Source organism: Odontesthes bonariensis, chromosome 17 (genome assembly GCF_027942865.1).
Source record: "Odontesthes bonariensis isolate fOdoBon6 chromosome 17, fOdoBon6.hap1, whole genome shotgun sequence".
NCBI lineage: Eukaryota > Metazoa > Chordata > Actinopteri > Atheriniformes > Atherinopsidae > Odontesthes > Odontesthes bonariensis.
The window spans coordinates 19,075,024-19,146,603 of record NC_134522.1 but is presented as its reverse complement, the minus strand read 5'-3'; the positions used below and the strand labels follow the sequence as shown (position 1 = coordinate 19,146,603).

Here is a 71,580-nt window from a genome sequence, read left to right as displayed (position 1 = left end):
AGATACTGGAGGCAAGGAAGAAAATGATAAACAGTATAAGGACACAGCATAAGTACAGACGGATGGATGAATTTCCACTCATTCATCCACAATGTTCCAACAACCTTTGCCTGTCTGTTGGAGCGGCAATGGCCCGCGCGGAGACATCAAGCACATTCCAAGAGTCAGCCCAATTATGGGCAGATGAGGGGCAGTTCTCTTTGTTTAAGAACAAAGCCAGAAGTGACACAACTGGTCTTTAAAGAGAGCTCTCACAGCCGTGGCCTAGGAGTGGAAAGGGGGTGGGGGGCATGTGTAGGGGAGGTGACCAGCTGGTTATAAATATCTATTTGGTCAGTTACTGGAAGGAAAATTTGCAGTTTGTTTGTCATCCACTCATCCAGGTGGTGGGCCTGATGGTTGCAAAACTTCAGAGCCCAGATGACAACCTGTTTGAGTTTGACTGTCAGAAAAGAGGAATTTAAATAATTCTTATATAAAAACGACATGTCCTCCTCTTGTGTAACCCTATGAAGACAGTTCTCATGAGAATCAGATGCCAAATCTGACCCAAGTGTTTATTCTGGTTATGCGTCTTTAATTATGCAATGGAAAATACCTACATTAGAATATTCATGCTATTTTCAAAAGCATATAATCTAGTTTTTGGTCTCAAAATGATCAGTTTACGATAGAAATTTCAATAATTAACTTGTTTCAGATGGCCAAGAGTCGTTAAGAGTCCTATCCTGTCTTTACATATTACATTAGTCTGTGTTTTGAGTATTGAAGACTTCTCCCAAATGGGCAAGAAAGGTGTATGTACTGTGTAAGGCTTTCTTGTTAAAGGTTAACAACTAGCAGACAGTACTGGTTTCCATGATGGACATAAAGTATCAAAATATTGCTTCCATTCATAAGTTCTATATGTCCAAAACTGAAATGATCTCATCAGAGTTGCGTCTTGCTGCTTCCACACGATGCCTTCTGAAAATACAAAGTTCCTCCGGAAGCTGAGTCTTTGTGTGAGAACCACTTTTTTTACAACCACATTGCAAGCCTATGGGGTGTGGGGGGGGGGGGTGAATTTGATACTAAAAAGACAGAGTTTGGGTGGAGTAACACTTTAATAACGCACATTGTGCAAGTAGTTGTTGATGGTCAGAAGCATGGAGTGTTGGTCTGTAGAGGGGTGGGACGAGCTTAAAGTTAAATTCCCACTCTGCAGTAAATTAGAGCACAGCAGGGTAATGTCTGTTTATTCCAAATACAGCTGCCTGGCCCTCTCTCCTATCCCTCGCTGTCTCTCCCCACAGACCACACCACGGGCCCCAGGATCACCTGGACCAGCGGTATACACACAACTTTTTGCCACACTAAATGCGTATTGTGCAAATACATACACTTGCATAAACAAACAAAAAGGCACATGAGTACATTTGAGTATAGTCAGAGATACAGAGACTCACTCTGAACTGATGCACTTTCATATTAAGATTTAAACACATTACAGGTACAGTGACACCTAAAATTTTGAGTGGGAAATCAAGTAGAGGTGAATACTTTTAGCTATTTATAGCTAATAGCTATAGCTATTTGCTTCAATTTAAATGTAGTTAAGGGAGCTAATGTAAATACCTACGATGTACTTCACATCACACATGTATTTTCTACATGTCAGTGAGATTCAAAACAAATTTTGGCTGATGTTATGTAGGAGTGATCCTATTATTTTGCCCATCCCAGTCACCACAAATGTTTATCAGAAAATACACTTACCATTGTCTCTTCTCCAAAAGTAGCAAGCCCAGCTGGGATGTTGGTACTCAGTTTAAGATTAATAAGGATTTGCTTCCCTCTAGTGGGGTGTTGACTCATTGCACTTCGTAAGCGCCATCTGTTTACAGAGGGAATAGCTCATAACTCATCGCCCACAATATAAAACATTTTGACAAACACTTTTTTTTCTGAATGTTGACAGAATTTGTCAGGCAATAATATGTGTTGTCAAAACGCTTCTCTTTAAAAACGTATGTCAACAAAATGCAAAGTTCAGATTTTTGCTCTGGAAATGTATGTAAACGGTGGTGAGTTATTATAGCTAATATACATAATATACATCCGAATTGCATGATTGGCCATTAGTAAGATTTCGTCTCCATCTAGCGTACAATCCGAATATTGTAGTTTTATCAACCAGTGGGAACGGGGGAAAAAACGACCGTCGCCATGTTCGCGCAATTTCGACGTGCGCGTTCACGAGTGTATCCTGGGATCTATGCGTCAGCTGTAACGCTTACACACGCATACTACAGTTCTGTCTCTGCAAGATTTGTTTGTCAACGGATGAGTCTGAAATTCCTCTGCTACCGGGAACACTTAAAGAATAGTGACTGCAATGTTACTTTTATCCAGCCGGACTAAAGCGACTTGAAGACAATAAAGTACTTTGATCAAGGTTAATTGAGGAAAGGAGAAGTGGTGTATAGGTTTTCCCGTTTCATCGTTGCGGTCTCACTAATACGCAGTCCTCGTCGTAGTTCCCCTACCGGCTTCATTAGCTTAGCAAGCTAGCTAGCAAGTCAACAGCTACGGTGCGTTTGCGGAAATGCGTTGGGAGCTTGTCTTGATGTCTTTCATTTAGTTCTTTTCATTTTATTTTTTTTTATCATTTTGTCGTGACACTGATTGGTATGTATGGCGGTAGTTGAAGTATATGGGCTATGGCTTTCCTAAGGTGAAATGACAGATGAGGTAGTGCTGCTCTGATAGTTATGAGCAGTTTCAACATTACATCCAAAACGTCCACATTCAGCTCTTCGTTGAGCAGAGATAGTAAGGGTCCAGCGGTCAGTGTTGACACAGTCAACAAGAAGAGGTGGGCTTTAGGAAGCGATGTGTTTTCGTACTGTCACGAGATGAGTTTTATGGACGATTCGGTGCAGGCAGGGATGTCCTCGGTCCAGTCAGGACTGGACGGACACCTGCCACTTTTACATGCGCGACACCAAGGTGCCGAGGACAGGTTGTTGTTTGACCTTAGCTCCCCGGCAAACTACCTCGATACCAGTCCACTGGAGTACAGAGACAACGTGGGGAACAATGCTGGTCCGTTGTTCGACAGGAGGAAGAGGTCTAGGTCCAATAGCTCCAGACATAGATTCAACGAGGTAGTCACGGAGCTAGTTCCTGAGGAAGTTCGGTGGTTCTACAAAGAGGACAAGAAAACATGGAAGCCCTTTGTTGGACATGACTCACTAAATATTGAGCTCATGTATCGGAAATACTGCGAGCTTAACCCTGGTTCAGTACGCTCTCAGTTCATCGGCGGAGAGGAGGAGGGCGGGAGTAAAGGTCCGGAGAGCCCAGGACCAAACTGCACGGTGCCAGAGACGAGGACCAACAGTGTGGACGAAGGCCGCGGGTCTCTGGACACGTCCACCGTGTCCTCAGATGAGAGGGACCCACAGAGCATTGAAATCAGCGTGGATCCTGTTTGTGTTCGGGGAGGGCTCTATGAGGTTGACATTAAAGACAGGAAATGTTATCCTGTCTACTGGAAGCGTAAGTATTATTCATCTCCCCCACCCACAGACCAGGTGTATTAAACTATTTTCCCTCAGCATCAGTCACAAACCAAGTAGCTCATGTTTTCAAGTTTCCAAGCTGATTTGATTTAAATCCTTCACCACTAATTCCTGTTGGGTTCACACACCTCATATATATTTCATACTATGCAGTATGCCTGACACCACACAAGATGACTTATTCAGAGCTAATAACCTGTTCCTGTTTAGGTTGAAGTTGAAATTTAAAAGTGGTTTCTTTTTATTTATTTGGAAGCCTTACTTGCAGAGCCCTGATCTCTTTAATTGAGCAGCTAATTAATCAGCTTGGTCTTTTGGGGACAACACAGGAGGCCAGTCTATTGGACTGGACTCTATTGGCTGATCTGCACTAACTAATTCATGGATATTTCCAGGTAATGGAAAGGCAGGAAACAAATGATGGCAGCCATTATAGAGACTCAGAAACCTGACCGCGATGAAAGGGTTTGTGGGTAATTGGCCCTATTTAAGGTTAATGTCTTGTGACATTTAGATCAACAGTAATTTTTTTGTTTGTTCCCCGAAGGTGTGATGATTATTCAGACCCTCGATGAACTGCTTAACCTTGGCCTAGACCACTGTTAGCGCAGTGTATGCACTTCTTTTAAAAGTGATCTCTGTACGAGAGGAGACTTGGAAAAAACATTCATAAGCATATACATTTTAATAAGAGAGACCACCACATTTAATGGGAAATGTAATGAAATCCAAGGAGCAAAATGTACCAATCAAATGATCAACAACCAAGAAATAAAGGTTTTGTAAGCTGATATGGCACGGATTGGATTTAAGTTGGCAAAGATAGTGAAAAGATCAAGTTTAATCTGGTGGGAGCTTGAAAGTTCAAGTCATTTGAGGGAGTAAGCGAAAAGTAAGAAAGTTTATCTTCCCCAAACAGGCGTGAACCCACCCGACCAGTGAGTGAGTAGCATTAACTGGAGTTCTTTATCATGTCGGCCTTCACACTTGCATTTAACTGGGCAAATGCAACTATGCCGATGATGAGATGTGTTTTGATATTTTCCCTGTGAACCGTCTCACCCTGCACAGAGAAGCCCTGTCTTTTTTCCAGCGTGCCCAATTTAAGATCTGCTATTACACTCCTGCTCACCCCCAGAGAATCAAGGCAGAATCATGTTAATGATGTCTCTCAAGACTGTGATCAAGCTTGGCCTCGCTCGGTTAAACACTGAGACTTGGTCCTCCTGGATTTGTCACGGACTTATTTAGTGAAATGGAAATCGGTCCACTGTACATCAGATGAGGCACCCTCTGAAAGTCCATCAATTTAAGTAATCAAGTGAGTTTTTGTTCAATGTAGCTTAGTAAGTGTTTTAATTTTTTACAGATCAAGACCAAATCCCTGTGATGAGAGGCCAGTGGTTTATTGATGGGACCTGGCTTCCGTTAGAAGAAGAGGAGAGTGACCTAATTGAGCAGGAGCACCTGAACCATTTCCGCGGGCAGCACATGCAGGACACCTTTGAGTCAGACTTGGTGGTGAAGACTGTTGATAGCAAAGACGGTGAGCACCGGGGAGGGGCAGGGGTGTAACGTTTTAAATTTTAGTGTAGCATGATGTCATTAACGTGGAAGGCTTTTAACTTGATCAGCCTGGAGAATCCACTCTTGTTACGAAGTTCATATCTTGATTGTAACAAAAGTTTGATTGTGAATGTTGTTGTTCCAGAGTTAGAAAGTCAGTCAGTCAAAGGGTCACTGTCTTCACAAAATAGCCAAAAGACAGCATTGTGTCCCAAAAGGTGAATTATGAGACTACGGCCCAGCCTGCTATAGTATCAATGCGCAGCCAAGAGAAAAGAATGTGGCAGGCACCTCCATTCATGTGTGTGTGTGTGTAGGTTTTGTCATGTCATCCCTCCAGTGTAAAGCAGGTGCACTTCGTACATTCTGGCGCGTCCCTTTCTGGTGGGCTAGCTCGAGCGAAATGCAACAGCCACTGGCTGTGAACGTCAATAAGAAAGAGGTTCTTTGATTCAGCAGTCTCCGTAAGACAGCTGATTGATGAGATTTTCCCTGGTGATGAAAGCGTGGGTGTCCGGTCATGGCGGCTAGATAGAGCGAAACAAAGAAAAAAGATGCAGCAACTGTTCTCTTAAACTGTTGAAAAAGACGTAGTCTTCTTGAGAAACCAGTCTCTTGTATTACTTGACTCAATCGCCAAGACAACCTGAAGTGTACATATTATATCACGGTATTTAATGAAATGTAACTCTGGTTGGTTGATTTTGAATAAGTACTGCATGATGTCTCTTTTTCAAATAACTTAAACTCAGAAAATGCATAAAAGCGTAAATAAAAGGTGAAACATCGGCTAGACCCCAAATAGGTCATTGAGGTACACTGCAAATTAAGCCTCTGCATTATTTTGCATCTTTTGGGTCTTGTCCAGCCTTAGGCTTTGCTGATGCACTGCACTGGTCTGTCGCTGACATGCATAGCAAAGACACCGTCTCTCCCCTTATTCAGACAAAGTCATCAGCAGAGCAGGAAGTGTTCACATGAAGTTTGTTCTGCGTCATCATTATTTGTAATATGCACTTGTTGCTCCAATTTCTGCTGGAACTTTCTTCATTTGAATCACACACAAGCTTTAAAAAGAAAAAACACAGGGACAGCAAATGAGTCATGGCATATGCAGTCACAGAGAAATCCTAGATTTTATGAGAGGTGTGCATGAATGCAGGGCACATTCACACAAATTGGTCTTGTGATCTTCGAAGGCCCCTTTAGTGCAAAAGACAACGATCACATGACCTCAACTTCTCTACTGGGTGAGTCGTACTTCTGCAAGGGGGAATACTGTATAACTCTGTCCTCCTTGTGACTTAGAAACAAAGGTATGGGTCAGGTAAACTCTCTTTGTTGTCACAACCTTTTTAAAAAAATATATAATTTTAAATAGAGTGGAAACCCAGGCCTGCGCACAATTTATTTTTTTTTTGTCCACTTCTATATTTAGCAGAGGATCTAAGCAAATCGAGTGATAGATGCTGTTAATTTACCTTCTTTGGGCTGATGTTACAGGCGGCCTTAGCAGAAAAGTATTTTATCTTGAAAGTAATCATTTCAAGCACTCAGAGGCATGTGAAGGCTACCTTGAACTGCATTACGATTGATAAAGGGTTCTTGAAATGAGTGCACAAAGTCCTTACATTAGTGCAGTACATGTGCACTTGCACTCAGTGTCTCCTACTATTTGTCTTCCCTTCCCACTCTTCTGCTAACTAGGTGCAGAACATGAGTGAACACCCTGTTTCTGCTGTGTCTTTGTGAATGGTATACATACGAGGAGTACCGTCTTGCCTTCTGTCATTCTAGCGAGAACAAAGTTTGGTCATTTACCAAGCCCGAGTGTGGGGAATGTTTAGTGTAATTTTCAGAGCACTGAGCATGAAGTAGGATGAAAAACATTTTTCTTAAAGAGGATTTTATTCATTAACCTGGGCATATGGAGCACTGATCCACCGGTGGAAAACATAGGGTGTGGCTTCATCTTTCAGGCTTGAAAGACGTCAAGGAAAATGCAGGCGGGTGTAGCGTCATCTTTCAGCATTGTCTTTTTTTTATGTGGGCAAGATCAACAGATTATTTGCTTGTGCTGTTTATACATCTGCGTACTTATTTAAGCAGCACATGATGCTTGATGATTGATGACTGATGCATGCTCAGACGAAATGGAAAAAACTAGCCGTCAGGCGAGGTTGGCACTTGTGTTTAATGGCCCTGTCACACTGTTGCGTATGGCACTAGCGTATGAAAATTATCACTCATACGCTGACATACGCCAGGGGAACGTTAGGCATAGGTTGTATACGTTTCAAGCACGCTGGCATACGTTGGCATACGCTGAGGCAGAAATAAATTTTTGAACATGCTCAAAACTTTTGTGCGTATGGTTAATACGCTAAGCATACGCTAGGCATACGCTGAATACGCTAGAGGTACGATATAGGTACGTTACTGATAGGTCGAGAACGCTGGACATAAATTGCCATATGTTGGCATGAAGGTGTACCGTACAGCTAGCGTATTTATAGCTTCCGCCAGACGGGCGGAGATGGAGGCGGCAGGCAACCGACGATTCACGGGAGCGTTCAGGAGGAGGAGTTGGGGATCTTGATCGCTCAGAAGCATGTAACTCATCAGCCGCAGGTGCATCAGGCATTTCAGCAGGTTTGGGTGAGAATGATTCTTGTGTTTTTTTGCCTTTTCCTCGGCCCAGGGCCCGGGCAAACGACGATTGCTTCTTGGGAGGCATGATCGAGATGAATGTCTCGAGAGATGTTGATAGCGCGTCGTCTACTGCAATAATGGAGCAATGTGGAAAGGCTGCTGAGTTAATGGCGTTGCCCCTGCCAACCAATAGCGTCTTCTGCCAACATGGCCGACCGGAGTCACGTGACTCCTCATTCTCAATAGGCGCGTTGAAACGTACGCTGGGCATGCGCAGTTCATATGCTACTCATACGCTAGTCATTCTTTATTTTCAAGGACTTTTCGTGCATATGATTAATTTTCATACGCAACTCATACGCTTCTCTCATACGCAACAGTGTGACAGGGCCTTAAGGAACCTAAAATGTTTGTCATTAGGTAGCAGTTCATGTTACATTGTCCAAGTCTGCTGATTGATTTGAGAAGGGATTGGTTATAGCAGTGGTTCGTGTGTTCCTCAAAGGAGACCATCCATTTGAATTAATAACCCAAGGACAATGATACATTAGGAGGTACTGCTCAAGTTGAGGTAAATAAGTTAATTTAGACCTCCATATCCAGATTTTGTGCATAATAGATAGGTATTGGAAAGGCATTGGAAAGCACTTATTTGGATTGGATCCATTAGTGCTACCTATAGCTCTTAGAGCAAAACAAACTTACTGTACACTCAGCACTTCTCTCCCCCTCCACAGCCTTTCACCTCTACCGGGGGAGACGCTGCTGACATTTGCACTCTGGATGTCTGTGTTATCACAGCTTGAAAGATGTGGTCAGCTCTGAAAGTTGTGGCTTGATAGTTTTTCACTAACAAATTCAGAGGAGCGCCTTTTCCTGTCAGTTCAAAGCATCCGACTACTATAGATGCACGATGTCAAGATGATAGTTTCTGTTATTTCTCGTTTTATTGAACTTTTTGATAATAATTCAAATTAAGGTATTCATATGAAATGTGTTGGATCATTTTGGTACAGCAAAGGCTTCCAAACCATGATGTAAATATGCTAACTTTATTTACTTTCTGTCAGTGGGTGTATTTATTTTTTCATGTTTGCTTTAATGTTTTTGCCCACTAAATGCTGTCAGCAGTATACAAATGTGTTATACAAACATTTGCAAAAAGCCAGAGTAAATAACTGGAGTAACGACCTCGGCAGACATCACTAATGCAGACTTCTGCTGAGAGCCAACCACATTCTGCCTCAGACATCTAACGTTTATGTCAACCAGTGCTGCATCGGGGCTGTGAACTCATCCAAACTTTTAGAACTTTATTATTGCCAAGGCATTGGGTCAGGTTATTTCTTGCAGTGAGAAAGACTGGCTCTTTGTTCAAGATTAGTGACAGCAAGTCTATGTGAGTGACACCAGAGAAATGTCCATGACTCACTCTCTGTTGGTTGTTAGTTCTCTCCCGCCTGCCCCCTTTCTACCTCCCTTTTCTGTTCAAATGGAGTGGATATCAGACGAGTGCTAAAACTACATGTCACAAGCGCAAACGCTGTCAAGGTACTGTAAAATGCTAAGTTTCCTCTATATTGTGTTAGCTCTTTTAGCTTGTAAACTCTCCCTGTAGATTCTAGGTCTCCGTGGGGCTAGATTTTCCTTTCTTTTGTGGTTATAACCTTTAAAATCTCGTACTAAGAACTAGACCTAGGCTCAGTTAGATATTTGTTTAACCTACTTTAACTGGGCCTAGTTGCTAGAACTCCCCTTTTGTGCTGTGACCCAGAGTTTGGTTCTGCTGTTGCTGCTGTTTGAGGAATTGTGTGTTTCTCCTTGCTGTAATAGTGAGTAGATGACATGGTTCACTCAACTACAAGGGCAAGACCCCTAAAACCGCTGAATGTGGGATTTAAAAAAAAAAAAAAAGCTGATCCTCAAAACAACCACCCTGCTTTCCTGTTTTTGTTTGTGTTTTTTTTTTATACTCCCACCTCTTATCTCCCACTTCATCACTTCACATCTCCCTTTCCTTCCGTCACTATTACTGTGGCTTTAATGAACCACCATCACCAGCTCAACAGTGAGCTTTCTGAACAAAGCTCTCTGTTGAGAACCGAGCACAACTGATGAGCTACACAGAGGAGCCATTGTAGTCCTTTACCATTATAGCCTTTAACATGTTGTGTGCATTTACTCTCTTTGAGGTCCTGTCCTACTTCTGGGGACACTGAATAGAGAGCTGTCAGTGTCTGCATCCTCATCTTTTGGCAAATCCAAGTGGTCATTGACCTTCAGCTCAGAGAGCCTAGTAGACCTCAGTGTAGTGTTTTTGTGTGTGTGTGTATAATGCAACACCTTTCCTTAGAATACACTTTACAGAGTATTTTACTGAGGCAACTACTTCCAGCTCTGAGCTTCTTGATTGATTTACACAATAAAAACACATAATCTTTCTTTCTCCTAACTTCAACAGTTAACTCATGCTCCTTCTATTTTTTTTTTTTGCCATATATCCGCTCTTCATGCACTCCTTTTTTTTTCTGTCCATCAGTGTGTCGCTCTGCTATTAAACTAGCTCACTAAACTCTGGTTGACTGCCAGCTCCTCCGGACACTTCGATCTTGATTCCATCTTTAGCCCCTCCTTTCACACTGCATATTAGCGTAAAACAGGAAGTGTTCTCCGACGGCCTCCGATCGTCATTCCACCTGTGACACGAGCTAAATTGAGATTTTTGATGTATTTTTTTTTTCAAGTTGGACCAATACCTCCTGTTTTACCAGCGATTCATCTGCACATAAGTGTCAGTCTGAAGTGGCCTGCACCTCTGCACGACGGTGTACAAGGTCGGGTGAATGAAGCCGCCTCCCTTTTTATTCCCCCTCGTGTCTTTGGTTTTAAGTGATAAAGACATATGAGGAAAGAGGGCCACTTTAAACTGTTTAAGATGAATTCTGACTAGATGGTGAAAGGTTCTCTTCTTAGAAAAGCTTGTAGTTGCCCCCCTGCTGCTGGTTTGGAGTTTCATGTGGTGATAAGGGGATAAGTAGGATATAAGTTTCCTTTCATGTTGAGCAATTTCATTTGACAATCTGCGAAGATAAATGGAAAATGCCTGTGTTGCCAAAATACTTTACCAAGCAGGTTGATTCGGTTCCTATTGTTGATCAGCGATGGTGAATTCATTTATTTATTTGTTTATTTTTTATTGTTCTCATATTTACACAGACTGCATTTAGAGTCAATGTGTCATTTCAATGCAGTAATAAGTGCTCTTATTACCCGACAGTCATGCTTGTCAACTAAGGAAATTTGCCTACCACTCTGCAGAAGATGGGGTTGATTCCACTGTGTGTCACACAAACACACGGGCTCAATTCATATGAGTCTTGTCTCATTATTTGACGTGACGCGGAGATGTCTCACCGTGTCGACCTGGACAGTATAACATCGAAGAGTTTTTAAAAAAAAATAAATGTCCAGTTTTTTTCATTTTTTTCCATTGTAATGTTTAGAGTTTCAAGCAACAGACAATCTGGAACATGGCGTTTTCACAAGAACCGTACCCTGTTTTTAAGGGTTTTAATCCTCACTTTGGTTCAGAACAGAACAAAGAGCCGTTAATGGGCACTGGACAATTGCCAACTTCTTCAACAATTTCACCCAAGTCAACTTAACTGGGCAGGGCATTTAAAGGACATGCAGCAGAGCTATGAATAACTCTTGAGTTGACCACTTTCATTTATTGCTCTTTGCTTTTGTAAGTGTCAAATGGTGTCCTCACGAGCCATAACTCTGCTCTTACTTGCCTTAGTCACTGCATAACAAACTGAGGCCAAAGGCTGGAGAAAGACTAAGCTGAAAGTGCTGTCATTTTACAAGTATGTAAAATCTCGTCAGTCGGATGACACGTAAGCAGGACGACAAGCAAGAGCGGAAATATGTGATCACGTGGTGTGATGTGATGTGTTTTTCTCTCTGCAGATCAATGCTACAAACTGCATTTGATTGAGCTGTTTGGAAAGATGATTTTTGCCCTACTTACAGAATTGTAACCTGGTGTAATTCCACTATGATTCCCATCATTTCGGTTGTTTATCCTCTCTCCTCTCTCCTACCTCTCCCCTGATTTTACTTTCTTTTTTACCAAACTACCTAAACCCTTTGCCAATGCCACCCCATCTTCTCCCCTTGTTTTCTTTTTATTCACTCACTGCTTTCTCACTGCCCTCCCCGCAGCCATTCACAGTCTAAAGCTGAGTCGGACACATGTGGATTGGCACAGCGTGGATGAGGTCTACCTCTACAGCGATGCGACCACTTCCAAAATTGCACGGACCGTCACCCAGAAACTGGGCTTCTCCAAAGGTCTGTAATCACTTATTACTGCTCTTTTCCTGATGAGAAAGATAGTTTCCCAAGCAGGCTGTGGATGTGTGTATTTTTTTTTATCTACATTAATGTAGTTTGTAGTCTGTTCTAAGAGCAGGGTACATCTACAATGGTTTATAGTGATTAGATTTAGTTTTACTTTGATATGACGAAGTCTCTAGCAGTCTATAATGCAACTATTACTGTAACCATTAAGTGTGAAGCCAGCCACTGTATGAATAATATATTACATTGATGCCAGTAATTATAAAATGTATTTATCAGTATGAATGACTATAATCTGGTCTGAAATTTCAAAACTCTGGTACATTTTCATCTTCATCCTTCAGATTATATTAAAGAGGAAGAGCTGCTGGTGGTTGACTTAGTCTTCCCTGGGCTCTGTAAAAGGATATCTCTTTTCAGACAGCTCATTGGCTCCCATCACCTTTCCGTTTAGCACATGACTGGATCAGATTATAGGTTTTAAGTAAGGACACACACTCTGCCCTTCAGGCACATTAGAAGTTTTGCCACATGGTATCAGACCAGAATAACAGGACTCCCCGTCTCACCTACTGCCCTCGTTGGACTCGACACAGCACTTAACTTTATTCAACGGAAGGCTATTAATAGCTGAGTGACTCAGTTACACACTGAGTGGTACACAGGATACTTGATCTGAATGTTTCGTTTTCTCCAAAATGACAAGCAAGCTCCTCACTTCTCTAAAATAAAGATCCATCCCTGTCCTCACTCCTGTTTCAGCCTCGAGCAGTGGCACACGCCTCCATCGGGGTTTCGTTGAGGAGGCCTCACCTGAGGACAGACCCCCTCAGACGACACACATCGTCTTTGTGGTGCACGGGATTGGACAAAAGATGGATCAGGGGCGCATTATTAAAAACACTGGAATGTGAGTCGCAGTTTTGAATAAGACCAGTTGATGTAGAATTTTATTGATGTGCATGTTCGTATACATGAACAGTCATGGTTTAAAAAGAGCACCATTTAATTTCAGCTGTACATTAAATCCAGTTCCAGTGTAGACCCACACAAGTACGCTGTACTTTTTGTCTCAGTTCAAACTGTTTGTTTTTCTCCACTATTTTTTCTATTTCTTTCTTGAGTTCTTTACCGCTTCTGTTCTTTTTTTTTTTTATCAGTGTTGCAGACAGAAATCACAATAGCATCTTTCCGCTTCAGAGGCTTATGAATTGTCAAACAGGTTCCTCGGTGTGCTCCTGACAAACTTGTTGTTATTCTTTCTTTCCTCCTCCTTTTTTTTTTTTTTATATATATATGATTAGTAGTTTCAGACATCAACCTGTCCAACAGGTCAATGGAATTCTAGATGGCATTTTTGCTCAAAACCATTTGGAGTTATGCAATTTGCTTGTTCATGTAATGTCCAACTAAAGAACAATGTAAGCCCTGCCCCTTTAGAAACTGATAGCTTTTTCTTGAAGCATTAGAATCCCATTGTTTTCCCCTCTTTGTTCATCAAAAAACCACCCACGGCTTAAAAAAGATTATAACGCTGCACCTGCAGCCTTTCTTTTTTCCTTTCCTCCTGTCCTCTGTCCGTCTTTCACACTCTTTTTGTCCTCATCTGCTGTCCTCTTACGTTGTGCTTTGCATTGCTAATGTGTGTATGGACGCAGTGGCCGAGAAAGCGCCATGTACCCAAACTTTAGAAACACAGAGGGAAATCCAGCAGCAACCTTGCAAATAAATCCTGTGGTCTGGAGTTGTTTTTATATAGTATAATATATATGTCTATATATGAAGTACAGAACTAGATTTGACCAATCTTTTATCGACCCACGTTTTAAGGTTGTGCATTCAGGTGTTAAAGAAAAACCAAACCAAAGCAAAGTTCAGTTTATTTTGACTTTAGATGGTGGGTTTCTCAGCTTTCGGTGAGTGAAATCCCATAACCCTATCCCGCTGACTTCTTTTTGTCTGTAAACAGTTTCATGTTTTGACTTGAAACTGATATTTGCGGAGAGTTCCCAGGCACCCAGTTAGGGAGAGACAGTGGAAGGGCATTATAGTACATTATTATCTCTTATGTGATGGATTGTGGCACTTTACATTGCACTTTGGTCCATGGACCTTGTGCTACTACTGCAGGAAGTAGCACAGACTGTACAGACCAGAGCCGTGTACATGTCTGTGCCACAGAGTTGGCACTTGATCATTGAACCAGCTTAGGCCAACTAAGCAGTTAAAGTAGACCAAGTCAAGCTGCAGAGCATGTTAAGCCTGACTCCCGTTTTCTGGGGATTACAGCACACACACTTTCCTTAGCCAAGAGGAAAGATCAGGCTAACATGTTTTGCCTGTTCCTTGTTTACCACTGTTTTTTTTTTTAGTTTTATCAGCAGCCTGGAAAGAATAACTTGTTAGCGTTTGGGACATTATTATATCCTAAAGCTCTTGTGGTTGCTGCATAGAAGGTTGTGTCATGCTGCACGCAGATCTCTGAGTGTTTAAGTTTCCTTAATATACTAGATGGTCCAGACAAAACATGTACGAGATGTCCCATATACAGACGAGTCACCTAAAAGCCTCTCAGCCTACATTTACCCGTGTCAACAGATGCCCCTCTCTCCCGTTCTTTGTGTATTTAGTGTATCCTGCGATCACATGCAACCCCATTTAGGGCTGCTATCGGTCTAGCTATTGTGTACATGCTGCACAAAAGAAGCCGCTGCATCAATGATCAGAAAAATGGATGTCATTCTTCGCTTCACAGTCATTAATGTTTAAGAGAGAAAAAGAGTGTAAACAACCCCCAGTCAATCTGTATTGTGCCCGCATGTCCCCAATGTTTTCATCTACTCTGAACATGTCCTTGTTCTCCACCTCTTTCAGTGCAGTATACTGATGATATTGCTTTTAAAGATAGCCTAAATATGTACTCTAAATGAATGCAGCTTTTAGTGTGTGACGTTGCCATCATATACCAGATCACCTTTATTGTTGTGTCTTTTTAGGTTGAGGGATGGTGTGAGGAAGATGGAGGAGAAGCACTTTTCAGAGCACAACGAAGAACATGTGGAATTTCTCCCTGTTGAGTGGCGTTCAAAGCTTGCACTGGATGGAGGTTTTTTTAACTCATTTTGTTTCCGTGCATTGCAGAATATACGTAGTACGAAACAATGTGTTGTAATCTCGGCACGTGAATTCACAAAGTTTTGATTTACTGCGTACATGCAGATGGATGATGGCAGTGTCTGTTTATGTTTCTTTAGATACCGTAGATTCAATCACACCGGACAAAGTGAGAGGACTGAGAGACCTTCTCAACAGCAGTGCCATGGACATCATGTACTATAACAGCCCTCTTTACCGGGATGAGGTGAGAGTCATACACTTTCAAAAGCTGTTAGAAATATCTTGGGAGCGTCCACTTCTGCTTAAAACCTATCCGCTCCCTCTCCCCAGATTACCAAGGGCCTCACACAGGAGCTGAACAAACTTTACTCGCTCTTCTGCTCGCGGAACCCTGAATTTGAGGAAAGGGGCGGCAAAGTGTCCATCGTCTCGCACTCCCTTGGCTGTGTCATCACGTATGACATCATGACCGGATGGGATCCTGTGCACTTCTGCCTGCAGGAGCATTGCGCTGTGGAGGACGAACTGGACTTGCGCTGGATGTCCTATGAGGAGAGGCAACTTTTGGACCAGCTGAGGTCCACGAAGAGCAGGTAAGAGTCCGCTAATGTAGATCCGTGACTCAGGGACTGTGTTGATAGCTGTGTCTATAAACATCCTCAAGGATTTGGGTGGAGCGCTTCGGAGGAAACAGCTGAGATGTCAGGAAGGCCTAAGGCATAACTTTTTATATGTTTGAGGTTATTTTTTAACTCTGTAAGGATTCATTTGGCAGAAGATTACCAAATGGTTAAGTAGGACCACGTTATGTAAGTTGTTTTTTTTTTAACCTTTAATTTTGCAGCTCTGAATAAACAACTTGCTCATATCTTTCCAAACTAGAATTTGTCTTAAAAGGCATGCACAACACATTATGTGCTGCCAGCTGCCCATGCTCCACAGGATGCATTTGTACGCTGTGCCGCTCTATACGATACTCTGTGATCACACAGAGGGGAAGAAAGCTTTTAGTGCGCCTGTCTCGCATCGCACTGTGTGTTCAATATCATTCATTGTGCTTATTGTGCACCGTCATGTTAGTAAGAATAGGAACTGTTGATCTCAGTGGAACAGGAACTGTTTTACCAACTTTAGGGGCTAAAGGTCTGTAGATCCTCAGATCTTCTTCTGTAACATGAGCTAATGTCTACAGTATAGTAATCAGAGCTGTATTGCAACTGATTGTCAGGCTACATTTAAGAACAATGACTACTTCCTTTGTCTAAGATAATGATAGATGCTGTGATTTTTATTTATTAAAAAAACAAAAAAAATGTAATCTTTCAATAGGTTGCGAGAGTTGGAAAATCAGCTTGTCACACTGGAGGCCTCTAAGCCTTCTGTGCCCCCAGCACTCAAATTCAAGGTGAGATGTTCCATGTTGACATGTATTACTTTAATTTGATAAATAACAAGGGTCAAGGGTATTTCTTGTAGGAAAAGCTAAATAGAAAAGATTCTATCTTTCACCTGCCTATGTCGATACAAAAGACCCCCTTGTGGTCATTTCTAATAAGCTTTGCTACTTTTGTCTCACAGGTGGAGAACTTCTTCTGCATGGGCTCTCCTCTGGCTGTGTTCTTGGCTCTGAGAGGGATCCGCCCAGGTACCAGCTGCCACCAAGACCACATCTTGCCCACCTCCATCTGCAGCCGGCTGTTTAATGTCTTCCATCCCACGGACCCTGTGGTCAGTTTCAATTAATCACCTCGATATTTCCGGATGTTACAGGAAGTTCAGGTTTTATGTTTCTCGTTGGCTTTTCAAAAAAAAGGGGGAAATGTTTGTTCCTTACTCGGCCCACGTGGGTTTTAGGACGTGCTTTTTCTGCTGTTTTCACAGGACTTTCTATGTCACAAAGCAACTCATTCAAACGTGTGAACAGAACTGTATTCAACAACTCAAAATGGACTAATGTTTTCTGCTCTGTTTAGGCTTATAGACTAGAGCCCCTCATCCTTAAACATTACAGCAACATCGCACCTGTGCAGATACACTGGTAAGAAGCTGGATCTTTGAACATTTGATATCGCCCCTTCTATGCACGCATTAGTATTTTAATCTGCATGGGCTGAATGTGTTGGGTTTCTTTTATTCACCAGGTGTAGCGCTACAAACCCTACATCTTACGATGAAATCCGTCCTACCTTCCTCACCCCAGTCAAAGATCCGATATCTGATACCGAGAGCATTCCCAGCCCAAGTACCTCACCTGTCCTCCCACGCAAGCACTATGGGGAGTCCATTACCAGTCTGGGCAAGGCCAGCATACTCGGTAATTTGTATTTACTCTACAGTGAAGAATCGCACAGCATTAGTCATCATTGAGCGTTTTTAAGGTAACTCGTGGGGGTAATGCACTCAATCGCCACTTATTGTTAGGAGTTTTACCTCTGAGGCAGTTTCAGTTTGTTTGATTTCTCAGTCACTTTATGCCGGGTAAGATGAACATGAAAGAACAGACGACTTTGAAGTACCCATTTAGTTTTGAGAAAAAAAAATTGAGTAAAAAATATTAGTTGTTGACGGCTCTTACATACACTTACATGTGACTACAACTGGAAACACAGAAAGATAATGAATTGGTCTTTGGTGAAACCCAAACTGCTTAAGTAAATTCCATTTTATCCTGTGAACTCTGTGTTTTTTTTCCACCATTACTGAGTCAACAGTGCCATCATGTGGCAATAAGGGCTCATGTTGCTGACCATGTTTTTTTTTTACTGTGTCATTGTTTTTAAGTGGTACATTCGCTTGTTTTGTTTTGTTTTTTCCTCCTCTGAACCAAATTCCAAGTAATTTCGCTTCCTTTATTTCTTCTGAGCTTTTCCATAATCCTTTACTTACAGGAGCAGCAAGCATAGGGAAGGGCATAGGAGGCATCCTGTTTTCGCGTTTTTCACGCTCAAACAGCCAGCCTTCAGTGTCGCTAGGACCAGATGGAGGGACAAATGCTGAGGAAGAAGAGCAGAAGCGCACAGAAAGCCAGTCGGCCTATGGCCTCTCCAGCATGATTCGACCCACTTCCCCCACAGCCGACACATCATGTAAGATTACTCACCTGCGCAGCAGCAACAATGCTTTCTCATTTGTTGGGTATTAAATGTCAATTCATGGACACGATAATCTGTTTCTGCCTTGCAGTGGAGCTGGAGAGGCGTGTCGACTTTGAGCTTCGGGAGGGTTTGGTAGAGAGCCGCTATTGGTCAGCGGTGACCTCACACACAGGCTACTGGTGCTCACATGATATAGCCCTCTTCTTGTTGACCTTCATATATAAGCAGAAGGCAACACCCTGCCACCCAGCAGAAGATACCCCAGAGCCAGACTGAGACGCTATATTTGTTGCAACACAAACGAACACCTGAGTGGTGTCACTGAAGACATTTGTCACATTCAAGACGGGACAAAAGAAGAATGGCTTCCCTCCAATAAATTTCCATCCCCAAAAAACTTCTTAAATTCACTAGTAATCACTTTCCCTTTATGTTGTTGGTGATTCAGCCCTTTTCACATTTGGGAATTGTTACTGAGGAAATGACTCGAGCGCATTCCCAAGATGTACGTTTTTGCACGCCCCCAAGGGTGATGGCGTTGGACCAGGAGCCCCTACAGAGGGGCATCCTTCGCCAGTATGGCCACAAACTAAATATAAGCATGGAAGACGCGTCTCGGGACTCTGATGCATGGAGGTTTTGTACCCAGTGGAAGGGAGCTCTGACTTCATTTCCAACCTTATGTCAAACAGCTGCAGCTTGCAGATTACGTGTCCATCAGTCCGCCGTTATCGGTGCGTAAATTCATCTGCTCTCCCACACGCTCCATCTGGAGCCCTCTGACACTTTGGCTCGACTCAGTGGTTGAGGCCTCGAGCTCTGTGCAACGTCATTTCAGCAATGTTTTGGTTTATTCAAAATAGTCAATTTTTTTATTTTTTTGTCACGTTTGGTTTGAACCAACTCAACAGCAGCGTTTATTTTGTTTGTTTTTGGGGGCAAAAATCTTTTCTAACCCAACAGTAAGAGCTACAGTAAATATCCTCATTAGATCCAACGGGACTTCTACCTACAGAGGTGTACAGCCACATGAGGCTGTATTATGACAGGCAGATCAGTGGCCTTTAACAGGGAATAGATAGCTATTTTCTTACAGTTTACGAGTTCACAAATCGTAATCGAAAGTCTGGATTTTTGTCATTTACGAGACCAGTTATCACTCAAAACCGTCGCACTCAGTCAGGTGAAATCTAAGCCTCTATATTGATGAATTATTTAGGGATTGTTTTGTTTTTGTTTTTCTTTGTACCTTTATATTGATGTCCAAATGAAATGGGTGGCACGAGATGTATTTTTTCTTAAAAAAAAAAAAAAGAAAAAAAGGAAGAAATATTTTTCATAGTGATATTTAGACTGTTGTAGATAATAAACCTGGATCCCTTCACCGGGGAAAATGGGATTCAGACCTGTGGCCAAATAACGTTTGTTTCTTGTTCGTTAACCTGCATTAACAAAGCTTCGGCTTATTGTCTAACCTGACAATGTGATTGAGAGGGTAAATAATGTAGATTTCCTATTTAGTTTCAAGCCAATGCGATAGATTGCACACAAAAGTTAAATGTACCATGTTCACCTTTTTTATTTGTCACCAATTCGCACTTTTCCCCTATAAGCAACGGTCGCCTGTCCGTATATTATTGTGTGAAAGGCCAGTTTCTTTATCCTTCACAAACCTGTAGTTACAGTCAGTCGACAAGGCAAACGCATTAACATACGGCCGCCTGAGTGACGCTGCTCACAACGATTTTAAAAAAGAAAAATCAAAACCATTCGGGTAAGTGGAGACAACAATTTGCTGTTTTTTGGGGGAATTTTTTTTTTTGTTTCGGGTGTGTCAGAGCGTCTGTAAAAACACTGATGGAGCTTATATTAGTCATACATCCGAGTAATAAGTGGGCATAAAATTCAAATACTTGCTTACTTTGCATGATTTCGAATAAATAATGAATGAATGTTGGATGGAGATGAAATAGTGCAGCGTGCCAACACACGTCTAAGAGTCTGTGTTATCTGCAGAATCACTCATTTTAAATGCATTTGCAATGGATGAAGAAACTCTTAACTGTCCTCACACGAATACTTATTGAGTTACATGCCACTGACTTGATTCCTATCGGTGTCAAATTGATTTCTACAGCTTGCTGTAATGTCAAAGTTATCAAAGAGCTTATTTTCATTTGTTGTGGTGCAACACGGAGCTTAATCGTACCACATAAGGGCTGTCGCTCTCTGATCCGTCACTACGTGGAATCGGTCCATTGCTGTTTAATGTCTGTGTTGCGTCGCAAAGGCCTATGTACTGAAACCAGGCTGCCTTGAAGAGCTTACCCGATGGCTAACCAGGGAGATGTTCTGAACCTGGGGCAAACGGGACGGGGTGGCGTGAGAATCTTTCCATGTCCGACCCGTTGCTTCTTGCACGTTCATCAGCGAGGAGTTGCACTGGAGCTTTACTGGAAAGCAGCCCGATGTTGGTTTTTTTAGATTTATTTTTTTTTTTAAATATATTCATTATTTTGCTGAGCATATGTTACAGGGATGGCAGCAGAATGCCATCACAACATGCAAAAGGCGGTGTGGCGTGGGTTCAGACACAGCAAATATGTACCGTGAGAGAGTGGTTGTACCACTGTGACAATAACAGCAATGTTCCTGTCAACGTTTGCCATTTTGGCCGTTTTTGACACTTTTTTTTCCATTTCTAGCAGTTTTTGGTCCAAGCACAGATGGTTAAATGGGTTCACTCTGCTTGCTTAAAAAGTGGCAAGTTACTTTGAAAGAATTTTGTGAAGACACGTTGGACGTTTGACTATATGAAAACTTAATGTACAGCATTTTGACTGACGATGACAGTATATTTTTCTTGGTAAGGACGCCATAAGCATCAGGGAAATATCTGTTAAGTGTTTTGTAGATTTAACACTCTTTAACATTTGTTTGATGTCATTTTGAAGCCATCGTTGATTACAACAATCCAGCTCAAACTTTTCACGTGTCAATAAGGAGTTTACATACAGTATGGCTTGCCCTACGTATGTTTCCGGACAGGTGGTTTAAAGAAAAATGTGCATTAAAAGTTACTATGGATAACTTAAAGTGTTAAACAGGTAACATCTGCTCTAACTTTGAATAGGTGTCTGGAAAGGTGTTTGTCCTTAGAGCTGTGCAATAACCCATGCCTGTAATGAATTCTAACTGCCATCCAAAGCACTGTATTTATTTTCTTTTATTAAAGCATTTCCTTTTGAATACAACCATTATATCTTGGTCCATCATGTTTGACACATTACAGCGAATTGGGGTCTTCTGTGGTGTAAAAAGAGAGGTCGAAATCAGCAAAGGAAGATGCGCTCGGTGCTCATTTCCAGACTGGTTTTTGGAGGACAATGGAGCCGTTTGTTCATCTGAAACTCGGAACAGATTCTTTCCAAGACGCCCCCTGAAGCGAGCAACAAAGCTGATGTATAGTTCCCGAATAGGGCCGCATTGTAGTCCGTCTGCAGTCACGGCTTCCACGTTTGTTTCCAGGGTCCTTGACGCACGACGGCAACATCTGCAAAGGCGAGGTCCACAGATGGGACTCGATTGATCGCAGCTGACTCATACATAATGGAGAAATCCATGCTGTTCTGTTTGCGGCCAGAAGAGGTCAGTCGGCTATTGATAACGCTGGAACAATGACCCAAAGCGATCATCTGTCCCGTGTGTATTCTCTCTCATCCTAACTCCATGTATGGCTCAGCTAATTTAGCAGTTTGATATATATATATATATATATATTTTCTTTCTTATCTGAGACAAAATTGGAATTGATCAGTCATTTCTGTGTTTCATAACGATTAACCGACACAGAATGCAACAGTAGAAAAAAAACAAAAGTCAACATCTTAGCTCCATCTTCCTCACCTCCTCCATCCACATCACCAAGCAGCCAAGTCTATCTCGTTCTCCTGCTCTGCATCTGACTCAAATGTTTGCTTAGCAATTAAAAGACGGCCTATAAAAGGCAATGTGTCGGCTGCCAGACACTGACTTTAGGGGGTCGGACCAGCAGGGAGAGGGGTTATAAATCGCTTTGATGCCGACCGTGGTCTGAAGGCCCAGATTCCTGAGCTGGAAGATTGGAGCTGAGTGAGTTCACCAGGATCCCGGGCCAGAAACGCAGATGATTCATTGGACTTTACTGCAGATCTTTTGGCACGCGTGCTTTTTGAGTGCGTGTATCGTGCTGCTGTTTTTGGAAAGACGGAAAACAGCTGCCTTCCTCTCCATTTTCCCTCCCCTGAACTTATGATTTGTGCGATCATTTGGTCGACGCGTAAAATGCTATCTTCCATCCGAGGCAGTGACAAATATGAGCAGTAGCTTGCAGACAGTTGTCTTCAGTGTCATCAGATCCCCATAGATAACTGGTGATTTATAAGAATATGTCTGTGTTTTTTTTTTTTTTTTCAGTCTAACTTTTGCCTACGTAAAGAGAACGTCAAACCCTCAAACGTGAGATGCAGAACTGCGCAAGACTGTTTTCTCTGTGCCAGCAGGTTGTTGGAAATCCCGGTTTTAGACGTTGGAAGCCATAAACACATGTGGTTGCACTGAATGTCTCCAACTGAACTCACATTGTAAACATCAAATCTCAGCTCACAATGTAATGACGGGAGCAGCATGGAAAAAACGAATCTAGCTCGTGCACACAACTTGATAAAGTAGATAAAATACACACTGAATTCCCTTGGACTTTGCTTATATGTTGGTAAATAACGCCATTTTGATTACTTTGGCTGCAGCTGTGCGAACTTTGCAAGCTTTTCTATTTTTTACTGCGTAAATGATGACATTTCATGGATTTCTTTGCTTTAAGAGCCACAAAATCTGAGAAGTTCAACATACCTTCACTTGGACCAGTTATGCCATTCCATGGAGAGTTCACTGAATGCATGCAAGTGTCATGGATGGTGTTCGGGGGGGAGTTTTGGAGAGATGTACCGAATGTGTTTAAAGTATTGAACTCTGGAATTCTGTGTCAGTTCAGTTCGTGCAGTTACTCACAGCAAGAGAGGGACAGACCCCGGTGTGCCGACGCAAAGCTCGGCAGCACTATTGCCATAAAAGGCAGCCTGTGATCTTTCCTGTGTGTCCATTAACTCTTCTGCAAGCTGCCGAATTTCCTGCTGTGGAGAGTTGAGTTCAGGCAAAGCGTGCCACAATCCCCTCTGCTTTCACACCCACATGTAGCAATGTAGTAGTTTTATTTATTGATGTATGTTGTCTTGACATTTCAATATAGGAACAAAGCATCAAAAATTGTTGAAATTTTGTTTGGCATGTCACCTCATTAGCTTTTAAAGAAAATGATTTAATTGAGTGCGATGGTCCTTCTCCTTTCTTCATCATTTCGCGTCAACGCGCAGAGAACAGTGATAACTCTGTTGGATGCTTTAAATGTTAGGCTTTAATCGTATCTAAACCACCAGACGAGAAGAGTAGTAACAGACAAAACAGCAAAATATCACAAAAATCATTGATAGCCCTTTGTTCCTGGTGTAAAACAGTAGACGTGGACGGTAAATGGGCACATTTACTCAATGACTGCTCCTCAGCAGGCCTGAGAAACCTGGAGTTTATCCCTTTATGCTGCTTTTTGCATGCATTCAGGTAACCATTCCTTGGCAGATCACATACTTCATCCTCTAATAAATATTTCCCTCTTATATTCATCTTGTAAACCGGGATCATAAATGCAGGACACAGTATGACGATAAAAACAAATAACAGAATAAAACAATCAAGCAGCATAGAGACTGTTAAAGTAATTTCCTCCATTACTTTATAATATTCAGTAGGCCTACCAGTCAAAAAGTTTGGAAACACTTCTCCATTCACTTTGAATGAGTGGTAGTGCCCAAAGCTTTGACTGGTTTTGTATATTTACACAGGTTATTTTCTTCTTTTTTTTATTATTATTATTCTAGAATTACGCGCGCGCTCTATTTACTCGCAATAGTCAGTTGTGATTATAAAGCGTGTGGATCTTTGACGAGATGACTCGCAGTTCTCTCAGTGGTCTCGTCTGTAAAGTGTGTGAGAGGTGACCAGCAGGCGACCAGAAAAGCTGACGGGATGAGAAGGAAAATAAGGACTGGAGCAGTGGTGACGTTACCCGCTGTGGACTGAGGGGAGGGAGAAAGAGGGAGAGCTCGCCTCCATTAAACCAAAGCCTGTTGGAAAACTGTTTGGGATACTTCACTTCTTCAGCCAGGTCCCTTTGTGGATTTCTCTCTGTTTTTATCGCCCAAAACTACGTCCTATACATGAATTAAAGAGGGGGAGACTTGTTCTGTGTCGTTTAGTCAACCGTTTTAGTAGGGTTTTTTCCGTCTTTGTGAAGGTGAGTGTGCACATTTAAATGTTCGCTCGTCATGCTCCCCGTTTGCGTTTTTTTTTCTTTTTTTTTTTTTCTTTCTGGTCACGTTTAACCAAAGTTTCTGCTGTTTACTTTCCTGGTAACATCCACGGGGCTTGCCGTTTATTCCCCACACTCACTAATTAACTTCTTCCTTTGGCGAACGACAGCGAAAATGTGCACGCAGCCGTGGGGGTGAAACTGTTGTAAGGGCTGTGCTTACATAATTAACCCGTCAGCCTATTTGTAAGAGTGCCTTTACCGTTATTTTTTATTTTTTTGAAACAGGTGAACCGGCACATTTGCAGAGATTACAGCTGCCAAAAGGTCTTTTCTGAACTTGTATCCGCGGGCTGATCGCCTTTGTTCCGCCGTGCTTATTGACCTGACGGCCGTTTTTTGATCGCCAGGCCACCGTCTCCGCCAGACAACCCCGCTTCACAGACTGACAGATTACAGCTACAGTGCAACTTTTTTTTGGCGGTGACTTTACACCACGGAGCGGATTGCGTTTCCCACCGATGTGGGGCTCACAAATGAAACGCAGCTTTTGGCGTTGTTGGAAGAGATTGCTTTTAGCTCGGCTTCATTCAGACGCTCATATGAGCCAGAGAGCTCCCCAACATTTGCTTTGTATCACGAGGAGGAGAAACATTTAAAAATGTCACTAAAAAAAAAACAAAAATCTTTTGAATTATGGATAAACTACTGTTATCAACCTCTCCTGACACTTAACTAATGTGCCAGTTTATGTTAAAAGTTGCTCCTCGGGCGGTTTATTGTTTGGGCCGTTGTGAGAGACAGATTTTTTTTTTTTTTGAAGCTGTAGCTCCAAAACACCGAATCCGACATTTGCTGTACCGCAACTGGGCTTGGATTGTTCGCAAAAAAAGCTTTCGCTTTCCTCGCAAATGCCCGCGTTGCTGAAGTGCCATTCATCCAGCCCGTAACCCCAGCTCTGTTTTTATCAGTTGATAACCCCGGTGACATCACCGTGACATCAGAGCAACTTCTCATCCTTTGAAAAGAACTCTTCGTGCTGTTCTCTCAGGCTGAGGAGTGTCAGCGATCACAGGTCTGTCTCTCTGCAGGGGACAGACAGCACGAGCCCTTTGATGACGGTCAAATTTGTATCCCATACCATGTATTGGATATCACATTGACTGGAACTAACAGTGTGTCAATTTTTTTCAATGAACAAATTGTGTGTTTTAGTAAAGGAAAAGCAAGTTGGGTACAGATTTGGAACATTAACATACCAAACCCATCTAAGGTCACATGTCAGACACATTATGTCAGTTCAAAATAACAAACAGGAAACATTTTTTTTTGTTTTTGTTTGGCCTCCATACTTGGTCTGTTAAAGTTTCTTCTCAGTGCAGCATGATAGGAGTTGAGTCATCTTCTTGCCCACCTGATGATTTCTCTGTTCAGCAGGATGGCTCTGGATGGGATCCGGATGCCCGACGGCTGCTATGCCGACGGGACGTGGGAGTTGAAGATTCATGTCACCGACCTCCACAGGGACGTGTCCCTGAGGGTCACTGGGGAAATCCACATCGGTGGAGTTATGCTCAAACTCGTGGAGAAACTAGGTAATGCGTGCTCAGAGAATCAGTGTATCCCAAGTGTAATGAATTGATTGGAGGGCTTGGGCTCGATTGGCTGATGTTGACTTACTGGTGTGAAAGACATGACGCCAGGTAACAATGAGCCCTCAGATTTGAGCTGCGTTCCAGTTGAAATGGAGGGGAAAATAAGAACCCTTTTTAAAATTTGATTTCATTTTATTTCAGCCTTGCTGCATGAGGGTTTGTGTGTGTGTGTCAGTAGCTGGTTCGTCTCATATGTTCATATTGTTTGAGGCTCTTTTTTTTTTTTCTTGTTCAACTTGGAATGAAAGACCATTCTGCAATATGTTACTGTTTTAGGAATTAAAATGGCGGCCTTTTTGCTGGCTGCATTTTTCAAAACTTTTGCAGATTACCTCACAACTATAAAAGTCTATTTGTTGCTCACCACGCGTAGAAACGGGGCTTAACGCTCCCAGCAGCATATATGCATTACCAATTAGCAAGGTATAAAGAAACCATACACAGCTTCCCTCCCCCCACTCCAGCATGCACTGTTCTGTAACTGCAGTTATGCACTTGACAAGTTTGGGTGCAAGTAAGCATAAGAGCCCTCTGTCCCAGCCTCTTGAACACTGCCTTGTTTCATGGAGTCTGGAGAAAAGGTCAGCGGCGGTGGCAGTGAGATTTAGGAGTGACAGTTTGTTGTGCGTTGATGGCGCTCAGATGCTCGGAATTCCTGCTGTGCTCCAAGGTTTTATTCCCTGCCTATGGTCCTGTTTTTAGCTCTCCTGTTGGGGCTCCACATAATTGAGGTCTTTGTACTTTGTGGGTTGTCTGTGTTGAGTAGCATCCATGCTAAATGAGTGCAGTGTTGGTTCCATGTGTGGGCCGGCGTGAACTCTAGTCAAGGCACGGTCTTATTCGTTGTTGGAGTTGCTCTCTGTGGCGTGATATGGGGAAAGTCTTTCTTGTTTTGGTTGCTCTTACAAATAAGTGAGGTATTCATTCTTGAAAAAAAAAAAAAGTATTCAATCACAATTGTATTTCTCTTATATCAAATTGTACTGGGGAACCTGGTATTTATTTCTTATCCAAACAGTGTTTCCCTTCGTTTCCACCAATCCTGATTTTCTATTTAGCTTTTCTCGCATGTGCCGCTGCTTTATCACCAACGTGTTGTAAGTCCAGCCATGGTTACTGACAACATTTACATCTCCACCACTACTGCTGCAGTTCATTTGGCCTGCTGAAGTATGCTTGAAGTCAATGGAGGTAGCAGACCTGTAAATTGCTCTGTGAGTGTTTTAGAGCATATTTGTGTCTCCTAACTGGTTTAACACAGAGTGCGGTGTCCTTTGTTACCCTGAGTCAACAGGTGGTTTTGCATTGTAATCAGTAACCCGTCTAGAACATGGGTTTAACACATGGCCACGCACTGCAGGTGACTGTTTACTGATCATGCAGCCAGGATCGAGGCAGAATAGGAAGAGTTTTTGGTGAAGAACAGCAAGACTGAGTGAGCTTAAGGTGATCGGTCACATTCTGTTTCGCTGCGAGTTTTGGACCCCCCCCCGTGATGGACGCTATGGTTGGTAAACGTGTCAATGATTAATCTGCCTCCTTTTAGTCTTTCACTCTGAAGGGAAAGTGTTGACCTCTTGCGATTCAGGTTTTTAGTTTCTTGAGCAAACGTTGCCGTTTGTTGTAACCCTGCTTGCTCTCCGGTGTGTGTTTGATCATTTCGGGACCATACGTTCATCTCGTCTGCCTTCTGTATGCCGGACCAGAGTTTCCATTAGTAGTACTTGTGCATATGCTTCCACACGCGAGGCTGCTTGTGTGAGTCGGTGGGTGTGTCTCATCCACATGGATCTTGCGTTCATCATTCTATTTTTTTCCCAGTGAGCTGCAGGCCTCCTGTCCACACTGCAGGCTCAGATGGCCTTCGATAATGGATTAAATAGAGAAATGCCAGGAAGGCACTTAGGTATTGATCACAATAACAGCCGCTGCTTCCATTTCCCTGCAAAACTCCATGAGAGCACTATTTAAAGCCAAATGATTTACCACCCCCTGGTCCCTTGCTCTTGTAGACCTTTCATCCTTCCGTTGCTTTCCATCATTGCTGCCTTTTCTGCCTTTGTTGTCGTTCTCCAAAAGTGCCATACTCTGCTCTAAAAGCTGCTCCATTTAGCCGGGAAAACGAGTGCTGTCCAAACAGCAGAAGTTTTATTGGATTTAAAGGGAAGGTTCCCAAGTTGCACAGCTTTTAGGCCTGATCATCTGCGGCTTTCAGTAAGTGCTACTTAAGAGCAACAAGTGTCAGATAATGGCACAAACCACTTTTCCGATTGAGTAGCATGTGCTGCAAACACTGTTGACTGTTGCATTCGTTTATGTGCCCCGTTGTCTTGGCTCTGCTTGGTGACACAGAAACAGATGAGGGCAGAGGGACTGGATGGAGAAGAAAATGGGACTGTCTCTCCTCGGGCTGTCTTTCCCCATTGTGACGTTAGCCATGCTGCTAGAATTCCATAAAAGTCTTCCATGAAGCAGGAAATGACTTTCAGGGATAGGCATGTGGCTCTCTGGTGGCTGCCGTCATCGCTGGAGTCTCTGCTGCTTGCTTCATCTGCCTCCCGCTCTCTCTGTAAACCCTCCCTAGTTTCCTCTCTTCCCCATTCCCCCTTCCTTTTTTTTTTTTTTTTTTCAGTTTCCATTTCGTCGAAATATGTTTTTGTGGAAATATTTATCAAAATTATTTTGTCTTTCAAGTATTCCCGAACCATGCCTTTTTTAAATTTGACACCATCCACCCCTACAGACACATAGCAGGGTTTAATGACCAATAGGAAACGCTGAAGTGCACTTTATTATTTTGTGGTTTCTGACCCTGTTCACGTACACTGACTGTTCAAAGTTCCAGAAATAGAAGTTGAACTGACTAATTGGTCTGGTGTGACTCTGCTTGTGCATGTGGTTGTTTCCTTTTTTTTTTTTTTGGGGGGGGGGGGTCGAGGTTTGGCTGTTGTTACCGCCAGCCCACCACAGAGAACTTTCCCTGCATGTCAGAGAAAATGTGTGTTAACATACATCGCAAGTATGTTGCTGACTGTCAGCATCCTGAATTTGCTTCGTTTTTCTTTTTTTTTTCTCAGAGGAACTCGTACATGGAAAGCATTTGTAAGCAAACGCACGAGATGTATTTATGTATTTCTTTATTATTCACGTAGTTTCTTTCATTCATTTCTTCCTCTCTGGCGTTGAGATACCTCTATTGAAGCTTGTGGTGAGCAAAGGAAGATAGCCTCGATTTGACAATGGAGTGCTAGTTTCATTAGGAAACAGACACTGTTTAACACAGGATGCTGAATTTCCTCTGTCCTTTTTTAAAAAAATAAATAAATAAAAAATTTAAGTCCCCTACCTTCTGTCTGCCTTCCATGCCTGCCGTCCTGCCAACTTGGTCTTAGGGGCATTTTTGTCAGGCGAAGGGGACTTTTCAAAAAAATTTTACACTCGTATCTTGGCTGATGATGGGAGAGCCATGAATAGGTCTCTCATGTTTTCCGCACATGAGAGCAGTCTCCTTCTTCAGACATATTACTAAGTGTAATGAGACTCATTAGTTGCGACCGTGGAGCCATGCAGTTTGAAGTGAGAAATGGCCTGGCAGCCTGTGTGATCATCTTACTGTTTAATCTCTCTTACAGGAAGTAGTTAGCCTAAGTGGTGGTCCTGCCCAGGCCAGAGCTTTCCTGTTTCACTGGCAAGATGCTGCTGCGATTGTGCTGCTCGGCACACACACTGCAGATGGGATCTTATGTGGACCACTAGCCTGTATAACGGCGGGTTTAACAGAACCAGATCTATTCTATATGTGCTTTTCCTCCTCGTGCTGTTCTGCTTGTCTTATCGCTGAGACTGGATTGAATGGAAAGTTAGTCGGAATGCAGTGCATGTTAGCCTTTAAGCATGAGCTTAAACTTTTACTCAATGAGTGGATCGGTCATCAAAACCGAACGAAATGGCTTTTCCAAGTAAATCTTGTTTCGATAATCAGTTTTCTGTGACATTTTCTAGCAAAGAGTGTGACATTTCCCCCAAGCTCAGAATATCGCATCGCATCCCGATGTGTTGCTGTTGTACGTTTTTTTTTTTTTTTTTTTTTTTTTTTGAGACTGTATTCATTTAACAATTCAAACTGCGATTACGTCAGCGTTGGCCATAGGAAATTTGCAACATGTCTTTTCATCCATGCCTCACCATTTGTAGCCCGAATAATTCATCAGGAAAATAATCACTCAATGAAGAATGTAATTACTTTCAACCCCCAGGAGGGACAACTTTCCCTTTTTTTATTTTTTTTTATTTATTTATTTATCTTTTTTGTTTTGTGTGTTTTCTCAGCTCGACACTTTGATAAAGGATGTTTATGTTTGAAAATTACAGCAATATCAAAGTGTCCTGTTTGAAATATTTAGTGTTTTCCGCTGCTTGGATTTGTCGCTGAGCTGGTTAAGGATGAGTAAATTCTATTTGGCCTCGAAGATGCGTACCAGAGCAAACTTTTGTTCGTTCCTCTGGGAATCTGGTGCCGATTGCATTTTGTCCCTTTCACCTTCCTGTGGTGCGACTAGCACAGTGGGTCCGTTCGAAGGAAATGTTAAACCTCCACATTGTTGTAGAACCACAAACCTTTGAGTCAATGGAGTAAACTGATCTCAAGTTTTTTTGTGTAGCCTCTCATTCCACATTACATTAATTTCATACCTCCCGGCCTGACGCTCTATAGCTTTCCTTTACAACACCAAGCAGCAGGACTTTGTTTTCATAGCCCAAGGAATTGCTTAATATCAGCGGAAAGAAATTGTGGAAATATTTGGGGGTAACCCTGTCACTCCTAATTTCTTGAAGCCCTAATCATTTTATTTGATTACTGAGCAGCTGTGAGAATGCAGAAGTTTTGTTTTTACCGTGCGGGATCACCTCAGGGTTTGCAGAGCTGTTGTAACAGTATCCTGTCGTCCAGCTCTGAGGTATCAGTGGGCCAGGGCATCGCCGTCCTGAGGGGACGTAAACATTGATAGAGCGAGAGATGAATATTGTATATCTGCTCCATTGATCCATTACAGAGTTTCTTTGTAATGTCATTATTCCGCCAGGGCCCCGAACACTTAATTGTATAAAGCTGGGTCAGGGCGGAGAGGGAGTATCCCCACTGCTTTGCTGTGTTGGGATTATGACACAAATGGATACAAACAGTCTCTGAGGAGGCTTCCTTTAATAGCCCTCTGGCCTTTTCTAATGCATTAAAGTCAGCTCTGCAGACCCCTTTTTATTGTAACAGGCTGGTTGCGCCTAAATTTCCTGTTTAGATTTTGGATTCGCTTTATTCCAAGGGAAAGTGCTTACTGGCTTTCAGTGGTCTAAGAGCCTGGTTCAGCCTTCATACAGACCCACATTTTTATCCAACCTTTTGCCTCTCTTTTGCCGTTGCAGTAAAGCCATTTGAAAAGCCAACTGGCTTTTTTTAAGTTGTGAGGAGTAGCAGTTGATCCGTTTTCCCTGGGTTTCTTTCCATTCAGACCTGACGCAACACATGCCTGCTTTTACTTTTGAGGCCTGATGAGATGCGAGTGTTGCAACAGTATTTTGGGCAAAGCTGGTGGTTTTACAATAAAAGCTCAAAGGTTGAACCTATATTTCATTTTCCGAGTCTCTTCAGAGGCTGAGAAATAAAAGGTTTCGGTATTTTGGGAGAACCCTGTCATTTTCTAAGGTGTGTTTTACAGAGAGCTTCAGGTTAATATGCATGTTGGGCGATCTGACCAAAAAGTGGACATTGCTGAGTAGGTGAGTCTGTCTCCCGCATGCATCCTGGGTGATCACCTCTGATGGGATCTCAGTTACCTGCTTTGTATGTAAATAAACACGTAACCTACGTCACGCTGTCGGCCGAGCAACAGACAGGACGTCAGGAGGTCTGATATTCCCGAAATACCATGAATACACACACTGAATGTGACCGTGAATGATCATTATTCGGACAGTGACATGTTTCGGTGGTAGAAATTTTATTGGTCTGGTCCCTGAATCTGTCCCCAGGACACATTGAATTATCAGAAGAATGTGAACAGAGGTATGAGCGATCCGATCTGAATTCACCCTCAATCTATCCTTAGTGTGTCAACAAGTGCTGCCCACTGTGGCGCATGTTGGAGCCAATTATGAACAGTCCCATTGGGTTTGGACTGATGTCTTTGTATCATGTAAAAGTTGTCCAGATGTGAATTGGATCTTCTAATACTTTAATTAGCCCTGAATGGAAATGAGATTGTTATATAATTTACAGTATCGTAATTACCAAAGGAAAAAAAATCAACCAAAGCAACATACCCATCTGATTTTGACTCGTATGTGGCTGTAGTGCTAGTATTGGTAGTACACCAGCATAATCGGTAACACATGAGAATGTTCCATGACTTTTTTTTTTTTTTCTTTTTTCAGGCTCAGCGAGTATTGCATATTTAATGCCTGTAAAAAAAAAAAAAGACATGTTTGATGGTCTGTTGGCAGAATGCTGAGCTGTTGTATAATAACAGGCCTGTGAGTTGGAGCAGATCACTGCATTTGTCAGTGACTGAGTTGGATACAGATGAGTTTCGTTTGCAAAATTGATGTTCGTATAGATGTATTTTTTTTTTTTCTTAATTTCTTGTGAGCGTGTTGGGGGTGTTTATGCACATTGCTGCGTTTAACGGTGGTTGTTCGTAGCAGGTGAAAAAGGCCATGCGTTGCCAATTTAAAGGAGAACTGCGGTATTTTCAACATTAAGTCTGAGTCGTCTGCAATGTTTTAGAACCCCCCTCACCGCTTTTTTGATGTTTACTGCTGTCTCCGGTATTTGCCTAATTTTGATTCTTCTCAACCTGCTTCAGAATGGCAAGTCATGTGCATGTCCTAAAAGGTCCATAAAAGCACCATAAACGTCCGTTTTCAAAATCATCAACTCACCGGAGTGGTTACTGGTGTGCACTGGTAATCCATATCAAATTTCGTTGCGAAAAGTTGCTTCTGTCGTGTTTTATTTGGCAGCTCGTTCATGCTCGAACTATTTTCTTAGCGGTGGCGGAGTAATATCAACGAACATCCAGTACAAAATGTCAAATAAAACAAATTAGGCAAATACCGGAGACAGCAGTAAACATCAAAAAAGCGGTGAGGGGGGTTCTAAAACATTGCAGACGATAATGTTGAAAATACCGCAGTTCCCCTTTAAACATTAGAACATTAGAGCTTAGAAAAAGCCCCACAGTTACTTCAACTGTCTCTAACTGTAGAGCAACAGAATGGCTCACTAGAGAACTGATTGACTGTCCATCAAAAACGGCACATTTTCCAGCTTCTTTGTGGACTCGAACACACCTGGAAACATGTGTTGGAACTGCAGCATTTGTTTGAACAGTGTGCACTGCGTGTTTAGTATCCAGCATGTTGAAATACTCCCGCCTGTATTTTCTGTTTATTCACCTTTCACATTCGCTCAGTCCTCCACATTACTCAATCTGTTTTTAGACATGAAATACACAACACTGATGGCTTCATCAATCTGTGGAACTGACGGCATCGAGTCACTTGGACATTGGTCGATTTTCCTTTTTTTAGATGTTCCTCACACCGGTGATTGTGAGATTGGACACCTCATGAAGTGTGTGGTATATTAAAGTCCTAATGTCCCCACAACACCGTGTCCTATTGCCATAACAATTCATTTGAGCAAGCCAAACATGGTGGTTGTTTAAGACATTAGTGGGTGGATTGAAGCAGCTGAAAAATATCTTTAAGCCTATTGAACAGCCACTGTTATACTCATTTGGGTTTGATTGCAGTGCTGTGACAGTGTAGCTTTTTTTTTTTAAGGAACAGCACGGTTCTTAACTCTAGAAAAACGAGATCTTTTACTTCACTTGAAGACATTTTCACACCGTCACGATTGGAAGCCACACAACACAGACAAACATTCCCATCGAGCTAACATTCGGTCGCATTGTATTTAACACGGTGGACGTGGATTGGAACGGTTGCAAATGGCAGAAGCTTCTGCTGCAGATCAAGCTCGTTTGACTGCAGTTTGCTCTCGTTCATTTGGCTCAAACACTGAGTAGGAAAGGTTGGACGTCGTTGGTATTTATTCAGTGACTTGATCAGTGACAGCTTATCGTAACTCAGATTCATCTACTACTACTGTGCTTTTTTTTATTTTTTATTTATTTTTTTTATCAGTTGATGCGATTGCTGCTGTTCAGACTGTGCCATGTTGAAAGTGATATCTACTTGTTAATACGTCCAACCTAGTCAGATTGCTGTTGCATAATGGTACAGAAAAGCACCACGAGGCTCATTAAGATGTGACGGACACTTTCAATTCCTCCAGAATAATGGGAAGCAAAGTGTGCCAGAAAGGGGCTTTAGTGATTAATTTCTGCTGTTTATTGTGCCACAGTATTAACTGTTACTCAGTAGTGCACAGCTTTCGGTTCTCCTGGAGATTCTGCATTTCATTTCGGGTTTATAATAAAGTCCCCGGGTTGTCGGGGTCTCTTCCTTGACCTCTCCAGCCGAACAGCGTGGCCATTTTGCTTCATCCGACTTAAACGGTGTGCTGAATTGATCACAATCTGTTCTTCTTGTGTCACCAGTACAAAAAACGAGTTTTGTCTGCTCCTCTGCTGCCACTCCTGTCACTGATATGTTCAGGTATCACTTCAGTCTCTGATACCCTCCCCTGTGACTCTTTATCTGGTGTCTGCAGTACAGATACTGCCATCACCTGTCAATCCAACCTGCTGATATCGCTAATCTCTGGCGTGAGAATGTACGAGCCACAGAATGCGTAAATGCCGTTTACAGTAGCTCTAATTTAGGGACAGTGCAGAACAGTTGCTTCCTATATCTTTGCATGTCAATACTGACCTTCACCCCACTTCACATGTGAATTATATTTGGAAACAGAAGGGCTTTCATGTTGTTGAGTGGAATGAACTGCATGTTTTGTATGCGAGTACGTGAGAGATGAGTCTAAGAATCCCCGAGCGCCGTTTCTGTTGTGTATGAAAACAAGTTGTCGCCTTGCACCATCGCCCCTGTGGCGTCAGCCACGAGTCGCCAAGGAAACGGCATGACCAGTCTCACCCAGCTGTATTGTTTTTATCAGCCGATGGCTGAAAACGACAAAACCTTGAACTGTATGAACATGCTGTGGTTGGTAAGGGAAAAAAAACCTTTTTATTTGAGAAAAAAGGCTCGCTGTACAAATGCAGCGAAACCCTGTGACCTGCAAGAGTGTCCTCATGATTCATTTCATGGGCCTGGGTTTTGCTTTGTGTGTCACCTGACTTTAACTGCTGTGCTAGTAAAGAGAAGAAGGAAGGATTTGATTTAGCTTTCTTCCACGTTACTGTTCATCACGTCTGCTGCTGTATAGCTGCACAGATTGGTTATGATTAGTTCATCAGTTGATGAAACTGTGTACGTCTCTTGAGTTGTTCAATTTGGTGCTAATCTCAGCGATAGGCATCGGTGACTGAATATCTCTGTATTTTCAGTAGATTTTTATTTATTTTTTGTCATTTGGTGGAATTAAACAGACTAATTGATAGTTACTCTAAGCTTTATTGAATGGTGATGGACGCTTTAGTTGTTTGACCGAGAAAGAGATCACAAGAGCGATTATTAAAGTATGATGTCGGGCAGTCTCATTTGCTCATGGTATCGTGGCCGAACTTCATGTGCTCAATTTTGAAATGCGTGCAACTGTTTTCTTGGTCAGAACTGATTAAGTTGACCTCAGAGGTCGGTGTGTTTTGCATGCATCTGTCTCAGTCAACGAGTGGAAATTGTTTCTTTCTACGTTTTGTTCGCCTCGCCATGCAGGTTATTTGTCATATGTTGGAATAGATGAATTGAAGATGCAGTGTATATTTGTGATGTTCACTTGTAGACTTTGATTTTGAATGTTCTCCTTATACTTGCTGCATTGTCATTACGTTCCCAGTTAGACCACCTCCCCTGTCCTCTCCTTGTCCTCTCCATCTCTCCTTTTAATGCCCTTTCTCTCGTTCCCTTTTTTTTTCATTCTCTCCAACGTTGCCCTGCCCCCTCCCCCTTCCAGAAAAGCCTCCATAAACATAGCTGCCTCCTAATGTAAACACCACAGATACTCTGGCCAGAAAGGAAAAGATGGAGGGAGTGAGGAGGAGAGATGTGGAGGAGAGGGAAGTAGGGACACTTCAGTCTTCATTATAATTCTAATGAAAGCCCTTCAGACTGAATACCTTTTGTGCCTTCAGTGATTCATTTCAAGTAAAGATGCAGAGTTTGCGTATTTGGGAAAAGGAAAGCTTACTGAGCTAAGGTAACATTAATCTGTGTCTTTTTCTTTTGTCTTTAGATTGCATCTTTGTCTTTGGTATCTAGAGCACGAAGCAGAGGAAGCAGCCCTGGTTTAGAGCTGTGGTGGTGAATGAGAAGTTGTCGGTTTGGCAGAATTTATGAATTAATTTTCCTCGTTAAAGCACAGGCACACGCAGCACACAGCACTGATGTAGTTAATGGATGGATAAGAGGAACATCCGCCTCTCGACAAATACTCAAACCCACACACACAAAACGCACAATCTCCGTTACATTTGTCACGTCTTGCAGAGGTCATAAAACATGTTTTCTCATTTTGTTTCCCCTCCCCATGTCTTTTAAGTGCTGCACGCGCACGAACATGCATTAAGGACTGTGGGTCCACATTTGATGCACCCAATTACTTAGGCCCCCCCATTCCTCTGGCTGCTGCATTACGTCAGGCTTGGCAGGCTGTATTTTTAGATGGTAGATGCCATTGGCCCCGTCTCATTCGCTCTGTGGATTGGGTTACCACAATATTGCTGAACGAGCCCAGTGTAAGCCTACCAGAGCTGCCTTATCCAATCACAACACATCGAACCACTGCGTAATGATGCAAGCAAGGACAGGGGAAGGCTGTGTTCAGTGAGGTTTTGGCGATGGGCAGTGACAAGGAAACGGAGAAGAAGGGTGTATAGGGAGACCACTCGGGACGAGTGTTCATGTCTTTCCATAGATTGTATGCTGGAAATGCTTGCTGAGTTTGAGGACGTTTCTTTAGAGCGTTGGCCTGCGGTGAAGACCTGAGTGCCAAACGTTAATGCTAGCTGTTCTGCATCGTTCGCAGACACCAGAAATTACAAGGTTGTTGGAGGAAAAACTGTGAGCAGAGTTATGAAAATACACTTTGGATTATTTTCAGTTTTTCTCTCCACGCGCTCTCTCATTATTTCTGCCTTTTAATAGCTGCAGGAAACTTAAAGGCGTAGTTATGCTGATGCTAGAAATGAAGTCGCCCTCTGCACAGCTGAGGGACCAGCGTGGAGCGATGACAGCGGGGCCCCATGCTGCTAGAGTAACTCGCACAGGGACTCGGAAAGCTTGGAATGTTTTCACTCAAGTTCCAAGTGTTTGCCCGTGGGAGTGAACGGCATAAAACCCAACAGCTTGACAAACAACCCCCCCCCCTCACCTAGAAAATTCTACACTCCTTCTTAAACTGGTGCTCCTCGTCACAATCGATATGATAATCTCCCCCTCAGCTCGGTTAGCTTTGCTCACATCACAGCAGTCTTGTTTACTTGGTCTAAGCAGGCAGTCTGATGTTTCATTCACTCGCTCACTAATCCTATAGACTCAACCCTGAGACAAGGTTGGCAGAGAAGTGTCAGTAATGCATATGTATGTACTTCCCCTAATGTGAAGTAAAGGTCAGTGAAAACAACAGCGGCCCGCGAAAACGGAGAGCCTCTCAAGGTTGAGGTAATCATGGCAATAAGCTGTCTGACAGAAGGAAGAGGTCCACATAAAGAGACCAAAGGGTATAATATTCGGTTTATAGCACGAATGTGAAGAGCATCAGCAGTGCTGGTTATGATGGAAAATCAAAACTGTCAGGTTGATAGTAGCTGTTTTTGTTTCCCCGCCGTATAATGAGGTGATGCTTTACTATACAACACGCTACCAACCTCGAATGGAAAAGCAGGTGGTCAAAAAAAAAAACTTTAATGGGCATAGATTATAATTGTCATTATTTGAAACCTGAATATTCCTATATGGCACTACATCTATATTTGTATCGTTATCACCTGGCTGACTACTGACTTCTCCTTGATCGAGGTACATGCCTTTTAACCCCCCCCCCCCGATGCTGCAGTAGTAGAGTTGAACCAGTTCAGATAAAAATGTTTTGATCAGAAGATGACTAAGCACACGTCTCCGTCTGGGCACAGTGATTCAAAGTGGAGAGAGACCCAGGGTGATACTGAGATTTAGCTGGAGAAGCAATGAAGGCGTAGGTGGGCGGAGAGACTGAGACGGAGCATTTGGAAGTGCCTGCCAGGACTAATGCTCAAGTAATGACATCACTACAAAAAGGATATCTGAAAGTAGAGTAATGAACTAAAACTATAGGCCTGTGTGCTGCATCTTAGTTGATTTAATTGAACTCTTCCACAGCTCTTTCACTCTTTCACTGATTAGCAATCTAAACAGAACCTCGGTCCATGACTTTGCTGCTCACATAGAAACCAGGTGATCCGCAAAAGAGAGGCCTCGAGTTCCCTCAAATCCCCGCAGCTTTCTTCCTTGCCCTTGAAACCAGACACATGCACGATAAGACTACAGGTTGGTCCGCATTGTGCAGTGCTCCTATGGAGCAAAAGCCCGGGAGCTATACGGGGTTTTGGGTGCCTTGTGTCTGTTTTAAAAGGATCACAGTGTGACCATGGAACAAAGAGGGAGGTATGAACCTGATATTCCCCCAGTGTCACGCAAACAGCCACCTCTCTCACACAACCCTCTGATCCCTATCACTTTGACTGTGCTGCCTCCCTGCAAATCTTTTCTAAACTCCTCTAAACTTCTCTAAACACCCGAAATACGCGCTGAAGAGGACATGCTTGGTACAGTCTGATGGGTACAGGCTGACCGCTCTAATTAAACTTTGAGTTGTTTTACAGCCTATGTCCCAGTATGTAGGACAAAGCAAATGAAATTTTCATTTCACCTTCTTCACTGTGCCTTTTTACTAAAAATTCATCCACTCTTATCTGTTCTCCTGTATGCTAGATGTGAAGAAGGACTGGTCGGACCATGCCCTGTGGTGGGAGAAGAAGAAGACATGGCTGTTGAAAACACACTGGACGTTGGACAAGTATGGGATCCAAGCTGATGCCAGGCTGCTCTTCACGCCCCAACACAAACTGCTGCGCCTCCAGCTGCCCAACATGAAGCACATGAAGGTCAAGGTGAACTTCTCAGACCGGGTCTTCAAGGCTGTGTCGGACATCTGCAAAACTTTCAGTGAGTGGGAACACCGACACGCTTTTCAGGACATCAGTTTTTATTCAAGATGGGTTTTAGTTTCAGTGGAGATGTGGAAAATAGTTGAGGATGAGGGGTTACTGACTGGCAGAGTTATTTGAATGCAAGTTTTCTGAACTATAGACTGTTCGATCCAGTCTCCATGGACATCCTGGAGGTACCCACCCTGATAAACTGAAAACAACCTCTGGTGATATTATTTTTGGAAATGCTCTGCCTCAAACTTTGCTAATCATGTCCTTCCTCGCGCTTTGTTTTTCTCTGGCAATTTGTTGTGTTTATTAAACACGCTTAAAACGACGCAGTCTGGCAGACCAGTCTGAGGATGTGTCCTTGAGCCCAGGGGTCTATCTGTCCCAATGTAGTGTTTAGTATACAAGGATTTTCCATCTTTCCCAGCCTTAAAATACACACCGAAGTACACACTCATATACATGTAAATAACTCATTTCTTGCGCGCTCTGTTGCTTAAACATCATCTTTTCTTCTACATGCTCTAAGGGTCACACACATCCACACTGTGGATATCGTGTATCAGTGGCTCCATGCTGATGTGTCAGAGGTCACATGCTGGACCCCAACAACCCCTGACCTGCTAACTCCCACTTTCCGCAGCAGAAGCCTCACCCTCCGCCCCTGCCTCTTAGTCACAATCTCCTTTTGGGTTAGTAGATTTGGAGAAACCCCCCCCCCCATATAAACCCCTCCATAAGACGGGGTCACAGCACACCTGTTGTGTCTTTGTCACAGAACAGTGTGCAGCCACAGAACGGAGACCCCAGCAGCAGTTTTCCTGGTTTTCTTGGCGTTTACATGTGGCATTCAACCAGTTCCGTGACGTGAAAGAATAAATTACGCACGCCATTGAATTTAAATGTAAAAAGAAGCTGTTGGAGGCAGGGAGTTGGGGGGGATAAACAGCACTGCAGTCTTTGTGTCAGCCATGGCTGATCAGTGTGACACTTTCAGCTCCGAAGAAATTTCGAACAAATTGCTTTTAGCTGACTTGACGCATGGCAGGATGTGGAAGGTCGTACGGTGACTGTAAGGGTGGTGTGTGTGCGTGCCGTCATATTTACACCACGGTGCTTATTTGCTCGTTAGCCGTAACAGATAATGTACTGTAACTTTATGACACTCGGCTTGGCCTACTTACAGATGGTCTGGTCTGGAAGCGTTTTCTTTTTTTTTCTTCGCTGGGTAATTTTGAGTTTGACAATTTCCTGTGAGTCTTTTCTGCTGACTGCCTGTGAGCTGCAAAGCATAGAGAATCGAGAGGGGACAGGAAGAGATGAGGGCTGTCCAACTGGCCTTCGCTCCAGACAGAAGAAAGGGAGGGGTCGAGATACTTGAAGATAGAAACAGAAAGGAAAAGCTAGTGGGATTTTTTTTTTTTTTTTTTTTTTTTTTTTTTTCCCCTTTACTGGCAAAGAGGTTCAACAGCTGTTGTAGTTCTTATTCTGATTTCTTTGGAGGGGTTTTACTCTGGTTCAGTGTGGCCAGCTGACCAGACATGAACAATGTCCTGTTCCAAAACAATTTCTGAGCGAAGTCCTCTCATGCATCATTCGGCTGTTTCAGTCAATTTTTCCTCATTATGTTTTTTATAGTTTGAGTGATTTTTAGGCTGTCGGTTGTCTTGTTATCTGAACAAATATGTTATCCTCCAACTTCTACTTTGTCTCTGTGAACATCACATATTGTACAGGGACAAAGCATGGAAAATCAACATAACACTCCAAGTTAAACGCTTAGAGCGAATTATCCCAGCTGTGCTTTTCCCATGTCTAAAGCAGCTGTTTTCTGACCGAGACGCAGTCCATCTGGGCTGACTGGGTGAGAAGAGAACTCGGCAAAAGGTTGATTTACTGTAAAATCTCTTGGTTCCACCCCCATTTGGACCTTTAATTCCATTTGGCACCTCTCACATCCTCTGCTACACTTCTTAGTTAATACTTAGGAAGTAGCATAGGGGATTTTCTGCTTTACCGTTCAGGATCAAATTATTTAAACTTTTCCAATAGTTCCAAACAGTCCCTAAAACCCGTTTTTATTGTTTGTTTAAGATATGATATTAGTTGTGTACTTATAGTGTAACATATGTAGTTTTATTTAGTTGTGGTCTGATAGATATTGGGGGAAAAACAAAGAAAAATGTCAAAGCTTCGCATTTTAGCTGCTTGCTCGTTTAAAGACTTAAATGATTAATGCATTGTAGATGTTGTCCTCCCACTCAGAAGAGTCAAATACAGTTATAAGTCATCCTTTGAGCAAGCACAGAAAATGCACTCTTTACGACTGACTAACACATGACTGTGGAGCAAAGAATCTGTGGGGTGAAAAATAGATGCTTCTTTCATCAAAGAACCACTTCAGGATAACAAGAGTCAGGCTGCTCCACTCAAACGTAATGTGTAAGCAGTCTTTTACAACCGTATGTGCGAAAACAGGCACAGTATTATTCTCTGGAGCATGTACTGTAACAGTACAGTGAACGGACTTGCATGACTGGAGAAATGGATGACCAGGCAAGAAATGAAAGAGACTCCAGTAGGCTCGTGTCTGCACTTCACACTGTAGGATGAGGTTTGACGCAGGACGTTGACAGTTGAGTTCTTTCTCAGGAAAGTGTTGGTTCGACTGCTTTGTCCTCCAGAAATCTTTCTGAATTTGTGTTTTTATTTTCTTTTGTCCAGCAGATTTATGGTCTGTCAACCTGTGGGCTGCTTGACTGGGCCCAAGTGCGCTGACCACTGTTGTTATAGCATGAAGGGACTGTGGTTTGGCCTAAACTCTGACTCAAGTCAGAGTTTAGGCCAAAGTGTGTGATTATCCTTTTTTTTTTTTTTTTTGTGTGTGTGTGTGTGTGGGGGGGAGGGGTGTAGCTTTTTAGCACCTTTTCTGCCTCATCTGCTGGCTAAAATGAACTTCTGTTACTCTCCCCAAGCCAGTGGAATTCAGTGAATGTTGTTTGTCCTCAGGGTGAGTGGAAATGGGAAAAGTGATTTGTTTGCTTAATTTGATTTAATGACCTTCACTGTCTTCAGTTTGTTAAAATAATATGTACACAACATGCACATTCTGATCTTTTTTTTTTTTTCTTTCTCAGATTAGGTAATAAGCTTAAATTTAGCTTAATTTGTTTATTGCACAGAATTAGAACATCATTTATTGTTCGTGAGTACTGATCAGTCGTTCCCTCATCCCAATTGGTATATCTACATTTGCAAGTAACCATGGGTTAGGATGATGAAATCAAACATCTTTTATTTTTTTTTATTATATTTTTTTTTTAATTTTTTGTCCATGTAGGGTCTCCATCCGTTTGAACGGTAAATTTCAGTGTTGTAAAATTAGACTGTGATGGTGTTTGTGATTCTTTGTGGCTAGCCTTACTCACTGCAGTGAATCATCTGTTCCAAGGAGTAGACCTTCCAAGTCCAGCTGGCTCTTAGTCAACCCCTCTCCTCTGGCTTCATGCCTGGTTCCTGCCTGGTTCCTGCCAGAAGTCTGAAAGATGGACGATTGGGGTCTTATTGTCCAGGTGTCATTTTTGCTAATGGAACTCAACTAAGCTTTTGTCAGCACTCTGACCATCATTCGCCTCTCCTTCTCCTGACAGTAGTGTATGCTGAGAATGCAGGAGAGCCAATTTTTTTTCCTCAATGATATCATTCCCTAAGATCATTCTTTGATAATTACTACGACATACAGTTGAAGTATCACCAGAGACTGTCAGCAGAAATCAACTATCAACAGCAAAAAGAAGCAACACATGGCAGAGACTTTATGAATATTCCAAGATCTGAAGTCTTTGCTGAGAAACTTAGGCTGAGGCTTCAAATCTAATCTATGATCAGGCAGTTGAAATAACTAATGAATAGTGATTAATTTAGATTTATAAGTATTCTCTTCTGAGATTCGTCATCATGAAATGATAGCATAGTAAAATGCCACATGCTTCTGTATTGCCTCACCAAGACACACAGTCCAATCCATGTACTCAGCCATATGTATACTTCACTGCCTCACATAGCTCAGTGGGGCTGAAGCTCAGAAGCACGCCTGGAACTCACATGGCTGTATAAGGGCACAGGGAGTGTGCTCCAGTGCTGCAGGAGAGCGAGGATGAGGGGAGGAGGGAGACGGCGAGAGGGTGAGCTCCCATCTGGTAGTTCTTAAAACTCCTGGAATGCTTTTGCTTTAGTTACACAAAACCAAACAAGCTTTTCTCACCAAGCCGAGACGTTCTCTCGACCCTGCTGTTTGTGCTCTCTTCAACACCTCCACAAGCTCCTCGGTCAGTCTTCAACACCATTTTCGATACGTCCCCCGTGGCAGAATAAAGAGCAATTTTATTTCCATGGGCATGAGAAAGCGAACAGCTATGTGGGGAACAAAGTGAAAATAATCGAAAATGTCCCTCTAATATCGGCATGCTCCTTGATTTATTTGGAATCCGTGAGAGAACCAAACTCGGCTGCGAGTGTCCAGATGCTCTTGCTTCTGCACATGCTCCATCTATTCAAATTCTGACACTTTCTGGCTGCCTCAATCCCTCCATCAGAACCATCCCATCATTGCTGCTGCTGACTGATGGCTCCCTGGCCCTCGAGTCCAAAGGATGGAGAGAAGGAAAAAGAGTCAGAGGGGACGGAAGCCAGTTGACAGACTGCTGTTTTAGTCATCATATTTACTGTGGTGTCTTACAGTCTCTTTTGGACCTTGCACACATCTCTCTCATTTAGAAAACTTCTTTAAAAATGAGTAGCTGCTCCTTTGGTAAACTCTGTGCCTTTGTTACGAATCACCAACAGAAACTGAATTCTGTTTTCATGTGTGATAAAGGAACAGTTAGTAGAAGATGAGTGTAAAAAAATAAAAAAGGTGATTGAGGTTGTATCTGCCTTACCTCAGCAGGAGGCTTTGGGGGTCCCAGAGAAAAGGGATTTACAATTTTTCCACCATTGGTGTGTGCACAGATGTCTAAAGTTCCTCCCAGTCTGTCTCTTAACTTTCTTTTAGTCTTTCTTCCTTTCTGCCTTTCGCTGTTTTTGCTTTTTACCTCCACTTGGCGTCCATAATTTTCTGTGCTAGACCGCTTCTCCTCATTGTTTGTGTGCGCTTTGACAAATGAGAGATGTGGTTTATTTAAAACCTGTAGTTGTAGCCAAATGACTGTTTTTTTTATTTTTATTTTTTTATTTTTTTATTTTTTTTTTGCCTAGCTTGGTGTACAGATTGACTCGGCTTTGTCTGTAGTCTAGGTTATGTTTATGTGGCTATACACATACATAATCTCTGTCTCACCACCCCCCTCCACAGATATCCGCCACCCGGAGGAGCTGTCTCTACTTCGCAAACCCCGTGATCCTAAGAAGAAAAAGAAAAAGTTGGAGGAGGCAGAGGAGGACGATCTGGAGCTGGAGGGTCCACTTTTGACTCCTGGATCAGGTGAGTCATGTTAACGTTTCCTCCAAGAATAGCATCAGTTATTCCTGTTGTAGGGTGGATAATGAAAGTGACCTCTAATGTAGATTTGTTTAACTAATTAGATTAAAGGAAATAGATTTGTATTAACCTAAATCTTGTGTATTTTTAGGTCCTTGTCAAATTATTGTGTTTATAATACTTTTATAACCCCTCAAGCAGCAGGTTGAACCGCAGGTTCTGCTGGCTCCCATGGAGCATCTTCCATTCTTTTTTGTATTTGACTGCACTTGTGGTCAAGAAACCACTAAGATAACTACAGATTGCTTCACCCTGCTCCTAGTTACCAAATATGAATGTGTGAGCTTGAGGCCTGCATGGGATCGACAGCCATGGCTCCCAATTGCTTGGCAGGGAGGACTAAGAATGGTTGAGATTCCACACATAGCTGGTCACGCTGCCATTTTAAACCCAAACCAGGCAACACGAGTGCAGTTATGACGGCCCTCCTCCTTCCTGCTGTGAGCGATGGGAGCTCCAACCATATGAGCAGGGAGGAGTAGAACAAAACGGGCTGAACTGCTGTCAGTGAGTTGGGATCAAGCAAAATTGCTAACGGTTTAGGACTCTGTGAATGGGATTCTTTGTGTGATTAGAGTCTCCTCTGCGGTGTTTGCTCAGTGTCCATTGCTCAACTATGTGTACACTCGCAAGTGGGTGGAAAGACACCTGAACAATCACTATAAACTTGAACTTGAGTGTTTGTCACAGTCAACTGGAAGGAATTCTCTAGATGTAGTTATTCTTCAGATGTTTTAGCATCTATATCCGAACAGAATGAGTGCTAGAAAATATAAAAAGCGACCACTTCATGACAGCACTAAAATGAGCACACCCAGCGTTGCATCATTCCATTATAAGGGTGTGTTTGATTCTTCTGGTAGAGATACATTTTGTTCCCAGTGGTACATGTAATCACTGTAGGTGGTGCAGAGAAAGAGAGTTTGAACAGAACGTCAGCAGCCTTCCTGTACATTCAATGCAGTCGTGTGTGTGTGTGTGTGTGTGTGTGTGTGTGCATGCGCTTCCTGCTGTCCTCCCTATTAGATCACATGCTGCAGTCAGAGAGTGTAATTCGTGGCCAAGTTGTAAGACGTTATTCCGTCCCTTGTGGGGAAGAGCTGGCCTCTTGGCCAAGGTCTCCTGATCGAAATCACAAGGCATTGCAGAGAGGCTGAGATGCAATCAGAATTAGTCTTTTTCCTTTCCCCTTTTCCCCCTTGCAGTGATTAGCCAAGGAATCAGTCAATCAACTGAGAATTATTCTGCAGCAATTTGATAATCCATTGATTGTAAACGGGCCAAAAATAGCATACAGGAGACACATTCTTAAATGGAAAATACGTTCCCCGTATGTCAGCTTTTTTTTTTGTTTTTGAGCTGTTGGTCAACAAAACATCTGGTTCATCAATAGAATTTACTGGTAGAGGGACAATTCAAATAAGTCATTTGCAGCTCTAAACCCATTTTCGCCCAAACTTTCTCCTACCTACTTTAGGTGTAAAAGAGCTGTTTGTAGTCTTTTGATAACTTCTTTGTGACTGAAATTCTGATTAAACAATACGATAAAGGAAAAAAATTCCTATTTAGTACCTCAGATACATGCAGTATGGAATTTGAATGCTGTACACTGAAGTCAGCTCTGACCTTAAAAAAAAAAAAAAAAAAAAAAATGTCATAGTTAGATGCTAACACTAAGGTCAAAAGAGGTACCTGACCATTTATTCCAAGTTAAAGGCTTTCTACAGTTTCCCAAACCCTTACTCTCAATCTTTAAACGTTCCGTGTCCTCGGATAGTCTGCTCACTCAGCTGTTGTTATGACTCAGACTAAGAGCCATTATATTGCCCATAATGCCAATCCGTCAAGTCCCACTAGGCCCACCACATCTTGGCGTGCCTGTTCTATATTAAGAATGACAGGCCTCAGACAGCCAACACTTTCTATTTGTGCTGCAGTTTTCTCATGCAGAGCTGGGTTATGTTGACCAACGCCTTGCCTGGGTTTTCAATCCCTCATGCTGTGCTGGATGAACGGGTGGATGGAACCTTACTTAGGCTATGTACACACGTAGCCGGATATTTTTAAAACCGAATGTTCCCCCCCTCCGTTTATAAAATAATCTGTATCCACATTACCTCGTTTTCGAAAAAAAAACTCCTTCCACACATAACCGAACATCTGCGTTTTCACCTGTCTTGACAACCCAAATGCTGTTTTGCGCAATCTGCCCTCGTCAGCTAAATAATAAAGTGTGCACGCAACTTTTTTGAGCCCACTGACAGGTGATCGCATGACAGTGGACTGCCCCTCGATATGAGGACGTAATAATTCCGACAGCGAGAGGACTAAGGACCGGGACATGCAAAATTGTCACGCCATTCCTCTGGGAGTTGTAAAATCAAGACAGTAAACAGCGCCTGCACAATAATAACCACCACAGTTCTCAAGGCATCCATGCTTCTTCAGTAAACAAAGGTCGCACTTTAGACTTTAAAGCAGATTTGTTGTTGTTTTGGCACATATTGTGACGTTCGAAAACGCAAAAACTCCGGTTATCTCTGTCTACACGCAGCTGCATAAACGGAGTTTTCAAAAATCTTCACTTTGCCCGGACTTTTTAAAAACATTCGTTTACGATGTGTTTTTATGCGTTTTCATGTGGATGACAGGTCCAAACGTAGAAAAATATATTCGTTTTAGCAGATACCCGGCTACGTGTGGATGGGGCCTTAGACATGCCAGGACAATCTTCCTTAGCAAAGAGGGCAAACGGAGTCATCCCCTCTGAGGTGGCAGTTTCTGTAGAAATGTCACCGATCTCCTCATTCCTGTATTCTTCAACTTTTGTCTTCTCTCCCGTTTCCTTCTGTCCTTGAAGAGTTTTCATTACCTGAAATCTGTCCTCTTTTTGTTTGTTTCCATTCCGCTCCTTCCTTCCACTTTTCTCTTTCTTTCTTTCTCCCGCGCTCTTTTTCTTTTTTCATCCTAGCCTCTGAGATAATATACATCGGACCTGTCAAAGGTAAGCTCTCCTCTTCCTCTATCCCTTTCTCTTCAGCACTGCTTCTTCACCCTGCTCCCCTCTCCCCCACAGCTGAAGTGTTCCGGTCACATGACATCCAATCCTTTTGGGACTGGCCGCAGAATCACCCGACTTCTCCTCTAGAGGAAGTCAGCTGATGTTGTTTCTCATGATAAATGCTTATGTGTCCTATTAGAAATGAGCTCAAAGCACACTTTTCTTAAAGCTACTCCAGGCCTGCTCACTGTTCCCGCTGACTGATGTGCAGGGTAGCAAGTCACTCTTTAGCCACTGAAAGTTTTGCTCAGAAGGGCGGCGGAATGGCCATCAGTTGACCAATTTACATGCATTCCATCCTATCTACACAACTTACACTCCACACAGACACTTTGTGAAAAATGAATGAATGAATCCACATGAGACACTTATTTATTGACAGCTTTCCCATAGTTTACTTTGAGTCCTAAGAGCTGATGGTGGTCCGTCTAACCTCTGTGAATAATCAGTGTGGGAGCATTTGGGAGTAAAGTCACGCTAACATTCTTTATGCCTGTTTGCCGGCATTGCAGTCGGTAAACAGGATGGAGGAGGCACGTTGTTGTTTTTTAGAGGACTACCAGCTTTCACGTTATACATGGTTTCTCTGGATGTTTAACATTCCTCCAGAGACTCTATGGGAGATGAGAGTTTTCTCCCTGACCCGATGAACTCGGCATTAGCAGGAAACCTTGAAGGAACCTCTTGATAACACCCTCCCCCACGTGGAATGAGTGGTCATAGCCTACATCCCGTTCACATGACCTCAGCTCACAAACACAAACATGCTCTCACACTAACACAAACCAAGCCCACTTCCTTATTTCAAAAGGGATTTAGTGGTTTAGCCAGTGTTGCTTCTTGACCCAGACCCTACACAGGGAGAGGGGGCATGGAGGGGGGGATGTTGCCAAAAATACTCCACGAGGTCAACCGACAGGAAATGCAAACAGCTTAACTTTGGTGGCTTATGTTTCTTGTCAAAATCCGTGATTGAAAAACGAAAGAGAAAGTGCACATGCCAACATCTGCATTATTTGGAGAACATGATTATGTTATAGTTCATGTATTTGCTTTCCCATAGCTTTGCACCCCCCCCCCCCCCTTCTCCTGTGGGCAAATCGTGCCATATTTTGCTGTGTGCAGTGCATTTTTTTTTTGACTGTGCATAAGTAGGTGACCCTGATTTGTATTGTGCATCATCTGCATGCTGATCCACATCCGTCACGCCATCAGCGGCAGGACATCATTGAAGTCACTCATTTGCAAAGTACTAGCTGGTAGTGACATGGCGTTGTTGACCACTGGCTGGGCTGCAACCCTGTGTGCTTTTTGGGAAGTGTTTTCACCCCTTTTTGTCCTGGATGCTATTTTAGCCATGCATTTGTAAATGTACACTTCATTGGATTGTGCCAATATAAGACGACCGATTAGGGGATAATTCTTCCAATAAGCACTTGCATTTTTGTTGTTGTTTTCATCCATCAGGGAATTAATTGATGGCTGTGTTTTTACAGGGAGCATCTACTCTAGTCCAGGCTTATACAGCAAGACTATGACCCCCACCTACGACTCTAGGGACGGCAGCCCCCTGTCGCCCACCACCGCCTGGTTCGGGGACAGTCCTCTGTCCGAGGGCAATCCCAGCATCCTTGCTGTCAGCCAGCCGATTTCCTCACCAGACGTCCTGGTTAAACTCTACAAGCCCCAGTCCTTGTTGGACAAAGCCAAGATTAATCAGGGGTGAGACGGCGTTTGCTTAGTGGTTTGGCTAAACTGCTCATCGTCATAAAACACTGTGGTGGTTGTAGAGTCATTTAGATCTCCACAGCTGATTGAAACAGTGGAAAGGAGACTGCATTTCACCACCATCTTACAAACCATGTATGCGCTGTCTCCACAGGTGGTTGGACTCATCCAGGTCTCTCATGGAGCAAGATGTAAAGGAGAATGAGGTGCTGCTCCTGAGGTTTAAATACCACAGTTTCTTTGACCTCAACCCTAAGGTACGTCCCACAGGAAAAGCAGCACGAGTTCACTTTAAAGCCAGCTGGGAGCATGTTGAGAACATCATGTTTAAGACAGCCATGCAAATGAAGAAAAGAGGATGAGATTTTTTTTTTTTTTTTCATTCTTGTTGTGCACTCAGGTTTTATTTAAAAGTGCTTTATAAATTAAATGGACACCGGCATATATATAATGATCTAATTGTAATATGAAAAAGTACATATGAAACTGTACTGACCATTAAGGTGAAACATTTTTAAGTCAGATTTATGTTTTCCTCACAATCTGATGAAAACACATTTAACTTGAATGAATTATTCAGCGCATGCATTGTTGTCCTGTGTTTTCAGTATGATGCAATCCGAGTAAACCAGCTCTACGAACAGTCCAAGTGGGCCATCCTGCTGGAGGAAATCGAATGCACAGAGGAGGAAATGATGATGTTTGCTGCCCTGCAGGTAAGAAGTTCTTGATTGTCCTGCTTTAGCATTCGTGGTGTAACAGTCTGACATTTAAAGACCCGCAGTCTTTATTTTGTTTTTTCAATGGACGGTGGGCGCGTTGCCTTGTCAACTGCAAGCTAATGAATTGGATTGGATATGAGCCCAGAGCAGAGCCATATGGCCAACACTTCTGCAACAGCATTCATTCTAAAGCTTGGCTATTGTATACTGTTGCAGAATGAGTTAATGGGGGCATTATCACAATTGTTCCCTCAGGAATTCTCAATGTGTTTTCGTATCAATCAACTCCATTTATTCTTTGCTTTGTTCCTAGAAATACTATTATTGTTATTTAGCTTTTGCAAAAAGATAACGATATGAATTGACAACAATTAACTTCATGAGTCGTTGTGAACACCAGGGATTCTTTACCCATACACATACACATATATATACAGTGTATATATATATATATATATATGTATGTGTATATATATATATATATATATGTATGTGTGTATATATATATATATATATATATATATATATATACATACATTTTTTTTTTTTTTTTTTTTTTTTTTTTTTTTCAAGACTTATTTAGGCAAAGAGAAGGAAAATGAAATGGCCGAATGGATACATTCTCCAAACCAGCTTTATCTCGTTCAAGGTTGAGTGCCGCAGCATATCTTAGCTCCCATTGGGTGATCAGCCGTGTTCGCACTAGACGGGCTGCCAGTGACAGGAGAACAGTTGAGTGATATACAGATGTTAACCCCGTTCGCCCCCTCATGTTGCCACGTGGAGTCTGAAGGTAGAGCTCTCGCTATTTCGGACCCTCATAAACTGTGGGTGCCAAGACCTGAGGACGCCACCCTGTTCTCACCCCAAGGGGTAATTATAGTGCATCTTGTGCCACAAGACCCCATGTCTTAGCGCAGACCACCCACCCCAGCAAGAAAAACAGGTCTCATGGACCTGCTCACATTCCTTTTAAAAGCCCACTCACACTCTGAGGTGTTAGGTGTGTTTTTATCAGACCAGCTATATTTGCACCTGACGGGGCTCTTGTTACTTTTCCCTGACCCGCGTCGTGTGTTTAGACTGGTCGAAGCTCTGTTGCTACCTGTCTTTTAGCACTTTGTTAGCCATGTCTGTGTGTCACTTGCTCGGGTAGTATGAGCTCAGGGATTTTGGCTAAGGTTTCACCGTTAAGGGATACGAGGGTCTAAATAAAGAGCAATGATCGTCCAAATCCAGTAAACCGCTGCTGAGTGTTGACATTCCATCACCTGGATGTTTCCCCTGGCAGTTCACAGAAATTAGGTAGTCGAGTCAAAAACGGCAACTGACGTCATTGTCTCACACACACACACACACAAACACAAACCGTAAAACAATAAAAACTTGACAGAATGAAGAAGCAGAACGTCGAAGCTCTGTTGTCACCTCTCGTATTTCTCCCAAATCCTGTTCTGTAGCTCTCACTCTCTCAGTAGCTGTTCATTCATATATTGGTGGGGAGTTGGTGATGAGATATTATAAATAACATTTGTCAACAAGCTGCATTTAGTGCCTGTGCCTCATACCAGGGTTTTCTGTAATGACCCTATCCGGATTAATTGCTGTTTCCATTGTTACAATTGTTACTCTTTTGCCGCAGTCTCGCATATGTACCTACTGAAAATGATTTTATTGTGTGTTACAGTTCCAAGGCGTGCTATGAACACATTATCCAAACCACAATGCTCATTAACCTGGTGGATAAGCATCACTCATTTACTCTTTGTGGCAACTAGTCATCGTCATCTCATCCTGTCCGCCTCCCAAAAAAAAAAAAGAAAAGACATACCTGCCAAACTCGACAGTGCACTGGCAGCACATGAGCACATGTTAACATAAGTGGCAACTGATCCTAAAGTATTTATATGGCAATTATCGCAGACCAGATCCCCTTCTTAATGGAGGAAGTTGGGAGGGGGGGTTTGCAACGGTAGCACGCATCGCGGCAAACTTAATAGAAATCAGCAAAAGTGTGGACCAAGTTGTTGGGGCAAGTTACCGTTGGCAGCAAAGTCGATCTACATCTGGTACTGTTCTTACATCCCGAAGCCCCCAGCGTGTTTGTTCTTTTTTTTTTTTTTTTTTTTTTTTTTTTTTTTTTTTTTTTAAATCTCGAGGCCTCTTTAGTTGTTGATCGAAGGTTTCACGCTTGTGAATGTGCTGTAAAGATGGAACCATTGGATTCTGTGTGGTTTGTACTTTAAATGATTTGGTGCTCAGAAAAATCCCAAACGTCATCCTAACTTGAGTATCCTTTCCTCTTCCTTTCTTTCGCCAGTACCACATCAACAAGCTCTCGATCATGTCCTCGGACAACCACATGAATAACAGTGAGAAGGAGGTGGACGAGGTGGATGCGGCCCTGTCTGACCTGGAGATCACTTTGGAGGGAGGGAAGACATCCAACACATTGGTATGAGATTGCTAACAGTATCACCATTGCCACCATTACTGAACAGGCTTGGCTTTTGCCATCTCCTTTTGTCCTTGTAAGCATCATTGTGTACATTTTCTTCCCAATTGTGAAGGCTTGGCACTGGCTTTCACGCCTTTGTTTCTCAGTCAGACAAAGTCTCCTTTCATCAGCAGTATTGGGACTCGAGAGGAAATCTACTCAGACAATGCATCGGTGCAAAATTTCACACTGTTATTTATATGGCCTGAATCTGACAAAGAGTCGAGATTGAAAGGGATTTGACACCACAGACCCAGTAAGGGCTGCATTTGATATATTTATGGTGCCCAACAGCCCAAGCTTGGAATGTTGCTAAGTTTACACAGCTTGTAAAAGGAAACGGTTCTGAAATATTGCATAAGAAATGTTGTCTTTAGCACACTCTGCTCCACAGTGACATTGAAAACGTACAAAGTCGAGAATGAGATTATCTTTTGTTTTGTTTTGTTTAGTTCAGTTTTGTATTTAATGCTTATCCGTGTTCTTATTCTTTTAGATAAAAATCTTCCAGGCTTACACTAACAATGGGCTTTTCCTTTTCCTCCTCTAGGGTGACATCACATCTATTCCCGAGCTAGCAGACTATGTCAAAGTCTTTAAGTAAGTTTATTTCCAGAACTACCGGATCCCACTACACCATGTGCGCTTTGACCGTTTACCGAAATGCAGACAACTGGATATAAAGATGTAAAGATCTCGGTCCTATCTGAGAGATTGGGAGACTTAGCAGAGCCATGAGGCAATCTTTTCTGGTTTAGCAAGAGAGAATTCCTGCCTGTTTTGCATCAGAGTAATAGGCTGATTGTGTGCCAAAGACTATCTGCTGGGGGTGAGCTTTTAGTTTGGCTCTTTAGAGCTGGACCACGCATAGAATCCTATCCATTTTTGCCTAGAAGACTTTGCTGACAGGCAGGTGGCCCCTGGGGAGGTTGTCTCATAAAATGTACAGTATAAACTTGGGGGGGAGGGGAGTATGATATGAAGGGGCATTTCCTCTTTAATAGTTTTCCACAGAGCTGGCTGCTTTCCTCTTCACCTCGCTGACTTTGCACTTTTGAATCTCTCTCCTCTCCTCCTTTGTACTCCTTTATAATCTCCCCTCCCCCGGTCTTCCTGTTCACCGCCATTAAAGAAAATGAGCGTTTTTCCATCTGATCTCTGACGCGTCTCTCGTCTGCTTTAAATGTTTCTAGACCCAAGAAACTGACGCTGAAGGGCTACAAGCAGTACTGGTGCACATTCAAGGACATCACAATTTCTTGTTACAAGAGTAAAGAGGAGTCGCATGGGACACCTGCTCACCAAATGAACCTGAGAGGTGCAGACACGCATTACATTTATCTACTAACGCACCAAAAGTGTCGGAGTGTGATGCTTCATCTGCTGAAAGTATGTTATGGGTGTGACCTTTGACGTCTTCTTCCCGTCTGCACTCTGGCATCTCGTTTAGGGTGCGAGGTAACGCCAGATGTTAATATCTCGGGTCAGAAATTCAACATCAAGTTGCTAATCCCTGTGGCAGATGGCATGAATGAGATCTGGCTTCGGTGTGACACGGTAAGGTTGAAGTTGGTGCACCCTTTCCTATGTTCTTTGTGCCTTTTTTTTTTTTTTTTTCACCGATGCCTTTATTATGTTTGCCTTTTCATCTCCAGGAGAAGCAGTATGCTCACTGGATGGCTGCGTGTCGCTTGGCCTCCAAAGGCAAGACCATGGCCGACAGCTCGTACAACCTGGAGGTCCAGAACATTCTGTCCTTCCTCAAGATGCAACACATGAACCCTGACCCTCAGTTCATTGAACCAATCACCACTGATATCAACCCGGAGTGTCTGGTGTCGCCACGTTATCTTAAGAAGTACAAGAACAAGCAGGTAAGCCAAAAAACACAACCAACTATTGTGTCTGTTGTGTTTTATACGGGTTTTGTGTTGGAGTTGCACAGAGAAGCATGTGATGCTTCTCAGACAGGCACCTCCTGACATCAGAGTTGTCTTGCGTTGGAATGTATTCTCCACACCCCCGTCTTTACTTTCCTCCCCTTCTACCAGTTCTTCACCCCCGGCCCACTTCAATCAAGGGAAAAGCAGGTCAGCAGGCGTCCTAACGGCTCAAAATGTTTGCCTCAAATCCACTTATGTCAAACTGTAACAACATTTCTTCTCTGGTTCTCAATCCACTGTTCTCAGTCTGCTTGTCAACAAAGGGCTAGAATGGGGCAGAGACCTCGGCGATTGCCTTATGGATGCACATTTTATGTAGCAATAAAACCAGGATTAATGCAAACGCAGCAGTGTGGAAAGGACTGCGGTGTAGCTTAATAACCAGGTGTAATATTTGATTGTTAACATTGAGCTAATTTACGCTTAGCAGATTTGCATGCAAACAAATAGGCTGCAGTGTGCACACTACAACAGCTGAGTACACAGCTGCCATGGCCATGTTAGTTGGGGATGGGTAATGTAGGCAGCTGCCTCCCCATAGCTTTCCTACTCAATCTGGATTTGTTTAAGTTGTAGTACCAATGTGGAATGTTGCCAGAGGGCTGGAAGGATGTCAGGAAGCGGCTGGTACAGTAAGTGATGACTCAGAAATGGTCTGGACCACAGCCTGAAATATCATGGATGTCTAGAATGAGAGATAAGAGGAGTGAGAATGGTTTTTTTAAAAAAAAAAAAAAACAGGAATGTTTGACAAGGGATTCGCCACAAAGTACCAAAGTAGATGCACGGTGAGTTGAACACTGGTTTATCAGACATCAACAAAAATCCAGTCTGGTTCATCCTAGGGCCGTTATGATGAGAAAAGGCATTTTAACATGTTAGTTCCACTACAGGAGAGACTGGATATGGGTGTGTTTAAACTCGGAACGGTTTAGTTTAGTTTGATTGCGACAAACTCTGGTGCGATTTCTCCGTTGGTCAAAGTCTGTGGTTGCTTGTTATGTTTCGGAAGAGGAATCGATGCCACCATTTCCTTTAAATCTATTTTGATTTGAAATATTTCAAAAGCTCTCTGATACGCCGCTGTTTATAGCTTATTGGAAGTCAAGGAACTCATTTAACCCAACATGTCGGCACTATCGCAGCGCTGTTTTTGAAGTCTTTAAATCTGTCGACAACACGTATATTAGAGAAGCTGTCCAATCAGGACACAGACGTATCCACTGGTCTTTTATTGGCTCGACGAAAGGAAAACGTGGGTGTGGACACCAAAGCGGACCGTGTCTAACTTCTGCTTTGGTCTCCAGGTGACCAGACCATCCTAAAAGCCACAGTTGATCCTGAATTGCAGAATAAAGAATGTAGTTGATACAGTCTCAGTTCTCGTTCTTCCATTCTTTGAAGAAATGTAAGAAAATACCCTCGTGTCTGATGTATTTGCATTACGTGAGTTTTCTGTGAAGACATTCACGAATCCAGGTCACGTAGTTTAAATGACACACATTTGTCTGGCCAGCCTGCAACTTAAGGTCCCACAAGAGAGAATCTTTAGTCCACCTTTCCATTCGCTTTTGCTGAACTGGCCTTATTCTGTATTTTGTGCTCTGTTCAGCCACACCGTTCAATAATTCTTGGTTTCCTTTTTCTCAACAGTTTCGGGAAAAACGATACACAGGTTTCCTGCTGTATTATGTATTGAGAATCATGCTAGCTGTAAAAAAAAAAAAAAAAAATTGGCTCCCATCAGTCCAGCAGGATATGCGTCTGTCTGTGGTGGTTTCTGGACCAGCTTCCGACACATGCTCAAACCCTTTCTCATCTTGTGTTTTGTGCCGGCACATTAAACAATAATGGTTTACTACATGTGTGTGTCTGTACCCTTGTACTCACACGTGTGTGTGTGTACTTGTGTAGTGGGCGTGGGGCATCAGGAAATGAACCTTGCTTGGGAATGCTGCGCGGGAAAACTGTCTGGGGGAAAAAAAAAAACGGTTAACTCTTTAGTCAGCTGCAACCCCTCCCCATCGCTTCTTAAACTGGACTTCCTGTTGCAAGATCTGACCAAGGAGACTTCCGTGCTGGAGCTTCAAGCGGATGCGTACACAGGAATTTTTAGATTACATGGACTGCAGTTGTTTCTGGTCCTATTCATACATTTATACAAAAAAAAAAATGCATTAAAGGCATTAGAAAACAACTCTTTGAGAAAGAACTCACTGCTTCCACTACTGTTGGTACATGTCGCCCTCTTGTGGATGAAAGAGCAATAACAAGCTTTGTGACTGTTTTCATGTCTCTTTGGAAGTCTTTAGAAGATAAACAGACCTGAGCGAGACCTGAAATATCCAGCTATAGTGCCTATTTCCCAAATGTGGTGCGATACAACAGTTTTATTTTTTTTATTTCTTCCTCTTTTCTGTTAAAATGTGCACATTCTCTGATTGCTGCTGGATCCTCCTGTTTGTGGCTGTATGCTGCATGATGCCTCATCTTTGCAGCCCTCCTTCCAACTATGCTCTTTTATTACAGCTGTGGCATCCTGCATAGTCATTTATTATTATTTTATTTTTTTTATCCGTCCTCCCTTGACAGTGATCTTAATTGCCTGTTCTCTTTCTCCAAACTGTCCTTTGTCTCTTCTTTTCTGCATCTCTGTCATTCCTCTGTACTTTCCCCTACCGTCCTCCCCTCTTCAGCCAGGCTATATCAGGGACTTGGTAAGTTATGTGTCCACTGGGTGTCTTCAAGGCTTAGATAAGTGCATGATTGTGTAAACGTTTTTTTTGTGTCGGGGTCGTCCCACCTAACAATTAAGAATAACAAGTCGTAATAGCTGTCGCAGTAGAGTAGAAAAACGCTTCTGTTTGTTGTTTGCCTTCAGCTGCAGTTTGTTACTCAGGGCTGTAAAACTAGGAAGTAAGTCATAGAAGCATTGAGACAATAATGTGAAACCAGCGTGTTTAGAAAACAAATGGGCCGTGCAGGTCTGTTCCAAGCTTTAGTCTCTTTAATGCGCATTACATATACCGGTACTATACTCGTTGTTAATGCCGCTGATTTATTAGAGAAGTCTCTCGGGGTTCAGATTAATGAGCGTTCAAACGTGTTTTTGAATTCTATTTTGCCACTTTGATAGATACTGATTTCTATCCAAGTCTGTATAATATGTAAAGCATAGGCAAGATACTTCTGGAGGTAGTGATCCATCACAGCACCGTGAATGTACTTGAATTCTTAAGGTATTTCACAGAGATTTTGTCAGCCAGCAGAAGAAAACATTGATGAACTGGGCACAGTGCTTATTCTGAATATTCTGTCCACTTTGCATCTTTGGGAATTACTTGAATGTATGCATGCACACTCACATAGTTTGGAAGCTTTTCTGGCTCACTAACCTTAATCTCACCCCTTGAGGAGCTCGCGTTTATATTTGTTTTGTTTTCTAGCGCCGTGAAGGTTCTCTTGTTATTTGCGGCTCCATCGTTTCCGATGGCTTCATGGAGTCGACCGCTGCTTGTTTACACATTTTGGGGTGTGCGTGTGGATTTGGGTGTGGTGGCCGGATGGGTTTGTTTTAAGGGTGTGTGGGTTGTGACTCAAATGAATATTAAAAAGTCATGTGTGTGTCATGTGTATTTTCCAGATTTCAGCCCGGATTCTCGAAGCCCACCAGAATGTGGCCCAGATGAGTCTCATTGAGGCCAAGATGCGCTTCATCCAGGCATGGCAGTCCCTGCCTGAGTTTGGAATCACTCATTTCCTTGCAAAGTACGGTTTGCTAACTAAAAATCATAGCTAAATCAAATGTCGGTCACACGCTACCTCAGTTATGTTTATTGACAGGTTTTTACTCCCTTTTAATTCATTTCATTTCACAGTAAAACTGTATTTCTTACTGTTGTGCAGGTTCCAGGGTGGAAAGAAGGAGGAGCTGATTGGAATCACCTACAATCGTTTGATCCGGATGGATGCCCACACAGGAGATGCTATCAAGACCTGGCGCTTCAGTAACATGAAGCAGTGGAATGTCAACTGGGAGATCAAAATGGTAAAGAACCCACAAGAAGTTATATGTCAGCTTTTTCTTATAATGAATAATAACTTCTTTTTGAATGTTTTTTTATTCGTTAATATCATACGATCAAACTGACGGTTTAAGGTGCCAAAACCTTTAGTTGATTATAGGAGATCTCTGCTGTTTTTATATTGAATAAGTCTTCTTACAGGTCTGAAGGAACATAGCTGGAAAAAAGGCATCATCTCTTATGTCTATAGAGGGGTTACAGTAGACCTGACCTTTTCATAGAATCTGCTTTTGCAGCTGCTCTCAAGACATTATTAAAAGTCTTCAGGGAAATGTAGAATGCCAGCGAACCAACTGCTGTGGTAGAGATCATGTTGTCTGCCGTACATCATCAGGATCGTGTACTTCTTTTTAGTTTTCACCAAAGAGCGACTGATGTTCTCTGTGTGCTCAGGTGACGGTGGAGTTTGCAGACGAGCCCAGTCTGTCTTTCGTCTGTGCCGAGGTGGACTGCAAGGTGGTCCACGAGTTCATCGGCGGCTACATCTTCCTGTCAACTCGCGCCAAGGACCAGAACGAGTCGCTAGATGAGGAAATGTTCTATAAGCTGACCAGCGGCTGGGTCTGAGCGGCCCCAGATCAGCAGGGGTCAGTGATTGTGGGTCAGGGGCCAGGAGGGGAGTGGCTCGGGTGGGAGGTGGAACTGAATGGTATTCGTTTGTTTTATTCTATTTCTCTGTCTTTTTAAGTGTTTGAAACTGTGCTGAAGAGTCCAGAACAGCACGACTATTGCCATGGCTGACACAATTTTCATTGTTACTGTTTTTGGGGTCTTTGGGGTTTTTTTGCATTCACGCCGACACGGCCATTTATTACTACACTAATCTTCTTGTGGATAGAGTCCACGTGAACCTTACACTACCCTGAACCACCGCCTCTCTCCCATCCTCTTCTCTTGGAACGATGGCCACCAACTTACGTCCACGTCAACCCCTTAATCAAGCATCAGATTTAAACCCAAAGAGTCTTTTTTTTTTCTTCTTCTTTCTCTTTACTCTTTCCTCTTCTTTGTCCCCACCGTTTCTCTTTCCCACCTGGACTAAAGAAGCTGGCATCAAACTGTCCTTAAATGGTTGTGATGAAAGTGGCACCGCCACTCACTGTCGCATCTGATTATTTATCGTAAAAGAGGGACTCCATCAGCATCAAACGGGGATCTGTAACAGCTGTGGCCGCTCATTGCAGCCCTACATGTCCATCCTATCCACTCTATTAATTGTTTAATCTATTTGAAGTCACACATAAGCACTTCTCAGTATGCAGTCCTGTTTATGAATAAGCTGTTGTGAAATGTCCGTTTGCCTCCGATGTGTGTCGTCCGTTCCACGGCTCGCGTCCTCCTCGGCGAGTCTCCCCTTTGAAATATGTATTAGTTGACAGCTGAGGCGTCGTGAGCCTTGCTTTGTATTTAATAGACTGCGAATGGCGAGCATGTCTGAGAACACCCTACGGTTCAATGCACTGGGATGAGCGTTCTGGGTGATGAGAGCCTCGTGTCCACGCCGATGTAAATGCTCTTTAAAGCATTCTTTAAAAAGGCATTTGGTCTTCCTTAAAGACAAGTTGTTAAAAACTTTCAGTTGGGGGATGTACTAAAGTAGATAAAAAAATATCTCATTCCATTGGCAGGTGTTAAGCTTTTGAAAAAAAGAAAAAAAAAAGTGTGACGCTAACTTTTAAGATGACATGTCGATACATTTTTCCTTTCAAACTGTAAGCAGCGAGTTTCTGTCATCGTCTGACTGCTGAGCGCACAGTGATGTGCCAAAGAGCAGTATTAAGGTTTTTTTTGGCCGTTATTCACCCCAGTTTTAAGCAGCCATTCAACCCGCATGCTCGATTATAGCGACCGGAGATTTGAAACCACAGATGTGTCATTTTGCGAAGTCTTTTACACCAGAAGGGACACTATCACAATCCCTTGTTAGCACCTCCTACACTAACGCAACTCTGTTTCTCACACCATATAGTATTATATCGTTTTTATGAATACACACCAGCAAAAGGTCACAGATTTGAAAAAATAAATAAATAAAATGAATATGCAATTATTATTATTATTTTTTTTTTTTTTTGGGCGGGGGGCTCTGTCCTTAGTATGAAGGATATATAAATGAAGTATTACTTTTTTTGTAACTAATGTAAAAACACAAACATTTTATAGAGTTGTACAGTTGTTTTCTGCTTTGGGGGGATTTGGAGGTTTTTTTCCTTTCAGGGAAAGGGGGTAAGCCATCTGTCATCATGTGTAGTCTTCAGAATTGTGTCTGCGTATGTTGTGGTCTCACTGATTTTTTTTTTTTTTTTTTTCAGATGAAGTTATATATGAATATATATATATATATGTATGAAGATGACACTAGTCTCAAACTCCAGGCTTGGTTAAGTTGTTCGTCGATATTTTCCCCCTCTAAATTATAGATTTATACATAGCTTAACCTTGTTATTCTTGCATTTGTGCTTAGTTTTGCTGATTTTTATTTTATTTTTTTATTTTTTTGTGCCGTCTCTTCTAATGCGCCACTGATTTTTAGCTCATTTTGAAAAAAAAACTGACAGCGATTCTTCACGTGCATTTGTGCTGCTGCTTTGTTTGGCGTAGCGCTTTTTAAAACGCTTCACTTAATTGCCATTAAAAGAAAATACGCCATTTTGATTCTCATCACATGAAGGAAACCCTGGAGTTTGAGACAAATTAGTAAACGAATTTAACTGTTAAAATAAAGTCAAGCCCTTTTATCTATTTTTTTCTTCCGTCTCTGATGTTGTTTGCCTCCAGTGTCCGGAGCAGCGGTGCATGTCCTGCTGTTTTTCTGACTGTAAAAATGCATTTATTTTAAAAAAATAATAAAGTAATTTTTATTTAAACTGTTTGCAGTCCGACCCTGAATTAAAAATAAATAAATAAAATCAATAATTCTGTATCAAAAAGTTAACTGATTAGTCAGTTGTTGAAAAAAATAAGTCATTGTCGAGTTACTGTTGTGAATGGCCTTTTAAGTTTCTTTTTTACGATGCAGCTGAGGAAGCCTGGCTGAACACATTGCATTGTTTCAACACATTGTTGTTATAAAGAGGGTGTGCAGTACTGTCCATTACGTAAATCGCCTTTTAGTTTTTTTCCCCAGAACAGTTTATTTATTCATCCCTACATCACAACACTCCCACTACCGTGCTTCACTGTGAGGACAAAGCATTCACTCAAGCAGTCCTGGACCGATTAGTGCGAAAACTGCCAAATTTAGCTCCATCTCATCTGATTTAAGATGTGTGTTCCATGTATTCATCAGGATTTATTTCTTTAAAAAAAAAAAAATGAAAACCACAAAGTATTTTTTTCTTCATGGACCCCATTCCCTGGGGGTGGAAGACATGCAGCGTACTCGTGCTATCTGACTCACCGAAACACTGAATTCCACTGATAACCCCTTTGGCAAGTTGGGAACGCTTGCATATCTAAACTGCAACGTGGTACTATCCATGGAGTCATTTCAGAAGGATGGCCAGTACTGCTCTAACTAGTTGTTCAATTCCAAGCAGAAGTCTTATGCCACCCCTCATTTATTTAATTATTGCCAGGAAAACAGGAAATGGACACACAAAAATACAGTAAATAAGTCAAAAATGGAGTTTGTTCAATTCTAAAAAAAAAAAAAAAACTTGATTGTCAGCCTGAAACCTCTGACATATTTTCTTGTAATTTCTTTAAATAGTCTTTAGGAATAGTTATCCAGGCTTCTTGGATGTTGGCTGCCTTTTGTTCCATTCTCTGTCAAGATAATCCCATACTGCAGACAACAGCTCAAAGACAAAGTAATGCCTTTAGAACATTACTCTTCAAATACTGCCTTTTTTGGTCTGCCATCTCTTCCTCTGTATTCTGCTTGTATAGAATAGAAAAATACTTTATTCATCCCACAATGGGGGAAATTCAAAGTTATATATTAGAAAATAATTCAAAATTCTATTATATATAGATTTTTTTATTTAATTTTTATTTAATTTTTGTAAGACACACTGCATAACATGCTGAGGAATAAAAAAAAATATATATATACTTATCAGACCCTGTTATATTTGGTATTTTTCAAAGATTTAACCCAAAGAAATGAGAACAAGTGAGGGGTCCTTGTCACAGCTTGATAGTAACAGACACAGTTTTAAATGCGTTCTTTTGTTCTCTGTTCTGTGTAAATCCATGTTGGGCCTTTATATGCTGCTTCTTCATTGTCATATTTTATGACACAGTGAACATGTAGGTGCTTTTAACTGTACGCTCTCTTGCAAATGGTGAGGTTTAAGTTGCAGCCAGCTATTGCACGAATACATTTGTGTAGAAATGGCAGCTTAACACGGTCTGCCTGCTCAGTTATGAGCTGGTTGTGTCGATCAATGTCACTGACGTGATGGATTAAACTGTCAAAAAGCAGAGCCGGTGTGGCAAAAGTAAATCAGCTTCAGATGTGGGGTAGACTACATTTCCTGTTTGTCACACACTGTGGAACTCTACAAAATGAAACCTCTTGAGTTAACAAGAGCACAATGTAGAATAAATCTAAAATTATTACCTAAATCATCATATGTTTGCACATAATGCTGTATCAGCAGACAACTGAGCTTTCAAAGTAAACACCTGTGTGATCAATGAGCTTATGGATTGGTCCCAGCTTAATGTTTTGACTGTTAAAAGCGTCATTATAGTTTATGCTCCAGGTACATTTGTATATCTGCAAAATCATGTACTGCAAGACTCTTTCTGCATACCCTGCAAACCGCATATGCACCGAATATATCTGTCCACTAGAGGGCAGTGTAGCAACAGAAAGGATTTGTGCTCTCCACCTCATGCGACAGACTTATGCCTGTGCATTAAAAACCTGCTCGCTGCGTCCCAGCAAAAAAACAAGGGGCAGATTGAGGGGGAGACTGGATCAGAGAATGCCTGCCGACAGTCTGTCTATTCGCCGGCTTTTACCCATTCCTCTACAGTTGACAGAGCTTACTTCCGTCTGTCCATTGCTGAGCAGCTGGGCTATGGAGGTGTTAGTGGTGAGTGGGGAGCTTCTATCACCAACTGATGTTCACAATAGCATCAGACGTGTGGAATTTCAAATCAGGCAGCATTGGTTCAATAAGGAAAGCTATTGAAAGACTTTAAAGAAAATGATTTAAAAGGAAAAAAAAAACAACAACAAAGTGATGCCTGTAAAAGAACACAATTGTAGCAAATTTCTTTTCACCTAGTGTCATTCGGGTGTGGCAGTATTTCTGGGTCCACTTATTTGAGAGACTTTATTGTCACTGAAAGCTCTGCTTTTAAGCTTGATGATCTTAAAACCAGCAAAAACACATCTTCCAGCTGTCAGACCTGTAAGTTGCCCATCCTTAATGCCTAACATCAGAATGGGAACAATGCACTGAAGAGCAGCCTGTTGCTGTGGAAAATTGGTCTCAATCCAAGCCTTAAACTGTCCCATTTGCCTGATTTAACTTCCAAGAAACCATCTGAAGCACTCAGCCACTCAGAGCTCATTTGTAGATGGGATCTAGATTGGAAGAATGCCTTAATTGAACTACCGTGTCTTTCTGCCTTTCTTTAAAACCTCTGATATTCCCTATATTTAGCTCAATACTCTAGTGGGATCTAGCACATTGTGCTCAGAGTTTGTTTGGGAAGTAAAGACATCTTGACGATGACTCCACCCACTGACGTGGAATTCCTGAGCCCCCCCAAGGGACGATGCTGGGTGGATGAAGGCCTTTATGTGAGAGAAGAAAATGTGGGAAGAGACTTGAAGTTGACATTTATAGGTTGTGCTACTCGTGAACAATTCCTTACTATTGCAGGAAGTGCAAACATAAAAGAAGTTGCACAATAGAAGGAAAGAAGTAGCACCTGTTGCCATTTAAACGGAAACTTCTTGGTTGAAACAACTGCGTAGCTCGGTCACAGGCAGGAGCGGTGCTGCTTTCTGGAGGCTCATTACCGTTTAACGTCAGTCTTAATGTCATGGAGCTCTCTGTCTGGGGAAGTGTTTCTGACATTCACTCCTTTTGCCTGCAGTCAACCGAGTGCTATGGATAATGTCAGCCGAGACAGCCGATGTGCTGATAAGTTGGTATCAACTGACCTCTGAAGTGTGCTTGAGGAAAACCCTTTTCTTGTCAGACAAGTATTTTGACCCTCTATCAATCATTTGGATTTTATTCCCTTTTTCAGAAACTTGTGCCCAGCTTTTAAGATGTCACTGTCAGAGGACATTGGCGGAGGTTTAAAGTCTTAACAAGGCCTGAGAATTGTCCATTGTTTGCAGAGTCATTCATGATCCCCGTATGATTTTTTTATGAGCTTCTGCTAAGCTCTGACCTTTCTTCTAAAGCCAACATGTGGTTTGGTGTGAAATATTTTGTAAAGTTTTGTACCGATTGCGTTGGTACATTAATGTTCCCCCTCGAGATTCCTTTTGACAACTATTTTTCTCTACCATCTTCAGGTCGAAATAATACCAAAGCCTTTCAGCCTTTCATTATCAAAGTTAACATATAACCATGACATGTTACATGTTAGCATCGCAGAGCCACTATGAATACAGACTTTTTTTTTGTCACCGGTTCAGTGTTATCACAGCATAAATCAATACATATGATGTTTGTACCAGAGATCAAAATCTCTCTAGCTCTGTTTTTTAATTTTTTTTATATGAGATGCTGTGTTCATTGCTATAACAGTCTTTCATGGTTATGGCTTATGAGTCCCAGCCTTGCAGTGTTCAAGCTTATCCTCCACTGAATACACTAAGTTCTCTGGCTTGAAAATCTCCCATAAAAAGAGGGATGAGACCCCAATTACACCAGTTTTCCCAAGATAACTTTAGGCTGGGAGTTCTCCCTCTGTTATGGTGTGAGAGTCTGATGCTCAAGTGTGACACCTTGTTGTTTCCTCCCTTGCATATATCCAACCTTTAAGTTTTGCGATGTCATTTTGTTTCTTTATTTCGTTTAGATGTGATAGTAACAGATTTTTGTGAGTTTTTTCAATTTCCAGCACATTTGAGACGCTTGGATATTCATGTTTGTAAACCAACATGTGGTATGAATTTGAACTGTGAAGAAGTCTGATGTATTTCCTCTTTTTTATTAGCGGCACTGCAAAGCACCGAGGTATTAACTCGTGCGATGTGACAGAGGATCAATGTAATGCGCAAAGCAATGCAATGCAATGCAATGCAAAAAATCCTACCAGCCATAAACAGTAAAATTTATTCAAATAAAGTGGGTTTCGTCATTCTGTCAAATTTCATTCCTCTTCTTTTTATCATTTTCAATATAACACCACACACAGTCTCACATGTTTGATTAGTTTAGAATTTCAAACATGAAAGTATCTGCATATATCATTTCCATTATCTTGGACAGTGCATCTCCTGAAAAAAGGCTCAGTCTGGGCTAAACACTAATGAGAGCCAAGTCTCTTATCTTGATGTCATTGGTTTCCCTCCAAAGTTGCTAAATTGAGTTTATAGGCTTTGTAACAAACATGTGTTCTGGGTAAAGCTCTTTGTTGTTCAAAGGCTGACACCAATTCAAAAAGCCCATAGAGTCAACTTTGTTTTTTTTGGCCAGCTGATTCATCTGGACATGGTCAGAGTGGCATTGGTGTGTTCCAGCAGATGTTCGTGGCTGTCAGAGATCTGAGGACTCCATTTTCTGATGATTTTACAACGGGGAGTTTATGTATTTGTCTTTAATGCTTCAGGGCAAACTCGCGCCCTTTAATTTGACTCATTAATGTCCACAGAAGAAATCGTCCCATTTGTTCTACTCTTAATGGAAACATGAGATCAGTCGCTGCAGTGCATTACATCTGGCCGAGCAACATCCCATCTGCTGGATGAGCACTGGAAGTCAAAGTTCACCTCCTTGTCAGTCTTTCTATGAGTCCGATAACACATGCAGCTACAGAAATTAAAAGCATGTCATTAAATTCTCGGAGCTGATCCAGAGGTTATGTCACATGTTGTTTATTGAGATGAGATGGGCCTTATTGCGAGCCAAGACGCTTACTTCATTGGTTTCTGCAGAATGGCATGATTATGCATACATACACAAATGGAAGCAGAAAGGCTTTTTGTGACGGAAAAACGTGACGGCTTAAGCTACATAATATCTTTTTTTTGCGTTCCAGTTTATGAGACATTTCAGGTTGGATCTCATCCCAAGCTGTTTGCTGTGGGAATCTTTTCCAGAGTAATTCATTTGTACCCCTGGGACCTTTTTGGCTTTAAGCACTGCAGCACAAAATTGGGGTAATTTGCATTGCCTCGTGCACTCGTGCAACCTGTTTTGTTAGGATAAATCTTGTTTTGCAGCTGAGTTCATGCAATTTAAAAGGCTTTTTTTGTTAGGGAATGCATTTGGAACAAACCCACTGGTGTCGGGTTGCTTTATTTTTTTTCTGTCCATGGTGGTGAAATGCTCCCGTCTTTGCCTGGAGCATGATGGGAGCATGTGCCTGCTTGACAAGGAGAAGACAGATGTTTCCTCAGAGATATTATGCTGGAAATCTAATATTGCATGAATCAATACTAGTTGTGCTTGTTTCTTTTTTTGGCTTTTCTAAAATCAAGACATTATCAGTTTCTTATGAATTATTGGTCTTGGAAATTAAAAAACCTTTAGGCTATAATTTAGGATCTCGCTGATGGCTTCGTTCTCTTTTATAAGACCTGTGTGTGAATAAGTTAATTTTAATGAGTTAATCTCAAAGTCTCAGCGGCCCCGTGTCTATTTCTGTGTCTCCACCTTATCTCCCTTTGGTGTTATGGACATGACACCTCTTGCCGTGCTGAGAGTACAGGCTAAATTGGACCTGCACAATAAAACTGGAATCTTTGCTCTTTGTCATCCAGAGGGCCCTGTTCATTGATCGCCTAAATTAGCTGCTTTTGTTTGCTAGCTGACAATGAAATGATGAGCTGGAGGGAGGATGGATATCTGGCAAACACAGGCAGAGTACAAAGAAACTGCAAGACAGGGGAGAATGAGGCAACTAAAAGCTCGATCAATCAAGGGGAAAAAGTAAAGAGACTTACTATGTTGCTCTATTCACCATGGTTGCTAACTCATAAGTATGGCACCAGGTGGCAACGTTTCCGATACAATTAAAGCTGTAAAGTGAGACAAAGAATGCCGCAGAAACACACTGCTGCCACTCAGCTGCCAGGCTGCTGTGATATAGATGGATTTGGTTTGTGGTGTTTAATGATGTGTGGCTCCATTACAGAGCTCAGAAAGTTCCTCTGCAATCTGACTTTATCCCACCCCAGAGAATATGTTTTTATTTTAGATGGGTTGTCATTCTGAAAACCTTTTTTTTTGTCTTTTCACTCTGCAGCCAGTGGGCAAAATGAGTCCTAAAGCGTTGCCACGACACACAATTTGAGGTGACGCAAGATGGAAACAGCTGACACTCAAGTTCCATGCCGTGTTTGCTTTTCACAAAAGTGGTCTTAGAATAAGAAGCCGCATGGTTCACCGTGTACTTACTCTTTCCATCCTGACTTCATGTTCATAACAGTCAAAATGTAGAGAAGGAGAGCAAAGAGAACCGGCAGTGCAGATGGAAAAACGATTGAATATTGTGATGCAAATGTGAAATGCAAAGTTGAGAGATCTCCATTCCTGACACGTTGAAGCACCTTTCCATATCGAGCACAGTGACTCTTTCCATTCACTGATCTTCAAAGGTATCATGGATGATGGGATTCAGTATGTGACAGTCAATTAGTCAATAAATTGAGGAGAAGTAAACAAAAATTGTGGCGTTTAATCCAGCCAGTTTAGTCGCACGAATAGGACGAAAAATAGAATAATGTGGAACATATTAAACCTTCCTGCTTCACTCATAATCCAACAGTCTGAATATAATCACATGTTGATTTTTGTTTGTTGTGAAATGGATTAAACTACCAAGCTATTTTTCTTTTTTGGGAATACATCGTCGAACAAAAATCACAACACGTTTGCAATATTCACTGAAGAGAAAAGGCTGCTATGAATGATGTAAATATGAAAGCCATTTCTTGTGGGTGGCCTGGCATTCAGAGGACGGATGGCTAATATCTGCTTCCAATCCAATTAAAGGTGCCTTCTTCGGCATAAGGGATATTCTTTTGACCATTGTCAAGAATGATGTGAGCATTAGTAATTAAATGGATGGCTGATGGGACGATTCTAAAGAAGTGACTGTAGGCTGTCTGTGCCAGCAGGGGCTGAAAGGTCAAACAGATAATTCACATAATCTGAAAGATCTTCAAGGCAAATCAGAAGACTCTCTTTGACAACCATCGCATACTGCAACAGCAGTGTGCCTTAGAAGGACGCAATAGAAACAAGGTGCTCAAAGTGTATTCAACTCAGAATGTAACATAAAGAAGGGCAAGATTCAGATGGTAAAGGCAAGGCAGCAACACAAGGAATTTTGCGTTAAAAACAACACCGAGGCCAGCTATGGTTGAGTTCTTCTGTGTATAATGTGATTAGTTAGACCTAAGAGGTATTTTATCAGGGACTGGCAGCTCAAATCAATACCAGGTCTGAGCTCAGAACATTTCCTTATTTCACACCACTTAAAGATTATCAAAGCCGATCGTTACACTTGAACTGACACAGTTAGAGTGTGGCCTGCGCGAGGAGTGCACAACATTTTATAGCTTGATAAGTGAAATGTAAAATCTTAACAAGCACCTCCCCTTAACACACGACAATAGAGACAAAAGAGCACAAAACATGTATACTGTTTGATGTTTTCTACTTAAAAATGCAAAGATGTACACAATAGGATTTCAAAGAAAGAAATACAGCAGCTTAATACCTGTTCTTCTCTCCTGTGAGCTCTTGGCTCTAAAACGACTGCCAGGGTCTGATGTGTGTTTCATGCTTCACACTTTGAGGCGTAAGCAACAAAACCGCATGAATTCAATGTTTGACTCATGTGCAGCAGAGAAAAATGGAGAAGGAGAGTCTGCTGGAGAGTGTGTGAGTGTATGGAAGCCATCTGGCCATGTGGGGAGATGAGAGGCAGCCAGTAGTTGGAGCGAAGGGGTTCCTCGCACCGTTCCATTCCTCTTTCGTCAGATCCACGTGTTTACCCTTGACTGAGGCGCCTCGCTCTCCGTAGATGAGCCAGCCTGCACAGCTCCTGGTGAGACGTCTCAGGCTGAAAGGATGTTTATGTTTTCTGGGATTCTGGCCGAGGAGGGATTAGGGGGGGGCTGGCTGAGTGAGAGGGAATAAATTGATGTATGTTGTGCTGGTTCAACAATGAGAATAGATTATTAATTTGACTTAATATAAGAGTGTGCCTGGGCTGATAAAGCAGTGTGCCAGAGCTACAGTGGCTAGCAAAGATTTTTGAGATTTTTTTTATATTTCTATATGGGATGTAAATGCACAAAATAAAAAAATAAAAGCATATTTCAAAATTTTCTAAATGATAATTCAACTTAATAATGTGTGTGCATATGTATTCATGAAGACCCTAAATAAGATCTGTCAAAAAGGTCCACCTGTGTGCAGCGTAAGCGTCACATGATCTCAGTACACATGCACATGTTCTGAAAGGCCCAGGAGTCTGCAACACCACTAATCAAGCAACACTAAGGAGACCACAATGAAGTCAGGACTGGGTTACTGGAAAATATTGGAGCATCATTAATTGTGGAAGATTCATCAAAGATATGAAGAAGGTCCTCTGGTCAGATAAGACTGAAATCAAACCTATTGGCCAACATATAAAACGCCATGTGTTGCACAAGTCCAACACTCCTCAACACCCAATGAACAGCATCCTCACAGAGAAGCATGGTGGTTGTAGCATCATACTGTGGGGGCTATTTTTCACCAGCAGGACTGGGAAACAGGTCAGAATCAAGGAAATGATGAATGGTGCTGAATACACAGAAAGTGTTAAGGAAAACACATTTTGGTCTTTCGGAGATTTGCAGAGATTGCCGTAAAGCAGCGGGACCCATCTAACCTGAACTTTCACGTCAACAAGGAAGTATGGGTAAAGATCCCAGTGGCTAGATGTGGCAAGCTCATAGAGACATACCCTAAGAGACTTGCATCTCTAACAGTGGCTCTACAAAATACTGCAAATTAGATACAAAATATCTTTAAAAAATTTTTTTTGTCTCTTCTAAATGTGTTTCCGAGAGCCCAGAAGTCTCCCCCGGCCACGCCGATGAAGCCG

General features: G+C 42.3%; 2 protein-coding genes across 8 annotated transcripts; both read left to right on the top strand.

Moving 5' to 3' along the window:
- The first annotated feature begins 2,263 nt into the window (after window positions 1-2,263).
- ddhd1a (DDHD domain containing 1a) lies at window positions 2,264-21,621 on the top strand. 2 transcript variants are annotated; one of them, XM_075448800.1, is made up of 14 exons: window positions 2,264-3,543; window positions 4,936-5,112; window positions 9,234-9,335; window positions 12,012-12,140; window positions 12,912-13,059; window positions 15,146-15,255; window positions 15,404-15,510; window positions 15,597-15,859; window positions 16,596-16,671; window positions 16,845-16,994; window positions 17,240-17,304; window positions 17,408-17,580; window positions 18,155-18,352; window positions 18,450-21,621. In XM_075448800.1, exons 1-14 carry the CDS (start codon window positions 2,754-2,756, stop codon window positions 18,635-18,637), a joined length of 2,676 nt encoding a protein of 891 aa, XP_075304915.1. In that variant the 5' UTR covers window positions 2,264-2,753; the 3' UTR covers window positions 18,638-21,621. The 2 variants fall into 2 exon arrangements, with proteins under 2 accessions (XP_075304915.1, XP_075304916.1); XM_075448801.1 differs by lacking the exon at window positions 9,234-9,335.
- Window positions 21,622-24,498: 2,877 nt separating this feature from the next.
- Window positions 24,499-62,195, top strand: fermt2 (FERM domain containing kindlin 2). Of its 6 annotated transcripts, none has more exons than XM_075448825.1 (17): window positions 24,499-24,749; window positions 26,202-26,359; window positions 39,527-39,760; window positions 45,107-45,235; window positions 48,264-48,296; window positions 49,850-50,075; window positions 50,236-50,338; window positions 50,690-50,797; window positions 53,124-53,258; window positions 53,851-53,900; window positions 54,494-54,618; window positions 54,751-54,857; window positions 54,956-55,174; window positions 57,940-57,960; window positions 58,887-59,011; window positions 59,150-59,291; window positions 59,722-62,195. In XM_075448825.1, exons 2-17 carry the CDS (start codon window positions 26,203-26,205, stop codon window positions 59,893-59,895), a joined length of 2,088 nt encoding a protein of 695 aa, XP_075304940.1. In that variant the 5' UTR covers window positions 24,499-24,749; window position 26,202; the 3' UTR covers window positions 59,896-62,195. The 6 variants fall into 6 exon arrangements, with proteins under 6 accessions (XP_075304940.1, XP_075304941.1, XP_075304944.1 ...); XM_075448826.1 differs by having other exon boundaries at window positions 26,199-26,359; XM_075448827.1 differs by lacking the exon at window positions 24,499-24,749 and adding an exon at window positions 25,775-25,839.
- The last annotated feature ends 9,385 nt before the right edge of the window (window positions 62,196-71,580 follow it).

Excerpts from the sequence above, each read along its gene's own strand:
- ddhd1a (XM_075448800.1), top strand. The coding sequence starts at position 2,754 with ATGAGCAGTTTCAACATTACATCCAAAACGTCCACATTCAGCTCTTCG. Across the intron at positions 15,860-16,595 it reads CTGAGGTCCACGAAGAGCAG|GTTGCGAGAGTTGGAAAATC; the intron begins GTAAGAGTCCGC and ends ATCTTTCAATAG. Across the intron at positions 16,995-17,239 it reads TCCATCCCACGGACCCTGTG|GCTTATAGACTAGAGCCCCT; the intron begins GTCAGTTTCAAT and ends TGCTCTGTTTAG.
- fermt2 (XM_075448825.1), top strand. The coding sequence starts at position 26,203 with ATGGCTCTGGATGGGATCCGGATGCCCGACGGCTGCTATGCCGACGGG. Across the intron at positions 50,798-53,123 it reads TGATGTTTGCTGCCCTGCAG|TACCACATCAACAAGCTCTC; the intron begins GTAAGAAGTTCT and ends TTCTTTCGCCAG. Across the intron at positions 53,259-53,850 it reads GGAAGACATCCAACACATTG|GGTGACATCACATCTATTCC; the intron begins GTATGAGATTGC and ends TTCCTCCTCTAG.